This window comes from Mastigoproctus giganteus, chromosome 9 (genome assembly GCF_048544385.1).
Source record: "Mastigoproctus giganteus isolate SK-2022 chromosome 9, ASM4854438v1, whole genome shotgun sequence".
In the NCBI taxonomy this organism is placed as follows: Eukaryota; Metazoa; Arthropoda; class Arachnida; order Uropygi; family Thelyphonidae; genus Mastigoproctus; species Mastigoproctus giganteus.
In genome coordinates, this window is record NC_143583.1 from 41,903,371 (window position 1) to 41,975,459 (window position 72,089).

Below are 72,089 nucleotides of genomic sequence, written 5' to 3' on the forward strand. Positions count from 1 at the left end.
TATTACATTTAATGTTAAATTGTTTCTTATATTTTTATTTCGATGCCATATGCTTGCATTTCACTACGTACTGTCTATGTACATAGTCATATTATGAAGGTGCCTATAATACATACATAGACAAAATTTTAGACTAGTTTTTCTTATATATTTCATACTTTGGAATGGAACCCCTTTATTACTATGGAAGCCATAACTGAGTATTTGCGTTTTCAGTATTTGCGACATTTCTCAGGAACGTAACCCCCGCAAATAGCGGGGGTTTACTGTATTAATAAATAATATTTCAAAAAATATATATTTTTAATAAAACACCTTCCTACTCTTCCATTTCTTCAAAAACCTCCCCCACCCTTCCCCTTCCTCCCAGCTTGAACTGAGGTGCAGCTCTTCGGATTCTCTTTTTTTTTAATTAGATCAAAAATGGATCTTCACTCAAAAAAGTTTGCCAAATCCTGGTTTACATGTACTCTGTGTCAAATGATAAAATGTCTTCTGGTTGAATTTGTGCTTTTAATTTTTGGATGAGCATTGATGTGTTGCTTATGGAAAGAGAACTCTTTTGAATAAATGCTGAATAAGCGTAGTAAGTTATTTGGAGATCTTTAGACCTGGATAGAATCTACCATCAGTGTGGGTAGATAGTTGTAGGTCGGTGTAGCCCGACAAGGCCTCTCCAGTGGCAAGAGATTGGTATCCTACAGTTCAATTTGGTGTTTGGTTGAGTTATAAACTTATCTTAAACCAAAAATCCAGGCCTGAAGACTGATTTCAACATAGAAATCCAAAATTTAGCCAATTTATTTAGTCATTGGGACTGTTTGGGTCTATTGCAATAAACTAATTAAATACTTCACGTGCTAAAGTGTCTGTCTTTACTAAACCTACTTGGCAAAAAAATTTTAACATTTCTTTGTACAGACAAATTAAGATGCCTAAATGTTATTAAAAATAGTACATACCTAAAAACATTTAAATATGGATGCTGTAAGATCATTAGGTTGAGGAAGAGGAAGGGTTGCTGGGGAAGGGGGTATCTACTCTAAAAGGACCTGCATGAGGTTCGAAGAATGAGTGAGTTTTTGTTGTGGTTTTTCATATAAATTTTTATTTTTTATTTTTTATGAAAATCCCAACCATGAGAGGTATTAGAACCTATAGTACTTATTACTGTGCATGGGTTGAGATGACGAAAGAAGATATTTGTTGGCATTAGATGCATAATATAATAAAACATTTTTCACTTCACGTTTAACCTTGGCAATATGAACATAGAGAGGATTGTTATTGGAAAAATATTCAAGAGCTTCATCAGTTTTTCCTACTATTGCTCATAATCTCAGTTCTTTTTCTTCATCATATCTTCATCCCTCTTATTTCTTTCCTCTTCAATGGTTAACTGGCCAAACCTTGCCAGATCCTTGCTTGTTAATGGCGTGTTATTCAACATCATTTTCATCAACTTTGTGGAATCCTGAATCTTTTGAAAGATTTAAGATTTTAGTTTCCATCTGATTACTACTGAATCCCTCAAAGACATGAGCATCATCAAGATCAGTTTTTTCAACAGCTGTTCATCAACAAAATATAAACTTTCCAAACTTGTTGAATAATTTTTACACACAAATAATTAAGTTTGCTTATTTCTTAAGCAAAATAGTTTGCTCCAAAGTTTTTCCATGTTGTTTTCATTGGTCTTATGCCTTGTAACTGCAAGGACTCATATGATGAATACTCAGATAACGAGGACGTGTGTTTGATTTAAAATTCTTGTAAGTTATATGCGAAATGTAATTCTGTAAATTTCACTAGCAATTAGAGAATTTAAGGAATACTTGCTACGTTTACACTAGTGCTAAGCAGCTTAAGCAACAGATTTATGTTTATAAATACAACTGTATCAAGTCCTGCTGTAATAAAGATTGAGTGAATTAGATGATAAATTTCTATACATTAATAGTAATATTAACCAATGCCACCACAGCACAGACAAATGACACTTTTTAAAAATTTTTTTGGAAATAAAATGAAATCCTTCCATGTATTTTGCTCCACTAGTATTCTCTATTACATCAATTTCTTGTACTCTACTCCAGCATTTTTGAGATTCCAGCAAGGGTTACCTAATTTTCCATGGGGCTTGGTTTCTCTGATTTTACTGAAATGAAGACAGCTGTACTGTCTGATAGATGGCACATGAACACCTTTGTTTCATTTCAGGATACATCACCTTGTAAATAGTAGTAGTAGTAGTAGTAGTGGCATGTGATGCAAGAAAGCATGTGTATGAGCTTATGCAGCATCAGCCAAAAAAAAAAATCACACCATTCCCTCCAAATGCCTGTCCAGTTCCTCCTTAAATTTATTTTGCACAACTTCCACAACGACAGATGGAAGTTTGTTCCAGCAATTAACCACCCGCTGGCTAAAGGCAAATTTCCGCACATCTATTCTACATCTGTCTTTTCTTAATTTGAATTTATGCCCTCCCCTTAGGTTCGTAATCTGAACAAGTGGAAGGATCCCATTATGGTATTCCTTAGAATACAAATTCTAAGGAATACCATAAAAACATTATTATAATTGATCTCTCATTTATTTTTGTTCAGTATTTTGTAATTGAGTTTTCTAAATCATAATTAATAGAAACAGTTTTCAATTGAACAAAAAAACTAAAAATTTTTTGTAATAAAAAAAAAAAAAAAGTATTTAACAGTCTCCACATAAGCCAATTTGTTTCATTTAGGAACATTAAAACTAATACAGACATAAACCATTGCACATCATATCCATTGCCATTCTATGGCTTCTTGATAAGTTAAGTTAGTTTGTTTATATTGGTTTTTCTTTACTATTAAAATTGTATAGAAATTTTATATCTTATTTCATTTAATCTTCACTACAGTATGAGTTGTTACAGTTGTATTTATATATTTTATTTATTTTATTTTTTAAACAAAAATGGTCCCATGATGCAAGAATTTTTTGTAGTCCATATTATGTAATTGAACAAAATATGGGAGGTAGGATGGTGATAGTTTGTGATTTAAAAACATATAATCAAAGCAAATAACTTTAAAATGCAGTTTATTGCATTTTATGTTGACATGCATGATTTCTCCATGGTGTCATATGATCTGAATTAATTAATTTATTATTAATAGTAATAATATTAATTTGGAAGAAAATTTTCAGGTCATTACATGGCTGTTCATAATGAATTAACGTGAAATTAAATAATGCTTATTAAACTACATGAATTAATTTCTTCCCCATACAGTTAATCTGGACTTTCAGTTTTTCCTGATAGAGCCTGATGACAGGATTCATATGATTCCAGAAATGCCACCAATTATCTATATATTTAATATGGAAGCTGTTTCCTTTTGTCAGTCATTGTGAACAATAGGCTTAATTGATCAGGCTGGAAGTGGTCTCAAATTGAAGCTATTTCTTCCTAGGTGTGCACAAAGTTGTTAAAATTTAAAAATTTTGAATAATTTTATTTTATAGAACGGGCCAGTTTTGTACTACAAACAAGAATAGTTCAACATTCACTTCATAGATGGAGCCGCAGGAAGATGCTAACTGCTAAACAAACAGATGTCTAAGTTGATAAGGCATTTTTGTCCTGATTAACAATTTGCACTTTCGCACAATCGTGTTCTTTGTTCTGAAAAAATAAAAAAATAATAATTCTCTACTAGCACTGCCTACCTTAAAAGAAAGAACTAATCGTTAGGATTTCATTGTACTGCTCGTTCACTCTGTCCCCATGTTGCACAATCAAGCTCATAAACTCATTGCCATTCGCTACGTGTAATGCATTTAAAATGTTCAGAACTAAGGCGCATTTAGGGCTAGAGCCTCAAGCTGCGAACAAATTTAGACTATGTATATAAAGTGCTTAGCATCATAATACACAGCCATTTCTGTATAAACAGAAAATTTTTAAGGTGGCATCGTTTTAGGTTATATCTCATATTGTGAATACCTTCACAACGAGTTGCCATGATATTGCACTACTTCGAATAAGTAACGCTTCACCTAAGGAGAAGACTAGTGTTACTTATTCTCAGATAGGTACCACCACCCAGACAGCACTGTTTCAGGGCTATTTGGCCCTTCGTCAGTGAGTGGGTAGGTACCCAAGTGATGCAATGATGGCAAAAACAGTTATGAAGAAGTATAACTCCACAATATGAGAGATGCCTGATGGTGTATGATGTATTTAGACTAAGGCGCATTTAGGGCTAGAGCCTCAAGCTGCGAACAAATTTAGACTATGTATATAAAGTGCTTATATAGAGATATAACCTAAAACGATGCCACCTTAAAAATTTTCTGTTTATACAGAAATGGCTGTGTATTATGATGCTAAGCACTTTATATACATAGTCTAAATTTGTTCGCAGCTTGAGGCTCTAGCCCTAAATGCGCCTTAGTCTAAATACATCATACACCATCAGGCATCTCTCATATTGTGGAGTTATACTTCATAACTGTTTTTGCCATCATTGCATCACTTGAGTACCTACCCACTCACTGACGAAGGGCCAAATAGCCCTGAAACAGTGCTGTCTGGGTGGTGGTACCTATCTGAGAATAAGTAACACTAGTCTTCTCCTTAGGTGAAGCGTTACTTATTCGAAGTAGTGCAATATCATGGCAACTCGTTGTGAAGGTATTCACAATATGAGATATAACCTAAAACGATGCCACCTTAAAAATTTTCTGTTTATACAGAAATGGCTGTGTATTATGATGCTAAGCACTTTATATACATAGTCTAAATGTTCAGAACTCATTTTATCATTATTGTTATCAACTTTGAGTTTATTTTTTTTATTTTATTTTTTTTAAGGTAAGTAATAATTTAAGGATTTAGAATTATGTCACAGTCAGGAAGACATGTCCACTGCCATGCTACCCTAAATGTCTTGCAGCGAAGAAGATATGCACCTTTTCGTGTTTCTGCAAATGTATTCAGGAATCCGTCTGAAATGGTGAAATCAAAGAAAATTTATATTTCCTCAGACACAAGAAATGGCAAAGGATTCGACACGTACTGATTTACTTGCTTACTACAAAACATTACATTTCTTTAGAACAGCTAGAGAAGCTACTGTAGCCGAGTGATCAGGCACGTGGGTGCATAAATTTTTTTTTTTTTTTTTTGTTTGGTAGTTGTTGGCGCATCGGCTTCTATGGCCATATTGCACCTCCCAAGGTTTTTGCAGTACTTTGATCCAAGCCCGAGGCGGGAATCGAACCCGCGACCTTTGGGTTGCCGGGCAGGTACTTTACCCACTCGGCTAGCCCGGTCGGCGGTGCATAAATACACATGCCTTGAGTGACCGAGGTTCAAGTCTGTGACTGCTAAATACAGTGATGTTTATTGTATTCTGTCTATCTTATGAACTCCTGACTGTTCAGTCATCCAAGAGTATAAACAAAAAATTCATTATTTATTATTAGAGAAAACTTTAAATTCACATACTAATGAGGGAACAAAATTTAAAAGAGAAATTCAGGTATGCATTAATTTCAGGTCTGTGGTTGAGAATTTTTTAGAGAACAATAAAGATCCGGACTATCAGACTACAGTTGAAAATAAGTTGGCGAACTTCAAGAAGTTGGGCCACAACATGATTGTCACTACATTTTTACACTTCCACATTTGGAAGTGTAAGTGAAGAACAGAGTGAGAGGTTTAAACAGGACATTAAACACATGGAGATGAGGTACCAGGGGAGTTGAAATATCAACATCAGGGCTGATATTTGTGATACTGAAGAGGTACTGTACAGTAGAAGCATCTGCAAGAAAATGAAAGAAACAAAACAATAATATTGAAAGTTTGACTGAGTTTTTATAGTGAAAGTTTTTAGTGTACTTTTTAATATTCTGCCATTTTCAGTAGTATTTTATAGAGATGACAATGAATTGTTCAAAAAATTTTGGGAAAATAGTAGGCAATAAAAACTGTGCTACAAATTGTGAAATTTTTGCAATGGGTAGAGCTAGTTAAATAGTTATGTTGTGAGGGTTAACTTGCTTATTTTAATATTTTGCTCACAATAAAATTTGCTTTATAACAGTTCATGTTGTTTAATTAATGTTATTGATATTTCACATTAATTCATTTCAGATCATTTTGGCAGATTGGGGGTGGAGGCAAAATTTTTATGGATTCAGATTTCTCATAGATAGCAGATAGTGGTCTGTGGTTTAAATAGAAATAAAACTGTCAAACTCCCTTAAATTAGGTACATCACATAGTATGCCTAATTTATAGTTTAAAAAACATTATTTCTTTTTTTTTTTAATACGAAATAAATGAAAATGAAACAAAAGAAATATTAACATAGCAGTTTGAAAGTTCTGTTAACTTATAATATTGAGAGATTATGTGAAGAGAACAAAATTCCATTGCTTTATACTTGAGATATATATATTTACCAATATAAGTTAAGTTTTGTAGGGATCTAGTAGATGAAAATGTTCTTGACATTTTCATCTACTAGATCATTTTAAATGAATTCACTTGGCAGAACTGCACACAAAATGTGAAACAAATATAAATACGAGATCAGTACTGCTGAGGATTTTACATGCTAATAATGTGCCACAGGCAGAGGATGGCTGGCATTATTATGACAATTCTCACAATGCAAATCACATAATTCAGGAATTGGATTATGTGATTATATATATCCAATTCCTCAAACAGGAATTGGATATATATAATTCCCATTCCTATTACACATGTTGCCCACTCTAAAATCCTCCATGACAGTATGTGTAGTTTTGTTACTTGTCACTCTTTGTAACGGGCTGAGTTTGAATCCCATCAGAGACTGAAGGAATATTAAACACTTCTTTAATTGGATCTGTTGTTAATTGATTTCAGCAGATGCAGTAGGATTTTCTCCACTGAATATTCTGGGTTTTTATGTCCTCACAACATGTAAATCATCCACATACACACTTGTGGGCTATTTTGACAGATTTTTTTAAAGGATAAATGTGTTTATCTATGAGGTTGAATGACTGGGAAAATGATATACAAGTCCATATGATTTGAATTTCTTAAAATGTTTACATATTTGGTTTCCCTCCCTTTGGTTTTCCTTACACACACACACACACACACACTTCCTTGTATGGGTAGAATACCTTGGTGCAATATTGTGTAAGGCCTTGATGTGCTGGAAAACCAAATTACCACACTGAATCACCAAGTGTTGAATATATTTGTAACATGTGTAATAGCAGGCTCCATAATATGCCACCGAAATTGTGCACTGGTAGCACAATTTTGGATCTCTTTAAAATATCAGCAGAATAATGCTTACCCATCTGATCTTTTTAAAAACAAAAAATGTTTCACCAATGTAAGAGTTGCTAAAAATTCTACATTGTATGCTGAGATCCACTCCACTCTTATTCTTGTTAGGAATTGGTGATGCAATTTTCCCATTATTATGTAGTTCATAAGTTTTGTACCTGGACTTGATGAGACCATAACACTTATGCATTCTGAAATTCTTGGTAACAGGAATATGGACCAAAATTGACACAATAAAATCAGCTCTTAGGGCTGGCTTGCCATATCTTTGTATAACAAGTAACAACATTTTTGGTATGCCTGCATCTTGAAAGATCAGCAGTGAGATTATTTATGTCCTGGTACATATAAGGTTTTTTTTTTTTTAATTTGCTTCTAAATACAGTTTATAATTTATAGTTACTGTCTTTTCAAATTATCATGAGTGTTAAGCTTAGCTTTTTGAGTCTGTTTAATGTTATTCAGCCTTTTTTGGCATGCCTAAAAAAAGGTTTGTAATCATTAATAAAATGGAGACTTCATATAATTAACCTATAAATATAGCATTTAATTTAAACAGATTTAAAATATGAAGATTTTATTTAAATCTGAAATGTGTAATATGCCAGACATTAAACTGCAACATGATATAATATAAATTTGGCTGTTACATTAATATTTATCGTTTTAGAATAACTCAGAATTATTCATTGAAGCATTAGTAAATTAAAAAAAAAAAAAGTATTAGTACTGTGTAGTTCTTAGTAGTATATTTCATAAAAGTTCTATAACAAATCAGCCAAAGAATAGTTTGAGAGAAAACATTCACATTGCATTCATTTTTTTGTCTTTACTGCCAGAGGACAACGTTGTCCCCTTCTGTGATAGAGCTTGGGCTTACAGCTCTCTTGAAACAGTTACATTATCCACAAGGTGAACTAAAGTAATAAATATCAGTTTTAACAATAACATGATGCATTAGGTGAATCTGTTTTTCATTAAAAACTCAAAGAAGCAATTATGACCTTTTTCGGAACTGTTTGGTTCTGAAAACCATCAGACAACAGGTAGCTTCAATTAGCGACCTTGTGCTAAGTGGTGAATAAGTGTATTGAATCTAAATATGTAGCCAGTCAGTATTTGGAAGAAAGATCCGACTGCATAAGTAAATTTCATGAAAATAAATTTCCTATTGGTAGGTGTCTTAGACCTCTTGCATTAATCAAATATAGAAACAGATATTGAAATAGATTGAGAGAAAGATTGGGGTAGTTAATATAGAAATCAAGATGTACTACTGTAATAGAACCTAGAAAAATTAGCCCATCTGGCTAATTTTTCTAGGTCTTGTTGCAGAAATGGCAATTGTAACTGAATGCAATGTACTACATGTAGGCAATAATAATCTCAGAATAACATACCATTTGGGTGGTATCATGTTCAAGATGGTGAAGAATGAGAAATACTTAGGAGTATTCTTCAAACAGGCCTCTGAGGTTGGGTATATTCATATTGTAGTTTTAAATGTTTTTCACCAACCTTATGTAGAAACACAACGAAAACGAAAACTGGAATCTTGATAACTATGTATTTATAATAAATTATATTTGCCTGTATTTACAATAAATTATATTTAACTTTACAACTAAAATATATGAAATATACATATAAAATATACTAAATTAAAAGCGATAAAACCATAGCTTTCGAAGGCTCCTGCCTTCTTCAGCGGTCAATATGAAGTTCTCTGAGTAGTGCAGACAGGCTGCTAGGCTCAGAGTATCTGTGTTTTTTTTTTTTTTTTTTTTTTTGCTTATGCTGTATATGCTTGCTTGCATCATTTTTCCATACTAATACTAATTTTTATGCATACGTTGTGAGTACATTGAACACTAAAGTTAATTATAATGGCATCATTTTACTCAGGTGAGATTCCTTTAGATTTTAGAAGTGCCAGTGTATTGTCTATACATAAAGCTGGCTTTTAAGAGAAACGTAACTGCAGACTGATCAGTCTTTGGTGGTACGGAAAATTTTAGAAGCAGTGCGTGAAATACAAGATAGAATTCTTGAGGATATATGACATGATATGTATTAAAGTGAAAAGCTATTTAAATGACTTTGTTAGCTGTTTTGGCATAATCACTCATGAGTCGTATGTAAGAAATAATTTTGACATTGTTTATTTGGATTTTTGCAAAGCATGTGATCCAATCCAGTTCCTGGCATATGTTGTGATTAATGGTACGATTCTTAGATGGATTACAGGGTGGCTGCAGAGCTGACATTCATGATTTTTTTTAATTGATTAAGGTACAGAGGGCATGATAAAATTTGCAGATGAAGTAAAGATTGGGAGAATGGTTAATGATGCTGCCAAGCAGGACTTCTTCAGGATGACTTTGCTTCAGGTTTGCTCAGAAAAGGGGTGCTACATTTTAATGCAGAAATATCGAGGTTCTAAGAGAAAAGTGAGTTACTACAGACTGGCTTCAGTGGTAGGGAAAATGATGGAGGCGATGATCAAAAATGGAGTACAGGGACATTTTAGATTGAATTGGAAATCTGAAAGATACACAACATGATTTTGTTATTGAATGGCAACTGCAGAATATGCTTGGTGTGGTTAAATTAAAAACAGGAAGAAAAGGGATTTTAGATATTACAATATGGATTGACATGAAATTCTCTATCCATTGTAGACAGTGATAAAGAGGGGCTGTGGTGTCTCCTATCAGTAATAAATTATTGATAGGAGACCATCTCAAACATGTGCTTGTAGAGATAGAGAGGTCATAATCTTACTGTATATGGTAGAGGTTCCCAAACTTTTTTGGTTCACAGCACCCTTACAGTGTCTCAGTAATTTTTTCATGGTGCCCCTAGGCTAAAAGAAATACCAAACAGTCCGTTTATTAAGTAGTTAGGTCCAAACAACTTAGTAAGTAACATTGAAACTGTGAACTACCTCAAGCTAGTAGTTCACGCAGTATTCAGATCTTGATTATTGCTGTGTTTCTCTCGAAAATTTAAAATATCCCGTGGTGCCCTTGTGAATTTGCTGCAGTGCCATGGTGCACGGTTTGGAAACCTCTGGTATAAGGCATTTGTAACACTGCACTTGTAATACTATGTCCTGATATGGAGATCGTAACTAAAAAAAAAAAAAAAAAAAAGAAGGCTTGAAATGACCCAAAGATGGGCAACCTGCTCGATGAAATCTGAAAATGGGGTACCCTTATGAGAAGAGACTTCAAAATATGCAGAGCTTCATAGCCAGGCTACTTAGAGAGAACCTGATAAACCTATAAGGGGGGGGGGGGGATATTGAATGAATGAAGGTGAAATTTTCACTGCTACAAATGATCTGGAGCTAGGGGCTAGAAATTCAAATTATAAAAAATTATAGGGAAGAAGTTTAGAGTGGATTGTAGAAAGTTTTCTTTCAGCCATCAAATTGTTAGTTGCTGGTATAAGTTATCTTTGTGGATAGCTGAGCTGATAGCTTGAGAAAATTCAACAGTAGCCATACATTTAGCTATCTGAGGAGGGAAACACATAGGTGGTTTATTTTAATTTATTTAATTCATATTATTTATTTTATTAATTTTTGGCTGGTGCAGTAAAATTCTAGGACTTTTTTGCACTATATGGCTAATATTAATAACCAGTTTTGTTTTGTTTATTTTCATGTACAATTATCTTCATTATTAAAATTATAAAGACTAGTGAACCTGCGAGGTGATGTGATTGAGGAATTTAAGGCTTTGAATGAAGCAAGCTTATTGCTGATGGTATTCTTCCTCTTGCTCAGACTACACACATAAGGGGGCATAAATTCAAATTAAATTGAGGAAAAATGGTTACAGGAGAGAAGTGTAGGTAGTTGATTGTTGAAACAAACTTACATCTGTTGTGGAAGTAGGGGGTTTGAATAAATTTAAGAAAGAACTAGACAAACTGTTGGAGGGGATGAACGATGCGAGGGTTTTTTTTTTTTTTTTTTGGCTGACACTGTTCAGCTTGCTTTCTTTCATCATTTGCCACTATTAATACAGATTGCGTTTTGTATTATTACGAACCTACTTATCTACCGTCAGACGTGAGGGTATAGTAACACATTGAGTTGACCATAGTTGTAGCCCATGTAGCTGCTGAATACAGTGCTGTCCTTGTAGTTTCTCCCATTTTTCTACCTTCTAAACTCCTAGTCTTATGTGGCCATGGAGTATTAACAGAAATTTTATTTTTATTCATTTAATTTTTTTTCTATCACCTTCAGGCCGTCCCAGTTTTTTTTTACTGTATATGAAAATTTACCCTTCTTTAGAGATTCATATTTTGAATGTATTGTTTACTTTATATGGGAATGATATTACCAAATCTGTGGGAACTGCTTTGTGAGACTTGATTTCAGAATATTAAATTTCAAGGATTTTTTGTTAACAGTATTTAGGTATTGTAAGTTATTGATAGCAAAGGATTCTCATTTTATTTTTTAACTGATTTGTTACTCCACCCTCAGCATTTGATATTAACAGCGTTATACATTGATATCTTGTATATATTAAGAAAGGAAGAAACTACAAGGATTTAGCTTATTAAGGAGGTAAGCAAACAGCCATAATTATGAGAACACCTTTTGAGTCAGAGGTCCCTATGGATTGGAGATGTGCGAATGTATCCCCAATTCATAAAGGGGATCAAAGGGTCACGTAAGTAATTACAGACCTGTTAGCTTAACTTCTGTTCCAGGGAAAATAATGAAGTCTTTGGTTGGTTAAAGAAGTAAGACAAGAGTGCAGTTATATTTCAGTTACAGCATAGGTTTGTTAAGGGGAGGTCTTGTCTGACCAGTTTGATTGGATTCTGTGATGCAATAACAAAGGAACTGGATGCAAAAAATAATTTTGATATCATGTACTTGCATTTCAGGAAAGTTTTTAATACTGTTGCACATAATAGACTGCTGTACAAATTTTGCCATTAAGGGCAAGTTGCTGCTATGGATAAAGGAATGGTTGAGTGGAAAAAAAGAGAGAGTGGTAATCGATGGGCATTGCTCTTCATGGAATAATGTTATCAGTGGAGTGCTCCAAGGTTTGGTTCTGGCCCATTGTTGTTTTCTGTATTTGTTAATGATATGAAGATATAGTCTTAATTTGCAGATGATGTGAAAGTTGGCAGAGTGGTTAATGTAAATGTACAGAGAAACATATCAACTATATGGTACTACACTGACAGTTGTAGAGAATGAAAAGGAACTGGGGGTAATTCTGCAGGCAGCTATGAAGTTTTCTGAGCAGTGCAGATGATCTGCAAGATGGTCAATGATATATAGGAATTTTTCTAGCAGGGATAAGGAGGTGATTATCCCCTTGTATGAGGCAGTGGTCAGGCCACACCTTGAGTACTGTATAAATATCTGAAGGCCTCATTTTAAGAAGGATGTACAGCTGCTGGAACAAGTATAGAGAAGGGCAACAAGATTAGTGAATGGAACAAAGGGTTGCTCTTACGAAGAAAGGCTTAAGTTTTGCAAATTACGGTGTCTGGAGACTAGACACCTGCCTGCGAGGTGATCTGATTGAGGTGTATAAAGCCTTGAATGGTTTGAGCATGCTCAATGTTGATGGGATTCCTCTTCTTGCTTAGAATAACCACATGAGAGGGCATAAATTCAAATTGAGGAAAGACCGTTGTAGGATAGATGTGTAGAAGTTGATAGCTAAAATGGATTCAAGTCAGAACTAGACAAACATTTGGAGCAAGTGGATGGGTGAAATGAGAACAGTTTTTAATTTTTTGGCTGATGCTATATAAGATTGCTTTCTTGCATCATGTGCTTATGCTAATGCTAAGACAGTATGCTATTGCAACAAGATCTAGAAAAAAATGGAAATTAGTCCCTAATTTGCCTCAATCGAGGTTTAACATTGACAAATGCAATGTTAAATGGCTTGCGGTAATCCCAGATTAAAGTACCAACTGTGTGGTACTACACTCAGGGTTTCAGAAAATGAAAAAGACCTGGGGATAATTGTGCAGTCAGATATGAAATTCTCTGAGCAGCAGGAAGGCTGCCGGCACAGCACATCAGATTTTGTCAATGATATACATGAAGTTTACTAGAAGGGATAAGGAGATGATTATTCCATTGTATAAGGCAATGGTCAGGCCACATCTTGAGTACTGCATATAGGTCTGGAGGCCTCATTTTAGGAAGGATGTAGAGCTGCTGGAATGGGTATAGAGAAGGACAATTAGATTGGTGAGGGGAACAAAGGGGTGCTTTACTAAGAAAGGCTTCAATTCTGCATGCAAATTGCAGCATCTGGAGACTAGGCACCTGCAAGGCAATCTAAGTGAGGTGTTTAAAGCTTTGAATGGATCGAGCAAGCTTATTACTTATGAGTTTCTTCCTCTTGCTCACACTATGCCCACAATGGGACATAAATTCAAATCGAAGAAGGATGGTTGCAGAATATATGTGCGAAAGTTTGCTTTTAACCAGCAGGTGGTTGATTGCCGGAACCAACTTTCATTTGATCTGGAAATGGGTAGCTTAAATAAATTCAAAGTGGAACTAGACAAACTTTTGGAGGGGATGAATAGCTGAAATGGGATTTTTTTTTTTTTTTTTTTGGATGATGCTGTATAAGATTGCTTTCTTTCATCATTTGCATCCACTAATACTAATCTCTTTGTTGTTTCAAATATTGGCTAGGTATGTTATACATACCTGTAAGGTAAAAAATGTACACTTAGTACAAGTTAGTATAATGGCTCAAGTCTGCTTCCTTGCATTATTGAGCCATTATAATACGAATATTAATAACTCAACAAATAGCATTATTGTAATAGGTAGTTGTACCTTTTTTTTTTCTTACAGTTTTGTATGACATATGTAGGTTGGTTATTTACAGTTAAATAAATCAGATCCAATGGAATTTTAAAATAATACTTGTTATGAATTTCCTGTTTAAGAAATTAAGACCTTTTTTTATTTTACTTATAGTATCACAGTTGATTTATTTATAAAACAGAAAAGCTCAGTAATTTTTTATTGTTAAAATTAATCAGCCTGTTAAATTTGTTATTAAATTGTTCTTTTGTTTAAGTTAAGAGTAGCATTTTTTTGTAATTAGTAACATAAGCTGTTTGCTGTTTTAGTTGACAAATTGCTTGGCCATTATTGTGAAAAATATCATTTAAGTAATTCCTTGTTCGTTATGTTCATTTTTACCATATTCTAGTATTAATATAGCTCCTCAAGAATTGGAAACAGTGGAAATTAAATGGCATTTGATTATGCTAATTGACAGGTGCTTCACTAAAGCTAATCCATTGTTAGCAAGCTCTTAGAACAATGCAGTTTGTCTACATGACATGCTGATTTTTTATGGCCATTCTTGCATGTTGCTAATTCCAAATAGCCCAATACTTTATAAGTGAATGAATATTGTTTTGTATATTTCAAAGAAAATATTCTTATAAAATGAAAAACAAATCATGCCAGAAGTTTTTATATACTGTAGTATATATAAAACATCAAATCTGTGTATTTAGTAATAGTCAAGAGACTGATGAAAAAACAGAGTTGTAGATATCTGAAGATGTTCACTGTATTTATTCCTGATTTGCTCAGAGGCACATCTTCACCTTAAGATGGAATAAATGCACACTTTTCCTGTTAATTCTTGAAACTAACAATGAGATTTGTAGTGTAGGTAGATCACATCATCACACATACATAGCAATATTGCACATATCCATTAATTCATCTAAAGATTAATTCCTTACCCACAACTACACTTGAGAAATAATCAGGCTTCATTTCTGTAGTCTACTTCCTATTGAACCCTTCCCCCTCCCAATTGAGCAAACAGCATATGCAGATTACTTGTATTTATTTTGTAAAATGTGTTCATTAGCTGATTTGCATGTTCTGCAGACTGAAAAACCGAGAGCAACTCCACTTCCTACACCTGGCTAAATAGAGTCCTGGCTGAAGAAACCCAAAGAATTTCGACAGTTAAATGCTAGTATTTGAGATCACACACACACACACAAATACATGTGTGTGTGATAAAACACCTAGACTGTTTCAGAGGACATTTCACATTGTAGTCTCTGCAAATGCCTGTATGTCATATTTTATTTTATGCTGTGGAAGTTCATTCAAAAGGATTCACCTAATCCATCATTAATTTCCATTTGGGTAGTGCATGTGATTTTTGTGATTTCCATTGCAGTGCTGCATACAAGAAATGGCATAATCATGTATATGAACACTCCCAAATGAAGGTGTTTTTAATTTGGTAGAATTTTTAATAAATAAGCATTTCTAACAGTGTTTACAATGATATTGTTTGTCGCTGAAAATAATTTACAATTTGTTATGTGGGACCAAGTTAGCCATTAAAGAAACTGGACATAGTAATGTCTTTTAACAAGGATTATTCCAAAATGTTGACTGCCTGAAAAATTTAATGCCATCTTTGTTAAATTTCTCATTTAGTAAGCAGGTTTCGAGAAACAGGTATTGCATCTGCTGGCAGATGGGATTATATGAAGTAGACCTTATAATCCATTGCAGTTTATAGTATAATTCACAAGATGCATCCTAGTGAAAATGATATAAAAATTTATATATTTTTTTATCATTTTTGCTGTGCAAAGCAACCATTGTATCCTTTCTTTGCCACTGTATACTATCACGAATTAATTCGTATACAGCTACCACAGCATGGTCCACTGAGTTACTTACGGGAAGAGGGAATGCATGGTATTCCTTCCCCCCCTCCTCCTTGTGCAGCAGAAGCTTTCTTTATGGCTAATACTAATATCTTGAGATGTGTTTACACTTCATTTTTTATGAAGTGTAAACAGTGGTGCTTTCTCTCAACCACATATACAGTGCTGAATTTCATTACTTAAGGTTTAAATTTTGTTTATGATAATTTTTAATGATCCTAGTTATTTCTAAATAGAAGAACAAAGTATTCTGAAAAATATAATAAAAACAAAGAAAGCAATTCACAGTTTCAAGTCACACTAGTGGAATCAGATTCTCATTGTTGTAAATTTTCAACTTAGTTGAAATGCCAAAAATTCTAAGTTTTCCTTCTCCTATTGGTGTGTGAAAAATATGAACTGAAATGAATTTCAACTTTAATCTCAATATAATAGGTTAAGGTAATCATTCCACAAGTTTCATACCAATAAAATATATAGTCTCCCTTTAAAACTAATAATACATATTGTCTACTTTAAATTAATCTACTTTTAATTTAAAATAGAAGTAGTAAATATTAATTCTTGAACATCCAAAATGATACCAGCACATGATGTTGTGTTATAACAATAATTCATAAGTTTTCTTTTATGCAGCTTTATATTATGTTATTTTTTAATATTGTGCAGTATATGATGTTCTTTGTATATCCATAGATTTGTCTTTTGTAAATATTAATCAGACTACTAAAAAATTAAGTTCCAATACTTATCAGTAAAAAGCTAGTTGACAGATTATCTAGCTTTTTTTTTTTTCTTTGCCATCACTAAATCAAATTTATCAGCTTTTAATATAAGCAGTTTTGAAATGTATTGTATGGAATTTTTCATCATATTGCTATATTAATTTGTGTGTAAAAGCATTCTTTAATGTAATTACTTTAAGTAATGTTTAGTGAACTGTTCAGATAATACATCATGGCATGTCTCTACTCTGAAATGATAATTGTATTTGTAAATCAACCCCAAATAAATTTTTAATGGAGATATTTTTCTAGGCAGAGTAATTTTTTTTAATGCAAATAAAACTGAAATTGTTCACTTCCTGTTGTTATGTTGTTTTGTGTCTGTAAAACTTGTAGCTTTGTTGTATTTTCAATGGTTCAACCTCCTGTCATGTTCTATGTTTAAATTTGTATCCTTGTTGTATTTAAAATATATACAAGTTATAAAGTTTTTGGTAATCTCTAAGTTTATACAAAAATAATAATAACAATAAAACCTGAAGAGCCATTAGTCTCTAAAAAAAAAAGAAATCGTATGCAAGAAAAATGAGTTTGCTTAATAGCAGTTAATTTTATTTGTTTTAAAATTGTCCTATTTCTTATAAGAGGATTGTACCTTAATTTTAAACAAATAATTGAGCCACCAAAAATAAGTTATCCCAATGTTTTGTATAGTTTTCTTAGATAATACATTAATATTTAATTCTTATTAAATTAATAAAATTAATTCACTTACTGTCCTTCAGAGCCATGGCATAACTGAAAGATTACTTTATTATTATTCTGAAATGGTCTGTTCAATTTGAGTAATGAGTCCTTTATGCAAAATTTATTTGTCTGCTACAGGAAGGTTTATAGAGTAAGTTTAAAAATATGTGCTGCTCTTTGTGCCTACACATACCCACACACACACATTTTATCATTAAGAAATATCACTGTTGAAGTAATGTGTTGTTTGTTTTGAAAGATCAACACAGAATCTGTTTATTATTGAAAAAGTAATAATTATGTTGTGTTTTGAAAACTATTGGTCTTATACTTGTATTAACTATTAGCTGTTGTAATATATTTTTAATTATCATTTTCAGAGTATTATTTATGTAGTTGTTTGTTCTTATTTATTTTTTGACATGACTTTGATTTGCTAAGTGTGTATAAAAAGGAGCATGATTTTTAAAAATATATTTTTTGGTCTTTATATCTATGGGGTGTATAATAACCCTGTATAAATATTGCTCATTTTGAATCTTGCTCATGTTTTAAAGATTGAGCACATTTTGTGTTATTTATTATTTAGGATTTATTTATTCACGAACATATATCTTGATGGATATGATATAGATACTATTTTGAATATATTCATGAACCAGTTGATAACTTCATTTGCAGATATTGGTTAAGTTCTGTATATATAATTCAGTTTATTTCTTTTTATTTTCGTTTATTTTCTTTTATTTTTATTATTATATAATTCGTTTATTTTTTTATGTGGAAATTTATATATATATATATATATATATATAATTATAGAAGTTCAGATGCTGTAATATATTTCAGTTCATAGTTCATGCCTGTGTCAGATTGTGGAATGAAATTAAACTCATCTTGTTTGAGAGATCTGTATATATAAATATATATATATATATTCATTTAGGGATTCTGCCTTAACCATTGCTGTAAATGTTTTCATAATGTGAAATTAAACGCTGTTTAAGTTTGCATTTATATTTCATTTTTAAACCTATGTTAATGTACACATACAGAATATTCTCACAGTGTTTGAAGTACTGATGGGCATAATTTAAAGTCATAATTTGATTACATGCAAATCAGTTGATTATGAAACTGACAATGATATATGACAATAAAACTGTTTATAGTTTTAATTTTGATAACATCAGATCGAATCACCCCCACTGTTGTTTTTCTCTTTTTCAGCTTGTTTTCAATTTCATAATTGACTAATTTGCATATAACTTATTATTTCAATTGTTGAATAATTGTGACAAATGGGCCTGGAGTACTGGGGTCCATAGTTTAACAGATATTTATTTAAAGTATACCCAGTATAAAATAAAATAAAATAAAATATTTCCAGAAGCTTTCGGAACTCGTGTCCCTTTCTCAACTGATAAAATTTTTAAATACGCTACAAGCAAAGTGTGGCACGTTACTCATTCGTCATTGTTGTAGCACGGACGTGTGCTGCCTTGCGCCAGTGATCATCCATCAATAAAACGGTTGTCTCCAGGATTGGATGTATACGCATGCCTTTCTGGCGATTTAATGCCTTAGGGTTGTTCATTATGTTTAGTGACTCTAGCCATAGGCGGTGGCGAAAGTGTCGCGCGTGGTCCACTATCTCAAAGTCGCGCTTGGGGTCAAGATCGTGGTTGGTAGCCCAAAAATGTTCTGCAAGCGCGGACTGGTCAGTTTCGGCAAGCCGGATTGCTCTGTCGTGTTCCGTGAGGCGATCCTGGAGACGTCTCGATGTCTCACCCACGTAGCAACTGTTACAGGCCCTACAGGTGATACGGTACACTACATTGCTGCGTAAGACAGGTGTGACAGGGGTCTTCACACTGGAGACAAGTGAACGTAGGTTCCTACCTGGTAATTGTACACATTTTATGTTGTAACTTCTCAGGATCTTCGAGATACGTCCTGACACTCCTGGATAGTACGGAATGTAGGCGGATGATATGCCGACTTGCTTCGGAGGTCTTGGGTTGGAAGTAAGTTCTTGTGCCTGTAACAAGCATCTGTTTAGTACATGGGATGGATAACCGCATCTGGTTAAGTCCGCCTTCACACGGGAGATCTCGTTACGTCTAATTGTGTCGGTGCTGGAATGGCTCCAGGCCCTGGAGAACAGGGTGCGGGCAGTGCTATTGAGATGGCTTGGAGCGTGGCCGGACCCGTAGTTGGTGAATTGACCGCACCACATGGGTTTGCGGTATACTGAGGTCTCTAGATGTGGGCCTACGCGATGCACTAGCACGTCCAGAAACGGGAGCGAACCGTCCACCTCTGATTCTACGGTAAACTTGATGAAATTGGATAGAGAGTTGAGGTATTCTAGTTGAGAGCGACTTAAGCCTCCAATCCAGGACGTCACTATCCACTGATGACATCTGTACCGCCCTCAACCTATGCCTCTCTAGCAGCATCTTCACCTTTGAAGACTCACTCTACAAACAAGTACATGGCACTGCTATGGGTGCCCCTGTCAGTTCCGTAGTAGCTAACATCGCCATGGAAGATCTGGAGAAACAGATACACCAGAACCCACCTACACCTATTACAACGTGGTGTAGATATGTCGACGATATTTTTACCATAATACCACGTGGTTCTGAAACGGTACTACTAGAATACCTCAACTCTCTATCCAATTTCATCAAGTTTACCGTAGAATCAGAGGTGGACGGTTCGCTCCCGTTTCTGGACGTGCTAGTGCATCGCGTAGGCCCACATCTAGAGACCTCAGTATACCGCAAACCCATGTGGTGCGGTCAATTCACCAACTACGGGTCCGGCCACGCTCCAAGCCATCTCAATAGCACTGCCCGCACCCTGTTCTCCAGGGCCTGGAGCCATTCCAGCACCGACACAATTAGACGTAACGAGATCTCCCGTGTGAAGGCGGACTTAACCAGATGCGGTTATCCATCCCATGTACTAAACAGATGCTTGTTACAGGCACAAGAACTTACTTCCAACCCAAGACCTCCGAAGCAAGTCGGCATATCATCCGCCTACATTCCGTACTATCCAGGAGTGTCAGGACGTATCTCGAAGATCCTGAGAAGTTACAACATAAAATGTGTACAATTACCAGGTAGGAACCTACGTTCACTTGTCTCCAGTGTGAAGACCCCTGTCACACCTGTCTTACGCAGCAATGTAGTGTACCGTATCACCTGTAGGGCCTGTAACAGTTGCTACGTGGGTGAGACATCGAGACGTCTCCAGGATCGCCTCACGGAACACGACAGAGCAATCCGGCTTGCCGAAACTGACCAGTCCGCGCTTGCAGAACATTTTTGGGCTACCAACCACGATCTTGACCCCAAGCGCGACTTTGAGATAGTGGACCACGCGCGACACTTTCGCCACCGCCTATGGCTAGAGTCACTAAACATAATGAACAACCCTAAGGCATTAAATCGCCAGAAAGGCATGCGTATACATCCAATCCTGGAGACAACCGTTTTATTGATGGATGATCACTGGCGCAAGGCAGCACACGTCCGTGCTACAACAATGACGAATGAGTAACGTGCCACACTTTGCTTGTAGCGTATTTAAAAAAAAAATTTTATCAGTTGAGAAAGGGACACGAGTTCCGAAAGCTTCTGGAAATATTTTATTTTATTTTATTTTATACTGGGTATACTTTAAATAAATATCTGTTGAATAATTGATTATTAATTATTCATTATGCACATCGCTAGTTTGAAGCATGTTTTTTTGTTTTAACCTAACAGTGGTGTTTGATCTCAAATTTTCTTTTTTTTTTTTATTCCTGAAAAAAGATTTTTTTTTTTTTTTTTTGCCATCATCAGTGACATGCAGTGCTAATGCTTGGGCTTTTATTAATGGATTTCAATATTTATTAAATGCCACATTTTATTATTTTTTTAATGACAAATTTGAAAATTTAAAAATATGATTTTTACATCTTCAGTGAAACAGTGTATTCATGCATTGTGTTTGTTAGGTATCATCCATAATATTTTTAAAAAAGAAGACACGAAACTACATCTTCCTTAAATTTATTTTATTTAAACTATCCACTTCTGCAACACCAGTGTGCTGAGGCAATATTATTATTATATGGTGCAAGGAAGCCTGAGGCTTATGCTGCACCAAGCTCAGGACCCTGGGTGTGCCAAGCACATACTCACCAGATGTGAGCCCCTGGAGTTATGTCAAGGAGCTGGGTATATTTTTGCTGTGTTCATTCCATGTCCAAAAATTATATTAGATCCAATTATTTCTCTCACTCTAGAAATTCAGTCCTTAGTTTTGCTGATGATAGTACAATACATTTCAGCTTCCAGTGTGAGAAACCTTATAGTGCATGAACAGCCTCAACTTCTCAGATTGTTACTGTGCCAAGTGGATAACATATGCAGAATACGAACAGCATGCTGATTTGTGCAACTGCCATTGTATAGTTGCTTAAATGAATGTCTCAGAAGATGGACATTCATGGAGTCAGCCATGTTTGATGACTAGCAACACCACCTATGGGAAGGCAATATCATTAGCATAGTCAAAGCTTTGTCTGTGCAGTGCACATGTAGCAATGCTGTTGTGTAAAGATAGCAGTGTAAAAAAATCATGTGGCTGACCAATGCATTTTTGAAGGCCACAAAATATTAACATTATTACAAAGCCTAGATTGATGTAGCCGAGTGGTCAGGAGCGAGAGTGCATAACACACGTTCCTTGAGTGGACCGGGGTTCAAGCCCGTGACTACTAAATACGATAAATATTTGTATTGATGATTTATTGTAAACTCTACTGAATTGGTTGTCGTGTCGGAGTATAAACAGAAAATTTAATTTAATTTATTCAAGTTGAGAAAAGATAATTTGACAAGGTCTTAAAATCTCAGCATATTATGACAACTGATCAATGAGGTGGGAAAGTATAACGTAATTTTCTTAAAAAAATCTGGGAAATATATTGTAATGTATTTGAGAGAAGCGAAACAAATTTCACAAATATTTTGGTATTCTACTTTAATATAAATTTTCAGAATGCATACCATAAGATGATTTGGTTTGTGCCATTTTGCAAAGGAAAGTTATCAGAAATAGGAAATTTAAAACTATTTGGTGATATACAAGAGTCATATCTACTTATCATCATTTGCCTGAACAACAGGTACATCAACTGTGGTGGAAGCAACTTCAGCAACACTTGTACCAGTTGATTCAATTGTAGCTGGAGTAGTAGTGTTAATAGAGTTAAAAACACTGGTTTCAGATGATAAAATGTTAGATGTGGGAATGGTTTCAGAATTTTCAGGTCCAGAACTGCTAATTTCAGAAACAGACTGTCCCTTTGTGGGCACAGTAACTGAAATTCCTGCTTCTGCTGCACTAAGTGTAGAGGTTACATGAGATGGTGAAGTGGTTATTCTGGAAGGTATATCATGGGAACTACCCATTCCAGAAGGTATTGTGTTATCCTGGGGATTGATAGCTGTGGGGATTATGCCACTTATGGTTGAGGGGGCAGAAGAATTGATCTCTTTGGCAAGATTAGTTGATGCAATGGAATTAAAGTTGATTGAATTGGAAGTATTGGTAAATGCATTTGAGGTAGTTGAGCCTTTTAAGTTAATAGTAATTGGAGCAAGAGAGGATGTGTGCTGATTAGTTAATTCATAAAGATTTGATTCATTTGTGCTTGTTGGTGGGATAGAGGTAGCAACATCTGGTAAAACACTGGTAATAATTTCTCCATTTCTGTTTGATACTGGCACGTGTGTCTGGGCAGTTGGCCTAGAAGTCAAGCTGACAGTTTCTCTCAAAGTGGTCTTTACATTTTCTCCCTGTGAGATAGAGAAAGAAAGTGCAAGTAAATAATCTTCATACGATTATAATTTATTTTATAGTTCCAATTTAGATAATCAATGCAAATAATAAATCAAATAAAGCTTAATAGGTATATGGCAAAAATGGATTAAATTACTCTGATAATCATTGTATTGCTCCTTTATGTAATATTCTTATTTAAAAATATAGAATGTCACTACCCAAAAAATGTTGAAAATTATAATGTGATAGAATAGAGCTGAAAGCATTTCAAAAGGAACTTCACTCCCCATAATTATTAGCATCTGTTCGACCTCTCAAAGCTATAGTACAGTTATCAATAGGTTCAGAGACTGACTTATGTATACTTATGTACACTGACTTATGTTACTTGTTCAAAAGCTAAGCAACAAACAAAAATCCTTTTATTAACCCGTCAGTAGTATGGTCCACTTTCATAACAAGAGTGGTGGTGTTGCTTGAAGGGGCAAATTTTGACCTTATGTTTTGAGAAAAGTATTTTGAACTGTGGTTATTGTTTGTGCTTGATTTTTTTATAAATAGATTGCAATGCCTATTAAGTTTGTTATTTTTTAATAATAATTCAACTTCTTTTTTAAATTGTTTTTTGGCAGCTGGAAATACTTATTAGTTTCAGTGAAACAAACAGTTTATTAATTTTGCTTAAAATTTTAAAAATAGGTTGGTACCACAAAATGGAAGTAAGGTACTATTAATTATTGCCAATCTTAAATATGTAGAGACATTTATTGCACTAAACTTTGACGTTATTCCAAAACTATAAATTAATTCTGAAAACACCTTGAAATCGATATTTTTAAATGAAAAAAAGTAATAAATTATTATTTATTCTTGTGTTGAGCTAAATAGTAAACTTGAGGTAATCACAAAATTATTCATCTTCCTTGGCATTAAGTGGCCACACACAAACAATTTTTTGTGCAAACCTGGGCTGTTGCGGACCATATCTGTAGGATAAAATCACTGATAAAACTGCGCATGTGTGGCCTGCTATAAATGAAAAAAATTTAAATTAAAAAAATTTCAGTTTTTTTTTAAGTTTATTTTTAAATGCTAATATTTTTTAATGTTGATGGTCCAGATCTATGGGGGAAACTGTTTGTTTGTGTAATAATAATGAAAAGATCTATTTTAATATGATAATTCAAACATAAAGCTGCTTGAAATATGTAACTTAGCATTGTAATGAAAGAATATGCTTCACTAGTGACCTGTATGCAGCTAGCTACATTGGGGTAACAGAAAGGATATGGCAGCCTCTCACAGGGGTTCACAGTTTAAAAAAAAGTGTACAATAATATAAATTAGTCCAAACTGCAGCAAATACAAGATTATGACACCAATGAGAAAGAAGGTAGGAAAGTAGCTACTAATCCCCAACTAATGAGTTACCAACAATAAATATGTTCTTGCTGCCACTCTGAGGGGACAGGAAACTACTGTTGGGTTAATAATTGCATTATAACAGAAAAGTGGGACACTTTAGGATGCTTCTAGAATGCTCTGTTGATATGAGGGCTGGGACTCTGATTGGTCATTCTATATAGATTATATTTCTCTGTTGAAAATATATTGGTTTGCTAGGGGTACTTTGTGAGAACATTTATATTAAAAGAAAATCTGAGCCAATTGTTTCTTCAGAAGGACAGATAAGGCACAAGGAACTACCTTATATCTTATAACAGCTAAAAAGTGATCTGTAATAGTGCCACAGAAAAGCTTAGGCTGGCAAAGGCAGATTATGAGAAATCACTGGCAACAAGAGCAAAGGGTGGGGATAAGGAATTCTTCAAAAACATAAATTCAAAGGAGAGAAGGACAAACCAGATTGGACCCTTATGTAATGGACGAGGGACAGCAGCTGATGTTGCAGATGAACTCAGTTACTTTGTGTCTATTTACAGAAGAAAAATCCTTTATGTCAAAGAGAAATTATGGGAGCAAAGATGAAAAATATATAATTAATGATACTGAAATTTCACTTGATTATTTAATGAAAAAACTTTTGAGTCTACAGGCGAATAAGGCTCTTGGGGTTGATAGCATATACCCTATAATTTTAAGGGAAGCGGCAAGTGAGTGCATTGAACCATTGAGGCTAATTATGAGAGCATCACTGGACTCAGAGAGATTCCGCTGAGTTGAAAAAGTGCCAATATGTAAGGGTGGCTTCTGAGAGTGAAGGGGGAAATTACCGACCAGTCAGTCTAACTTCAATAGTAGGAAAAATCATGGGAGCAATGATCAAGGGTGGAATTCAGGGTCATTTAGATAGAAATGGAAAAAATACTCAGCATGGTTTTGTAAAGGGAAAATCAGGTTTAATAAATTGGGTTAGCTATTTTGAGAGGGGTCACACAGGAGCTGGATTTTGGGAACAGTATTGACATTGTTTATTTGGATTTCAGCAAAGAATTTAACTCGGTCTCACATGAGTGGTTACTTTATAAGCTGGAATAGGTTGGAATCACATGAAAAATCCTTAGATGGATAGCAGGATGGCAAGGAGGCAGAGGGTTGTGATAAGTGGTTATTACTCACATTGGGTTGATGTAAGAAGGGGGGGAGTTCTCCAAGGATCAGTATTAGGACCATTATTGTTTTTGACTTTCATAAATGACATCGATGAAGGGATAGAGGACGTGATGTCTAAATTTGCAAATGATGTAAAGATTAGTAGAGTAGTTAATGTTCATCACCAAGCAGAGCTTCTTCAGAGGACCTAGATGGACCTCAGGGATGGTCAGAAAAATGGCAGCTATGCTTTAATCCAGCAGTATATGGTATTACACCTGGGAAACAGCAACACCAAAATAACTTATACACTTGGTGGAGTTGAACTAAAGCCAGTAGTGGAGGAAAGGGACTTGGATGTTATGGTATGGTCAGACATGATGTTCTCCAAGTATTGTAGACAGGTTGCCAGAAAGGGCCATAGTATCATATTGATTTATCAAACTTTTGCTAGTAGAGATAAGGATGCTATAAATCCATTGTACTGTTTAATGCTATTGTTAGACCATACTTGAAATACTGTGTTCAAGTATGGAGACTGCGCCTAAAGAAAGACATTAAGCTTCTTAAAAGGGTCCAAAGACTGGTAACTAGCCCGGTGAGTTCGGTAAAACAGTGTCCATATGAGGAAAGATCTGATATATGTGGGTTGCAGCTAGGAAACTAGGCACCTTAGAGGTGACTTGATTGAGGTGTTTAAGACTAAGAGGCATGAGTAAAATGAACGAGGATGAAAATTTCACATTTATAAATGATTCTAGAACTAAGGCCAAAAATTCAAATTATGGGGGGGGGCTGGGTAGACTGAATTACAGGAGGTTTTATTTTAGCCAGCAAGTTATAAATTGCTGGAATAAGTTACCTACATGGGTGGTAGAGGCTGAGAGTTTGAGGAAATTCAAAGGTCAGCTTGATAGTTACCAATTGGAGGAGGGAAACAGGTTGTCTATATCCTTTTCTTTTATTAATTATTTAGTTTTTAAAAATTTTCTTCTTAATATTATTTTATTATTATTATTATTTTATTTTTTTTTTTTTTGGCTGGTGCAGCATAAGCCATAGGCTTCCTTGCACCATGTGGCCATTGCTAATAACACAGGACACGGTAATGTGCTCCTGCAGAACACAGGAGCACATGGTAATGTTTGTGGTAAATGGGCTTTATTCTGTCCAATTTAATCTCGTGCAAAACAGTTTTTTCTCTCTCCCGGAAAATGGGCATATTCATCTAGCAAACAGGTAAACCAACCATCAAATGCATGCAGTGTACAGATAATACATTGGCACCTCATAGCCTTAGTTGCTTTGGTATAAATAAAACATACTACAAATCTCTTTGTACATGTGCAAAGAGATTTGTAGGGAAAAAAATATTTGTTGGAAAAAAGTGGGCTTATTAAAATTTGGGTTTTGCTCAAATATGGCAGTGTCTAAATACTCTGGGTAGGAAAATATATAAAAATTGCAGCTTTAAATATATTTATATATATAAGCATTGCTTAATTACTGTATGCTTACAAAGTAATAAAATAATTACGGTATTAATTTTGAATGCTATATCAGCACTTAATTGGAGAGGACTGAGATTTAGAACATTGCACGTTTAGATCATGGAGAGTTTACTGGCAAAAATATCCAATCTAATGGGTGTATGGTTAATCAGCTAAGGCTATCAGGTCTCAGCATACAGTATTATGTCTAAAATGAAGATTGATGCAATAAAGCATCATATGTTTAAGAGTAAATATTCTATATAATATTGGTGTAAATACACCATAGAAAACTCAAACAAAAAAAAAAACGTTTGTAGTTGGAAGGGGCATCATTTTATTTGTATTTCATATTGTGCTCCTTCACAACAAGTTGCCATGTATTGCACTACCTCGAATAAGTAATGCTTCACCAAAAGAGAACACTATTGTTACTTATTCTCGGTGGGCACCACCCAGATGGCACTTTCAAGGCTTGTTGGCCCTTCATCGATGGGTGGGTAGGCAGGCACCCTGGTGTTGCAGCAATGACAATCCAGTTGTGAAGATAATCACACAATATGAGAGATGCTAGGTGTACATGATAATGTTAAAATGAAGATTGATGGAATAAAACATATGTTTAAGAGTAAATATTCTATACAGGGTGTCTCAAAAATATTGATACAAACATTTAGGGGATGTAGCTAATATCTAAAGGAATGTGAATCGCATAGGAACCCATAACCGAAAATGTCACTGGTAGGGAGTAGCAGAGGCACAAGAAGCAAAAATGACACAAGACAGTAATTAGTGGCAAACATTCATTTGACATTAACAATGGAGTACGAGCTCGATGCATTTCATGATGTTACAACAGATGCTCGAAGGTTCCACCATGAGATGCGATGCATGCATGACACCGACGCAGCATGGATTGGCGGACACAGTCGAACACACCTGGAGTTTCTTTGACAGTAGCAGCAGCGCAGACGAGTCTCGCCACAAGATCCATTTCCGTCTCCACAGGCGATTCATACACGATAGATTTGAAGGCCCCCATAGAAAGAAATCAAGGCTCGATAAATCAGGTGAGCGTGGGGGTCAGGCAACGGGTCCACCACAGCCAATTCATCGACGCCCAAAACGCCTGTTCAAATGGTGACGAACACACTTTCCATAATGGGCAGGTGCCCCGTCATGTTGAAACCAAATGTTGAGTCACATTTGCTGGAACATCGTCAAGTAACCTTGGTAGAACTTGTTCAAGAAAGATCAGATATTTAGCCGAGTTCATGTGGGATGGTAACAGGTATGGGCTGACTAAGCAGTCACCGACCATACCTGCCCACACATTTATTGCAAAGCGCTGTTTTTCTGCATGGGGGCGCACACCGTGTGGTTTGTCGTGAGCACACACATGAGCATTGTGTTCATTGAATAAGCCTTCCCGAGTGAAATAAGCCTCATCCGTGAACAAAACATAGGCTGGTAAATTGAAGTCTTGAACACTTTCTTGGAGAAACTGCACAAACGCCACATGTGCAGGATGATCTTAGGGGAGCAGTAACAACCCTTTGGAGATGAAAGGGATGTAAGGAATCGTGCTAGACAAGCTGTACAGTGCAACGATACACTCCTAAGGCAGAGGCAATGGCACGTGTGCTGGTAGTAGGGTTATTCTGGACGGCATTCAACACACTTTCTTCCATGGCGGGAGTTTGTGTTAAATGTGGTCTGCCCGCACTACTGTTACCGCTAAATAACCCATAATTGCACAAATTTTGATGCACTCGTGCAAACAAGCAGTGGTCCGGTACATGTCTGGGAAGTGTTCTCCATAAATTTGTTGAGCAGCTCGTCCGTTGCCCTCTGCTAATCCATACACTAGGTGCATGTCTGCCAGCTCACAGTTCGTATATCGATGCATGCGTTTCGTGCGGCGACTACTGCTTGAATGAGTAAAACAGATCTATTTGCCCTCACGAACTAATGAACAGCAGCATGTACCGACTTACAGTGACGTTTTCGGTTATGGGTTCCTATGCGATTCACATTCCTTTAGATGTTACTTACCTCCCCTAAACATTTGTACCAATATTATTGAGACACCCTGTATAATATTGGTGTAACTACACTTTAGAAAACTCAAACAAAAAAACTATGTTTGTAGTTTGAAGGCCACTTGTGAAGGAGGAGCATAATATGAGATACAGATAAAATGATTGTCATGTCTGCAATACCAGAGTGCCTGCCTTCCCACCCACCGATGAAGGGCCAACAAGCCTTGAAATGGTGCCGTTTGGATGGTGGTGCCCACCGAGAATAAGTAACAATAGTCTTCTCTTTTTGTGAAGGAGGAGCACAATAGGAGATACAGATAAAATGATGCCTCTTCAAACTACAAACGTAGTTTTTTTTGTTTCAGACTTTTCTATGGTGTATTTACACCAATATTATATAGAGTCTGTAAATTATGTGTATTCTGTTATTGATTTGGGACATATTTAAGTAGAAGGCATGCAAAAATATATATTTTTTTTTTATGTAAACCCCAAACACAGGTATTAGAACCTATAGTACTTACTACCATGCTTGGGCTGGAGGTTGAGAAGACGAAAGAAGATATTTGTTGATATTGGACTTGAACTTCTATAGACTAATTTTCAGGAAATAAGTATGAAGGTAGGTTGTTCCGGAAAATGGCAATTGAATGAATAAACGAGGAAGATGAAAAGTTGGTTCTGTGAGTTTGGAGTTGGACACTAAATGGATGGCTGGTGATGCCACTTGTTCGGACTGTTTTGAAGGAGAGAACGGAGATTATAGAAGCCAATTCAGAAGAACAGTGCCCATGGAAATATCTGTAGAAGAGGCAGGCAGCAGAAACAGGACGTCTATGAGACATCGAGCGGAGAGACTGTTAGAGATAAATAATTAACCCCACTGCCCTCTTTGGAATGGAATCAAGAAGCCTGAAAGGTTTTGGGGGCACCACCCCAAATGTGGGAAAAATATTCCATGGTAACGCCGAGAGCGAAAGAGAAAACCAAGTTTTTTAGATGCAGAGGAAGCAATATTTGTAATGTGCTTGTGCCAAGAGAGATTAGAAGTCAGTGTAATCCCCAAAAGAGAGATATCATTTTGCCTAGAAATCGGAGTGTCACCAAAGATAAGCATAGGAGCTGAAGAATCCTTTTTTGCAAGATATAAGACAAGACTAAGTTTTAGAAGGATTGAAATAAACTAAATTGTCTTTGCCCCACTGGAGAATTACCTGAAGATCAGCATTTAAGGAATCGGTAGCAGGTTTTCGAGAAGTTGAAGCTGATTGTGCAGGGCAAGGTTTCTCAAAATGGAAAGTGGAATGCAATGTGCTATCATCGCCAAAACTATGGATACGATTTCCAGTCAATGGAAGAAGGTCATTAATATACAAGAGGGATAGAACTGAGGCTTGGGGGACACCGGCATTAGTGGAGAAGTTAGAAGTTTTCGAGAAGTTGAAGCTGACTGTGCAGGGCAAGGTTTCTCAAAATGGAAAGTGGAATGCAATGTGCTATCATCGCCAAAACTATGGATACGATTTCCACTGGAGAATTACCTGAAGGTCAGCATTTAAGGAATCGGTAGCAGGTTTTCGAGAAGTTGAAGCTGATTGTGCAGGGCAAGGTTTCTCAAAATGGAAAGTGGAATGCAATGTGCTATCATCGCCAAAACTATGGATACGATTTCCACTGGAGAATTACCTGAAGATCAGCATTTAAGGAATCGGTAGCAGGTTTTCGAGAAGTTGAAGCTGATTGTGCAGGGCAAGGTTTCTCAAAATGGAAAGTGGAATGCAATGTGCTATCATCGCCAAAACTATGGATACGATTTCCAGTCAATGGAAGAAGGTCATTAATATACAAGAGGGATAGAACTGAGGCTTGTGGGACACCGGCATTAGTGGAGAAGTTAGAAGACAGAGAGCCATCACCCTCAGTGAGCAATCAGAGAGAAAACTGGATAACCAATTACAAAAAACAGTTGGCAAACTATAAGATGGAAGCTTATTTAGAAGACCTTTATGCCAAACACGATCGAAAGACTTTGAGATGTCAAGAGCAACTGCTTGTGTTTCACCGAACTTTTCCATTGAATTAGTCCATAAATGGGTAACATAAGCCAGAATATCACCAGTGGATCGACACTGACGGAATTTTTACTGGCGATCATTGATCAGATGGAAGGTTTCTATGTAATTTAAGAGTTGGCAGTTAATTGATTTCTCCATTACTTTAGAAAGAGTAGAAGTAATTGCAATGGGACGATATTTGGATGGGAGGGATTTGTCACCCTTTTTAGGAACTGGCTGGATATAAGCAAATTTCCAAGCAGAAGGAAAAACACCTTTGGAATAAGAAAGTGAAAAAAGGCAGCAAAGAATAGGATAAGTTCAGGAGCACAGGTTTTGAGAACAAGTGGAGAAATATCATTGGGACCTGGAGTTTTCTAGCATCAAGATTCGTCAAAATCCTTCTGACATCCTTTTGACGGAAGACCACAGGAGGCATTGAATGGAGCGTGTTGGGAATGGTGGTAGGTGTTTTATCAAGATCATTAATACATGAGCTGGAAGAAAAATGGGATGCTAGCAGGTCAGCCTTATCCTTGGCTGAAGTGACAACAGAACCATCTGGTTTGGACAGAGGTGGGAGCACAGATGGGCAAAAGTTGCGGCCAATAGCTTTGGCAAGAGACCAGAATTCTCGGCTACCATTAGGGCAAGAAGCAAGTTTTCTACTCTTAGCCTGTTCAAACTCTAATTTGAACTGATTAATAACTGTTTTACAATTGTTGTGAGCTTTGGTGTAGGCAGAAAATGAAAGTGAAGAAGAAACAAGCCAATTAGGATATGCAACGTTCTTTTCTTGAACAGCCTTAGCACATTTATTGGAAAACCAAGGTTTAGACAAAGGAAGAGATTTTAAAGTAGAGTGTGGGATAAAGGATTCCATTCCTGCAAGAATAATTTCACTGACACGATCTGAGCAAACGTTGACATCAGAAGTTTTGAAACTAATCCGACCAAGGAAAAAGAAAATAAATCTCGCAGGTCATCTCATTTTGCATTCTTGTAATGCCAAACAACACGAGGTTGGGAATAGCCATGAGATAAAAGCTCCATTGCAGAAGAGACAATCACCAAGTTGTGATCTAAAGGACCTTTCACTTTAACCGTGTACTTAGAAGGGTTATTTGTGAGAAAAAGATCAAGCATATTGGCTGTATGATTAGGATTGTCCGGTATTCTTGTAGGTAAATGAACAATCTGTGCAAGGTCATTAGTAATTGCAAAAGCCTCAGCATCTCGACCAGCTGGGTCGGTGTGACTAGAAAACGGAAACCAGCTGGAGTTGTAAACATTAAAATCACCAAGGAAAATTACCTCACTGTTAGGAAAGTTGGACTGGAGAAAGTCAAGTTGCAAAGAGAGGAAGTCAAAGAGCTCCGAGTGATTAGTGGAGTTGAGAGAACGGTAGAGACAACAAATGAATTTGACACAATGAGGTAGAGAGATTTTAAGCCAGAGAACATCGAAAAGAGGAGATTCCAAATTACCAAGTCTCTGACAGGGAATATCAGAACGTATGTATGCACAAGTACCACCTTCGAGGCGAAAGGAATCATAAAGCGAATAATTTGGGCATCTGAGATGAGCAGTAGTTGAATCAACCGATAACTGAGATTCTGTCAGAAAAAGTACATGGGGTTTGGCAGACTGCAAGTGAAAATGGACATCGTTGAGATTAGAATTGAGACCACATATATTTGTAAAATTAATTAGGAAGTGTTTGGAAGGTTTATATCTTTTCGCAGATTAGCTTGCTCAATTAGTTTGACAATTCATGGTATATTCAATAGTAAGAAAAAGTAGGTGGGACATGCTGTATGAAGTAACGAAATTTTTGGATATGGCGTACAGGTAAGAATATATCCAGATCCTTGACATAACGTGGCCTCGACAATGCTCCCCGCATACACACTACTCGGATTCCTTCTAGGTTCGGTCCGGTGTACTAAGTAGCGGCCGGCCTGCGAACACCGTTTTAGAGCTGTACCCTCGATATGTAAGGAATAATGGATCTCGCCACGATGTTCATCATAACCTCAAAAGTCATCAATTATACTGCATGATGGAAGAGATGAGGAAGGGTTGAGCAAAACGTAGCTCTAGAGACTAAACATAGGTTCCACCACTTCGGGCACTGGTGGTATTGCACCGGTTGATGAGAGTCAGCTACCACCTAGTACTGCCTGGTAACAAAGAGGGGTGGCATTCCTCCATGTGGTGTGGACAGCACACCTCGACCTCTGCTTGCGTTGGTTCACACCTGGGTGGTCACCCACCATGTACTTGTGCATAGAGGTTATACCCAGGATTGCTAACAGTCCCACCATCGTGAAGGTGCAAACAGAGGATTTGGCTGTCACGGACCGTCTGGACCTCCCCGAAATTGGGTTCACTTGACTTGTGTGTCACCCGGATATCAGTTCCATCAGCGTTTTAGACTCCTAGGTAGCAAGTACATCTTGTCTGGCCTATCTGAGAGAATGTCTGTGACAACCTCAAGGACCAATTTGTTAATGCTATTGAAGCAGTGTTAGCTGGGTCAAAATCTGCTGGTTTGGGGAAAAGATAAACAGACTAATAGTTCATATAGTGCTACTGTTGGGACATGGAGAAACCTGGAAAGCAAGGTGTGAGGGACTGCAAGGCTTGCCCGGGATCCTCATGGTGCAAGCAAATATACAGACTGTTTCGGTTACTGTGAGTTAAAGCATCACATGTATATGTGCTTTTACACTAATGATACTACTACAGTGTATAAATTTGAAGTATTGGTTAAGTCATCAAATGTGGGCACTAAGGATATTGGAAAAATAGTGCCACTGAAATATGATACAGTTTTGGAATTTGAATATGTCCATCACTGCACCAAGTTCTCATGCACAGATGATCTGCTGGTTGACACCTCACTGGCCACCCTGGAGGAGCATGCGAATTCAGACCTTTCTGCCCTCTACTCATGGGCAGTGACTTAAGTTGACAGCTTCTTCAGAGAAGATTAAATAATAGGGCATACAGTAATTAAGATAAACAACAGTTCCATCAAAAGCTCCAGCTCCCTGAAATATCTTGGTGTCATATTGGACCACAAATGAAATTTTATTCCTTATTTGGACTACCTCAAATTAAAAGAGTCTTATACTACTTTATTTGCCCGTGTTACCAGAACAGATTTAAGACTAAAGCTCTAGGTCTTAAGGTTCATGTGTAATGCTGTCTTTCACTCCATTGTTGCTTACCGGGTCCCTGACTTGTATCAAAGGGTTGATAAACATACCATAGCTCTGAAAGTAAAACATACAATGGCTGTTCTTCCTGTATATGACCACGACTTGTCATACTACGTCTACTTAAGCCATGCAAGTTATCTCAGAGTCTCTCCTTCTTGACCTTCACCTTGCTCTTACTGGAATTGTCAACTGCTTCAGGCAAAATCAAGAAATTAAGTTTCTGGATATTAGAACCGCAAGAGATAGTAATAGTATAGTGCCAGGAAGCTTCAGGCTTTGGTTGTGCTGGCTGGGGGTAGGGATGGGTAGATAAGAAAATACAAATTATTTGCTTCCCTCTTCACAAAGTTCCTGTCCAGTTGACCTTTGAATATTTACTCGAACTGTCAGCTTTAAAACCTGTGAAGGCAACCTGTTCCAACAATCGATGACTCGCTGGCTAAAAGAAAACTTCCTACTAGTCCAAACCTCTTACCCTCTAATTTTAATTTTTGTTCGCAAGTTTTGGGATTCTCTATAACAGTGATAATTCTCTCCTCGTTCATTTTACTAACCCCTCTCAGAGCCTTATACATGTATACCTCAATCAGGTTACCTCTGAGGTGCCTGGCTCCCAAGCTCTCTAGATACAAATATAAAACTCGACATGAGAAGGATATGGCAACTGCATTGAACAAACAGCCCCGAGGGAACTGCAAAAGAAATTCATCCCAAACATCAACTTTTATAGGGAACATACCAAGACCTCGTTTACTCTGAATCTAGAAGCTACCTTATGCTTACCGGACATATCTATCAAATCAAAGCTGAAAGATATTAGCCTCACAGAGATGACATGCACATGTGGGGAAAGATGCATGCAACTCCTACAGGATGTAACATCTACTCGGGCCTCGGAGAGCAGGCACTGCTTGCCTGTGGTGCCACAACCTTACAGCAACTTCACTCCTTCATCTCTTCCGGAGAAGAATTTATTGCATTCATGAACTTTTCAAAAGAATAAGAAGAAGGAATGTAATAAATGCCATACAGGAAACAAACCAACAACAGACACCACCTAATCAGTATCTATCGAATGGACACTAGGATATGTCTATTCAGGAGCTTACCAAAAATAGATATTTGACCAGCTCTTCTTGGGTCTTGTATCCCTCCTGCTGCCCTGGCCCGGCTCTGTCTTGTCGATTGGCAGTTGCCAGAAGGTCCAATCCATTATTTTCACTGAAACTAGGAGAAAGCCTCCTAGTTTCAGTGAAAATAATGGGTTTATTGGTTAACAAAATATTGCAGAATTACCTTGACAGTAATATGGTTATACTGCAGTCATGGCAGAGTAACGAACTGGATGCAAAAGATAATTTTGACATCATATACTTAGATTTCAGAAAAGCTTTTGATACTGCTGCACTTACAAATTGAAAACAGTGTAGCATTAAGGGGAAGTCATTGCTACAGATAAAGGGTTGATTGACTCGGAGAGGACAGAAAGTGGTTATTGATAGGCACTGCTCTTCTTGGACTAATGTTAGTGGAGTTCCCAGCGTTTAGTGCTGAGCAGGTGGAGAAGGGAAATTGAAGTTGAAGATTGATAAATGTAAAGTACTGAGTATGGGTAGTAATAATCTCAGAATAACATATCAATTGTGTGGTACCACACTGACTGCAGTGGAGAACGAAAAAGACTTAGTGTAATTGTGCAGTCAGATATGAAGTTCTCTGCATAGCGCTGATTGGCTGCTATGATAGATCCTGGAATTTTGTCAATGATATACAGGAATTTTGCCAGTAGGGTTAAGGAGGTGATCATCTGCTGCATGAGGCAATTGTTAGGTCACATCTTGAATAGTCCATACGGGTCTGAAAGTCTCATTTTAGAAAGGATGTAGATCTGTTGGAACGGGTACAGAGAAGAGCAACGTAATTTGTGAAGGGAACAAAAGGTATTCTTACCAAGAAAGATTTCTGTTCCGCAAATTGCAGCGTCCGAAAACTAGGCGCCTGCAGTGAATTCTGATCGAGGTGTTTTAAGGTTTTCAATGAATTGAATAAACTATTTGCTGATTATATGCTTCCTCTTGTTCAGACAATGTACGTGAGGGGACATTAATTTAAATTGTGGAAGGATGAATACAGGATAGATGTGTAGAAATTTGTTTCCAGCCAGCAAGTAGTTGATCGTTGTAAGAGACTTCCAGCTGTTGTTACGGAAGTAGGAAGTTTGAATAATTAAAGGCTGAATTAGGCAAATTATTAGAGGGGTGGAGAAGTCATGTGGGACCTTTTTTTTTTTTTTTTTGGCTGCTGCTGTATAAGTTTTGTCTCTTTGCAACGTTTGTGCTTGCTAATATAATACTAATACTTACAGGATACACTGGCGCAGAAGTCACGTCACTCCCACTGGCTTCTTCTACTTCTTCTTCTTCTTCTTCTTCTTCTCCTCCTCCCCCAAAAAATGATTTAATTTTTTTAACAACTTTTTTGACTTTTTCTGAAAAAAAAATGTTCGTTTTAGGAACACTTTTTCTTAAAATTGATATATAAATTTAATGTAATGATAGTTCAAGAAAGTTACATACACCGGCCTCCAAAAAAAAAGGAATATACACGTCAGTGTATTTTCGTATAATAATATTCCAAATGCACCGGGGTACATTTGGAATATTATTAGTTTTGTACGGCACACAGAGAAACTGGGGCAGATTTTGGGGTATCTATAAGGAATTTGTGAAAAAATTTATTATATTTGCGTTATATTATATATATAAAATTATGATAAGAAAAATAAACTATAAATACTGGGGAAGATATTTAATATTTAATTCATACAAAACTTCGAAACTTTCAAATTTTTTAATGAAAAACATTTTTATATCAGGACTTCTGTAGTGTGGAACTACAGAAATCCTTCATTTCAGTAGCTCGGAACAATTAACACTTCTGCTTTGCACACCGATGTAAGGCACATCGGATCATCCCTAAAGGCTTCTGCTACAAGGCACCTTTCAACCACGCCCGTGTGAAGCGCGCCTGCTTCAGTTTTAGACTTCAAACCTTGAGAGTATGGATCGGTTACCTGCCTCGAGCTACAGAGAGACAACATCAATAAATCCAAGCTCGTGCAGGAACTAAGAGGTTTGATCTCTCCGTTAACATTTCCTTTGTCTCCAGGCCAACCGCGTATCTGACTCTTACCGCTCACTTCTAACAGCGTAAGTTCCCTAGTCTAGTTAGGGAGACTCCCTCTTCAAGAACGCATATGCATCCTACAGGTAACGCTAGCTTTGTCCCGAATCTTAGCAGCAAACAATTATCTGCCAACCAGATCGAACTTCACGCTTTCGGTACGAAGTTTGCCGTTCTACCGTCGAGACCTCCCATCACACAAATCGCCATGGGGTGGAGGCCACTTCCCTGAAGAGACTACTAACGACATCCTCTTCAGGATAGCTTCTGTTCTTCAACGTGTGAACCCTGCTAATCCTAATCTCAACCGTCGCCAGCATGCTGCTCTTAATCAGGAATGACAATACCATCGTCGTTCTTCCAGCCTACAAGGGACGCTGCACGGTTGTGATGGATCGTTCTGAATATCTAAACAAGACTCTCTCTCCCTTCTACTCGATCCTAATGTCTACGATCCAGTACAGGATCCATCCTCCTATCAAAGTCCTGTAATGATTAGAGTCAAAGGTGAACAAGTTAGTCTATCACTGGTTTAAACCAGGGAAGATTTCCAGGTCCACACGTTGGCAGTTACAGGCTACAGGCTGCCAGCTCCCACAGTTCTGCGGACTGCCAAAGGTGTACAAGCCAGGTGTCCTTCTTAGGCCCATTGTCTCCTGTTGCAATTCACCAACTTACGAACTGTCAAAACACGTCTCCCCGTCTCCTAACACCACTGGTGGGAAAGATAATTCACACCGTCTCCAACAGTGAGGACTTCCTTCACCTCATCAAATACCTTACAGTTCCAGAAGACAAGATCATGGCATCCTTTGACGTCTCCTTATTCACCTCCATACCAGTCCAGCAGGCTGTCGTATGTGCCAGACAGCTTTTGGAAAATGATCCTAACCTACCAGGCAGAACATCTCTAGCTACAGAAGATATCTTTGCCGCCCTTAACCTGTGCTTATCGGAAAGTGTCGTCACATTTGGTGACTTTCTCTACAAACAAATACACGGAACGGCTATGAGCGGCCCCTGTCAGCTCCGTCGTTGCCAACATCGTGATGGAGGAGTTGGAGGAGCGCATATTCCTGAACCTGCCTGTCGCAATCACCATCTGGTGCAGGTGTGTAGATGATATTTTCACAATCATTCTCCGAGTTTCGAATGCACAGCTATTACAATACCTCAACTCCCTATCTCCCTTCATCCAGTTCACTTAGAATTGGAATCGAACAAGACCTTTCCTTTTCTGGATGTCTTAGTGAAGCATGTGGGCTCACGTCTGGAAACCTCAGTATACCGGGAAACCCATGCGCTGCGGTCAGTTCACGAACTACAAGTCAGCGCATGCCCCTTGCCACCTGAACAACACTGCCCGCGCGCTACTCTATCGAGCTTGGAGTCATTCCAGGTTTAGAGGAAGCCAGACGCACCGAGGTTTCTAAGGTAAAAGCTGACCTCACCAACTGTGGCTATCCTGCCCATGTCTTGAAAAAGTGCCCACTACAAGCGCAAGAACTTGCAGCTTGCCCGATTCCCTCCCCCCCTCATGACAGTGAAACAAGCGGTATATCCAAACCGCTTATATCCCATATTATCCAGGCGCCTCAGACCACATTTCTATGATCTTATGCGAGTACCGCGTCAAGTGCTTGCAACTTTCTGGTAGAGGTTTGCGATCTCTGGTCTCGAGGGTAAAAACACCCATCGCTCCTCTTTTACGCAGCGGTATTGTATACCAGATCACTTACCACGATTGTGGCAGCTGCTGTATGGGGGAGAGCTGAAAACGTCTCCAGGACCGCCTTGCAGAACACGGTAGGTCCATCCGCTTAGGTGACTCTGCGTACTCTGCAATCGCAGAGCATTTTTGGTCAACTCAACATGACACCTCAATCCCAGTCGCTACAGCGATGTGATTGACCAATCACGTCACAACTATCACCGCCTGTGGTTAGAGTCCCTAAACATATCTAGCTGTCGCAACGTTTTAAATCGCAATAGAGGTACAAGTTTACACCCAATTTTGGGGTCGGTCTGTAATGTTAAAGCAAGACAAACGCTGGCAGTCAGCCCATATACGGGCTGTGTACCAACAACAATCACCTGATTCGACATAGTAAGTGATTAAACAACCTATGTGCGCGCTTTTTCAGTTATCTGAACACGCACTGTATATTTTAGTTTATTCCATTCCTAACGTTTTATGTTATGTTTGCAATTTTCGTTATTATGTTATGTTTGCAATTTTCGTTATTATGTTATGTTAAACATCATTAGTAATCTGTTTTTAACCTCAATTTTCCAAAGATTTTTTTCATCTAATCCGTAAACTTTGTCCGTACACGTTGGTATTTTTTCCTGTGATTCTTGCAATATTCGATTTTGCCCATTCAGGTGCTCAAAAATATCAATTAATTAAGTTAGTTTTTGGAGCCAATAACTATCCTTCATTAAATCTGCAAAGTAAGAATTATTCACAAAAATTTTTTTCAACTCTTCTTTTGAACAGCCAACGTATTTCAGTGTGAAATAGCATCGAGTGGTATTCCGATCCCATTTCTTCATACAAAGCTGAAAAAGACGTGAATTTAATTTTATAAAATTCACCATCTTGATAATACAATGTAATGTGGAATTCAGATCCACAAGCAAACTTTTAGATAAGAGAACTTCTCTGTGAATAACACAATGTAATACCTGAATTTCCAGGTTTTCGGAACGAACTCTTGATGTAGAACCTCTTCCGGTCATTGAAGCTGCACCATCAGTACACAAGCTTAAGCAATCTTTCCATGCTATCATCCCCCAGTAGTGTGATTTGGCAGTTCTTTGCAGAACAAATAATGTTCTTTCAAGCATTTCTCTTCAATGATTCTAACTAGTTGTGTTAATTGAACACAATTACTAATGTCTGCAGATTCACCAATTTGCAATGAAATTGAGTAGATTCGATAATTCTCTCAATTAATTTTGTTTTTATGTAATCTTGTATGTCTTCATACTTCTACTAATAGTGTTATTTGAAAGTGGCACTTTTTCAATTCCCTTTGCTTCTTTTGCCCCATAGTGTTAACAATTTCAAGGCAAGCTTGAAAAATAAGCGATTCTGCAATTGTATGAGGCATTTTGGATTTGGCCACCAATTAGGCGATCTTAGAACTAGCCTCTTGAGCTCGATTCGATACTGTCGTAATCGAGTTCATAAAACAACTTTGCTTCCTATTTTGCGTTTGAAGACGCTTAAAAAATTCAAATCTTTTTCTGCACATGATGGATTTTTCGTGGTAAGGTGGGTGTAATTTATTACGCCAGCACGATATCACTTGGTACCATTGCTTCATTTGATAACTCTTTTAGGCAAATAAGACACATGGATCGAGGAAGAGAAGAATTATCGGAGCATACAAATCCATATTTGATATATTCCTCATTATCTTGCCTAAATACCGGCTTTATCTTTATTTAATTTTTTTTTTTTTTTTTTTTTTTGACTACTTTGTCTGCCCCTTGAATCTGATCTGATGATTTTATAGCTCTGTTCAAAACGTTTTCCATTATGGGTGGAAAATAAATATCTAGAAAAATTAAATTTGGTTAAATATTAAAGTACTTAATAAAGCAATTTAATAAATATATTTTAAATAATTATTATTTGCTTTTAGATATAAATATTGATTTTTTATTTCTAAAAGAAAAGTAACAATAACTTATTATACATACATTTGTATATCTTTTCAGTAGAAAAATGTGAAAGCTGATCCAAAATAATTCGAAAAACAAATTGCAACTAAAGTAAGTAAAATCTCATTTTTTCATGTTTAAGCGGTGATATCGAACACAATTTTCAAATAAAAAAAAATGTATTTTTATCAAAGATAAGGGAAAAAATATATTATTTAAAGCGTTGCGCTGATTTTTTGATTATTTTCAAATTAGAGAAATTTTTCTTGCATAAGAAATGATTTAAATCGTTTTTTGCCCTGCATTAAAAAGATATTTCTCAAATTTAAGTTAACAAAACGGAGGAAATGAAAAAAAAAAGGAAAGAAAACGTGATTTTTATACTTCCAACAAAGCTCAAACTCAAGTGCTTATAAACTAAAATCAGTGACTGGTGGAAATCGCATTCTGCAGTATCCGATTAGCGATGTCACAATTCATTCTAATTAGGCTCATATCTTTTCGTATAAAAAAAATTACAAACCAATAAAATTTCGAACGGTTGTATAAATTGGATTTGATTTTTTATAATTATGAAAATTTTATAAAATTAAATTTCTCGAGACACACCAGTACTCTTTCTGTGGCACACTAGTGTGCCGCGGCATGCCTGTTGGGAAGCTCTACTCTACGGTACAATGCCCCTCCTCCTGGATAGACTTTTCATCAACGAAAGATAGACTGCGTATAGCGGGTGTAGTCTTCTTTCTTCCTGTAGAACGGTGATCGGTTGAGGCCCGATGAAGAACACCTTGGTCTTACCCTCTAGCCCTACCCGTTCATCCCATAGGTGTTAGATATAGTTAAAATCGTCACTTTATCCCCCGGCATTTGAACTTTTACATTTATGCCCATGAATCATTTCGAGCAGCAGTGGCTGTCTGTCATGGAGGCTTTCGTGGGTAGCACAGTTCGTATAATGACCGACCTCCCCGCACTGGGTGGAAAAGACCTGAGTTCGAATTCAAAAATTCCTCCCATCATTTACGGGATTTGAACTCAGACAAAACAAACAGTTCAAAGCACCAACAAACCGCAACCTCTGTTGGTGCGTTAAACTCTTGTTTGACGTTTTGCTGGAATGTTGATGATGTGTGTTAAACGCCAATGCACCTAACCTAAGGCTATGAGGCGTCGGTATATTTTGTCTATAAATTGCATATGTATTCTCTCATAGATTTGTCTGTTTTCTGGAGATAAACCGGAGTTCCGCGACAGAAAACCATGCAACCTTCGCCTGAGACCGGATATGCAGGGATACCTCATGAATTTGTAATATTATCCTTCTGAATACCTTCTGAGGCACTTGTAAACAAGTGCCTCAGAAGGTATTCAGAAGGATAATAAAATTGCGGTCTTAGGCACTTGTAAACAAGTGCCTCAGACCGCAATGAATCCGGGACCATTAAAACAGGGATTCCAATACTTTATGGAGGGTAGAGTGTGCTTTTAGCAAAAGCATACTCTACCCTCGAATCGAAAGACATATCCGAAAGTCATGCACACGACTTTTTTGTTTATAGTTGAGAAAGGTAAAGTAAAGTGTTAAGTATGTTTAAGGTCTAATAGCCCCATCTCCGCATAGTATACATTGTCGTGTGTTACAGTACACTGTAAAGGCCAGAGATTTAAAAGTGTATGGATATTGTGGGGTGTAGTGTCGTGTACCGTTGTTCATCTGGCCATTTAGCCTCTGAACCCCTGCTGGGGGCCCAACGTTGCCCACACTAAGCCCCGTGGAGGCAGACCAGGTACATCAGTTATTTTGGATAAGTACTGTGGCATAATTTGGATGCTTTAAATTTTGGTTGTGTGGGACATTCGCTGTTGATTTAGATAGAGTAGGGAGGAGACTGAAGATTGGTGAAACTCAGAATAGGGAAGGTGATCCCTGGGAAGATCAGTAGGGCAGGTCCATGCCCACCAGGAGGAAGAAAATAGGGGGGCGAGGGGGAGGAGAAGACAGAGAGTCGGTTCCCTCTCCCCAGGTGGTGGAAAGAAAGTACCATGCAAGGGAGCATTGATATTGGATTGCCAGTGGGCGCCTTGGCAGCATAGCTGCAAAAGGAAGTCATATAAGGTTGACATAAAACTGACAGAAAATATGTTTTTCATGAACATTTTATTGTGAACAGTGTCGCCAAAAGCGAATATTTGATATAATAGGAAAAAATTCAAATGATTATATTAGGGTCTCTCGTAATTGTTACATTTACTCATATGTATTTTGTCTGTAAATTGCGTGTGCTCCTGGTCGACTCTGCCTGTTTGCTGGACGAAAAACCCACAGTTTCTGGGGGTTGGGGAAAAACGTTGCTATATACGCCTGAGACCGACTAACTCAGCCACGGAGTGAAAAAAAGCCCATTAAAGTTCCTCGCGTCATCGACAGAATTCGAACCCGGACATGTTCCACCGGTGTGGGGAGGACGGTGAAGATACCACTGTGCTATCCCGCGCAGACGATATAATAGGCATCCTGGTATGCAAATTCTGAGTATCCAATATAAATCGATCTATCATTTTACAGAGCCCCACATTATTCGCCGTATAATGCAAGGAAGCCATAGGCATTTGTTGCACTGGAAAAAAAAAATGAACCTGTAGATAAGAAAACAAATTATATGTCTTAACTACCTGCGAGGGAAACTTGTTCCTATCAACGATTTGCTGGCTAAAGGAAAACTTCCTAAATCTAATCTAACCCTTAAGCACTGTAATTTGAATTTATGACCACTAATTCTGGAATCTTTATAATAGTGAGATTTCCACTTTCATTCTTATGCATATTATGCATTATGCAAATTATTCATGCCTATATAAACAGGGGCTGCGACCATATCACTTCATTCACGTTTTTTGGCTTGCTCAGTGGGATAGCCACATCTCTATTACTCAGAATGGCTAATCATCGTTGTTAGATGATTCATTGAGATGGCGGGTCGTTGGACGGCTTGAAGCCGAGCAATCGCCGGCAAAGGTGGCACGTTACCTTAATGTGTCACGCGGTGTAGTCTCGGCACTACAGAAACAGTTTTTGGAAAGAGGAACCATTACACGAAGAGCTGACCAAGGTTGTCCGACGGCTATGTCAACTAACCGCCCATTACAACGGACGAATAGCAAGACCAATATCTACACGGGCTATGCGCTGGACATTAACTCGTCTAGGCTATGGCAGTCAACGGCTGCCACAGGTATTTGTACTCACTGCGAGACACAAAAAAACAGACTTGCACGAGTACGTGAGCACTAATGCTGAATAGGACATGTGGATATCTGTTGGCTGATCTTACGAATCCTGTTTCTAACTCTATCGTGCTTATGGGCATATCCACATTTGGAGAAAGCAGAATGAGGCCATTGCATCTGGATCCTCTGATCACCATTAATCATTGGCTCTATGGGAAAACCTACCTTTCAAGTGTCGCCAACATAGTACATCCCTTCGTGATGACAGTGCATCTAGACAACTGTGACATCTATCAACAAGACAACACACTATGTTCCAAGTCCCAGCAAGTTGCTAACTAGTTTCCGGAACATGATAGTGAATTCTCTATTCTACCCGCCATGGTCGCTGAAGTCATCCCACCTCACCCCAACTATACATGTCTAGGACCTACTCGAAAAGAACATTTGCTGGTAGGACCATCCACCTGACAATGTGCGGGCATTATTGGACATAGTGTACAACGCAGGTGTTAGATAGCTGTTGCTACGATTTCGATTGTCTACACGAAAGCCAGTTCTTTCTGTAGATAATCGAAAGATTCTAATGGAGTCGAGCCGACATCGCCAAGACCTGACTATGAAACAGTGAAAAGGGATCTTGTGATGTGACACGTCTCGATTTACAATTTTTTGCAGCAGTGGTGAGGTGAAAGTGTGAAGCGAACTTCGTGAAGCCATGCATCCAGACTGTCTCGTGTCCACCACTCAAGCGGCTGGAGGTGGCATATCATGGCATAGGGTATGTTCTACTGATACGGACTGGATCCGCTCACACCGTTAAACCCATCGGCTTGCGATGGATTTTTTCAAGACTACAATGGAACTATCTACTGTGCAAAAATTGTATTTAAATGGTTCGAGGAACATCCCCAAGATTTTCCCGGCCGCCTGATTCGCCAGATCTGAATCGAATTGAGAACGTCTGGGATATGTTGGAAAGAGCGGTTCGGCTTCGCAGTTTTCTACCAAAACAGTAGCTCAAAATCCTGACGGAAGAAGTACTAGACCTAGACTCCCTGAGACACCTAGTGAAATCTATATCAAGATGTGTATGGGATGTAATTCACGCAAAATGTGGCCTGACTAAGTATTGAATAAAGATTTATAATTTTTTGGCCAGTGAGTGTGGCACCTTCATAATGTCAGCAAATACTAACTAATACTAACCTCTGACCTTTTCAAACAAGTCTTTAATTTTGGTTTTAATATCTTCGATGCAATCTTCACTAGTTAAAGCACTTTTCGAGACACGAGGAAGATCCTCAGAATAGGTTTCTCTGCTCTCATATGCTGGTAACTTGCCACAATCGACAGCGCAACACAAAATTATTACAAGTTCCAAAAGAGACAGAAATGATAACTTTGGTAACATATTTTGGTTTTCGCCTATTAAAGAAAAAAAAATGATTGATTCGTCATCAGATGTTATTAGGAATAAAAGCTTATATTTATGAAAGATTTATTTTGAATATTTATACACAGGGTGAGCTAAAAGTCCCTAAGCGTTACAGTGGAAGTAGTTATATTAAACGTACAGTACTTACGGTTGCTTTAAGTATTGATGTGACCCTCAGGGGCATGTAGACACGTATCTACTGTTTTTATCTTGTGGACGAGAACTCGTACCAGTTCAATGTAGGAGACGTCTAATAAAGTTCATGATTCTCAGATCACTGAGAATTGTTTTGTTAGATTAGACCTTTCACTCCATCCTACAAATGTTCCAGATGTTCCAGAAAAATAAGGGACCACCAAAAATATCATGCAGAAGCGTCATGGACAATTTTCTCCTCTTAAATGTGTAATGTAGGGTACAGACTAGTGATGGACATAATTTCGAATATATTCTCCATTCGAATGATTCATTCGATTATGGATAAATCATTTGATTATTTCATACGAACAATATACAGTAATCAAATTATTTCATTTGATTATGGAAGGTCATTCGATTATATTATTTTATTATTATTATTTTTTTATGAAAATCATAAACACGAAAGTTATTAGAATCTATAGTATTTATTACTTAGTATCGTGCGTTGGTTGAAGGTTCAGAAGATGTAAGAAGATACTTGTTAACATTAGAACTGAATTTCTGCAGATTGTAATTTTCAGGAAATATGTATGAAGACAGGTTGTTCCAGAAAACCGAAGATGAATGAATAAATGAGAGAGAAGAAAGGTTGGTTCTGTGAGTTTGAAGTTTGACAGTAAATGTATGACAGTAATGACAGCTGTTTGTGGCACGCATTCAGACTGGTTGAGAAGAGAGCGAGATTATAGAAGCCAATTTTAGAAGAACAGTGCCCACAGAAGAGCACTGTTCTTCTGAATTGGCTTGTTGAATGGAGTCTAGAAGCTTGAGAGAGAGAGATTATTGAGGGCACCGCCCCAGATGTGGGAACAATGTTCTATGGTAGGGCAGATTTCAAATTTGTACTGAGTGAGTAGCTGTTTAGAAAGAAAGTAACGGCCAGAGCGAAAGAGAAAACCCAGTTTTTTAGACGTAGAGGAAACAATATCTGGGATGTGCTTATGGCAAGAGAGAGAGAGAGATTAGAAGTCAGGGTCAGAGATCAGAAGAAGAGAGATCAGAAGTCAATCCCTAATAGAGATATGTGATCTTGTCTAGAAATCTGAGTGTCATCGAAAATAATCATAGGAGCAGAAGAATCCTTGCGAGGTATAAGGCAGTATTGAGTTTTAGAACGCTTAAAATTAAATAATTTATTCATTCTATTATTACACTCGATTATATCATTAGATTATTTCGTTCTATTATTCAGATTATTGAAATCTCTCGATTACTAATCATTCAATTATGTCCATCATTAGCAGAGACAATATCACGATAGCGAGCTGATAGTGTTCTCAAAGGATGTGGACCCAGTTACTCGTTTTCGTGAGATCACCAGCCTCTTGATCATAAAGTAGTGTCTCATGAATGGTATGCGGATTAATTGAAAACTATGCACGACTAATTCGGGAGTTGTTGTACTCCGAGTAATGGAGCCACGGTTCTTCTTTGAAAGAGGTGACGTTCGGAATGTCTTCTCCATTACCTCTAAGGAAGTCTCAATGCCATAAGGAATATTGCACACGCTTTATGCAATCACGCCTTTGCACTCCATGCACTGATGTTATATTGTATGAACAAAACTGCAGGTGTTTTTAGGCGCTTTCCTTGATGAGTCATAGGATGCTTGCTGTGAAAATTTGCGAACTGCTTTTTCAGACCTCTCATGGTGCGATTAGAAATTTCTATTTTTGTCTCTGTTAAAACTGATGGCCCACCTGACCTCAGCGCATCTGCAAATGATCCGGTTTCCTTAACTCGTTAATCAATTTTCGCGCTATAGTACGTAAATTTTCGAGATAAATTTTTTTACAAATTTCTATTTGATTTCTTCTGCATATTCACCTCCACAATGAAAACTTTTTTCTTTTTCCACGATAAATAAAGAAAGAAGAAAACAAAAATCCTCAGGTTTCCATTGACAACCCTTTCACGCATACAAGTAGCTAACTGTTTACGGTACGAGTGGTTGAAGGATAGTGGGCTATTCGGGAGTTGGAGCTACGTGCCAGTAGTCGTTACGCCAGTTAATTCTTATTAATGGGACTGTTCTACTTCTGACACAGTGAAAATACAGGTTACATAGGTACCATACAGCGGGAAAATTGCAGGTCCTGTTAATGATTCCATTATATTTGTATCGAAGAGTTCTTTTCTGTGCAGAGTCAAATCATTACAGTTTCCCCTCACCCTTTTGTTTTAGTGTCCCCAAGGTTTAGGGATTGTAGTGTATATCAGGAAAGGAGTATATTCCACAAATGCTGGTTGTTCAATGCATTAATTCAATGTATCCAATGTATTAATAATTAAAAATTCAATGTATTAATAATCACATGGTAATAACAGGACAGGTCCTTGAAGGGGAGAGTACAGAGAATTCAGTGAACCTACCCCCAGATTAAAAATGGCCCCAAATCATAACAGAGGGTGATCTACCAATCCAGGCAAGGAGAATTCTCCTTTGCTGTCCTTTCCCGACTGTTAATTCTTATAATTATGCTTCCTGAACTATAGAATCGGCCCAATGTTATGAATCTTAGTTTTCATATATAGTATGGTTATAACATGTAGGCAGTGTGAGTAGGCACACTATGTGAAGACCTTCGAAAATCACATTGCCTACCTGTTCACCAATTAGACCCAAACAGACTAAAGTCGAAACTCTAGTCTGGACAGTAGCAAACACTTTAAGTAAAACAGCAATATATTTCCCATTGGGGTAGTACGTTTTATTTAGAATAGTACAGTACCAATGAAACTCGTGGTAAAGGTGCCTGCATAATACGAGTTCACTAACTGGTAAATTTAGTTCGCTCAATGCTAAGAAATTCATTTGTTCCACGAAAATTATTTAGGGTTTCAAATTGCTCATTACCGATCTTTATAGTTTTTAATGGCAGCATTTGGAATTATTTTCCAAATTTAAAGAGACAAATACGAATATTTGAATGTGGCAAAAAATATGAAAAATTTTTATTGATGAATGCATGTGCCAAGCTTTAGCAGAATACCAGCATACAGTTATAGTAAAAATAAACTGATATTTAATGATATACAAATATGAAGGAAAAAAAAGACTTAAGTGAACCAAGTTAACAGAATTAGCGTGTTGTTTCTATTTCTATAACAAAAAGACCATACTAGTGGTAGAATATTACTATTATATCTGAGATTATCGAAGATTTCTTGTTCAAACACATGGAAGCCAATATGCTTATCACACCATCATAACTTGAATTCTGAAAGCCTAATTTTTTATCAATGTTTCAATACTCGTTCAGCATTCCTTTCTCTACAGATCCGGAACAAAGGCTAAATTGGGATCAAATTCGGTTGTATTGACGTGATTTTTCGAATACAGGGTGATAAGAATGCATACAGGATAAACCTGGATAAACCAAAGCTTGAGCGCATTTTATCTAAAAAAATGTGAAAAAAAAAATAATAGCTGTGCCTTTACTTTTGGAAACTAGTGTACAAGACATGTACACTGGTTTCTAGTACAATTTTCGAAGACAATACAAAATGAAAAAACAGTTGAGTAAAATCTAAAGATACAACAATATTTTGATACTCTAAAAATCATGCAAATAGGTAGCTCCATTTTAGGAACACAATCTCATCAGTACTAAATCTTTTAATGTGATCAGAAAAGAACAAATATTATTTGTTACCTGAAAATGCGTTGCAATGATTCGGCAGGAAAGTGCTTCTGAACAGTATTCGCAGTAGTGGTGGAATGACAAGCGCAAATCTGCGTGATACCGTGGAGAGAAGACTGCAACTTATCATGTGAAGCGGTACTCATTGATACGCACAGTTCTTTACGTAAATAGCGCGTTTTCTCCATTCTTTGAACATCTGTCCATTATGTACACCCTCATTGTACAGGCATAATAACCGTTACTTATGGTAGCTTTTGTCCTTTTTTTTTTTTTCCCATCGAGTCGAATACACTGAAATGCCATTCCGAAACAGTCTGTTATACCGTAGTAGACATCACCTTGAAAACAAGTACTTGAAGTTGAAATCTGTCCCTTATCACCTTTATATGTTGTGTATAAATTCTGTTCAAGCATGACAATGTACCATATCATACTGCACAGTCTGCACAGACATGGTTTGAAGACAAGGATGTGTTAAAATCGTTACTTCACCACTGAACATCCTTTAGATACACTGGAACATCAGTTTCAAGGCAGGCCACACGTCCATAATTAGTAGCTGAATTGACCATTGTGTTAAAGGATTCGATGGAGTTGAATACCGCGTTTCTGTTACTGAAAAATGGGTTGGATCTACCAACGAGAATAGTCTACAATTAAAGTTGGCTAATACGTCATTAAATATTGTACGAGTAACGGTTTTAAACATGAAGGTGTCTAGATACTTTTGGCTTGATAGTGTATATTTTGAATCGAGACCTCCTCTCTTTCCTTCATAATCACTTTCTAATTACGGTCTTATTTGAAATCATAATTTGGAATGGTTTTAAGAGATTATGTTCTTAGAAATATCTTTTAAGAATATTACAAATACATTTCACTTTCACTAAGTATGCGTTTCTGTAAATATTTTGTATTGTATATCTTGCTTTGCGGGATAAAAAAAACGGGAATTTACAAGAGAAAAAATCAACTCAAGATTTACAGATAAAAATGATACAAATACACTCCAATTATGCAGTTTAAAAGCTAAAAAAAAAAAAAAAACGCATTTTTAAGTTAATGTTCCTCGAAGAGGATTAAAAATTTCTAATTTCATTATGGTTTCAATAAATTATACTTATTTTAAGTTAAAGAAAAGTTCATATTGATTTAATTGCAATTTTGCAAGTTTATTTAGAAATTGTAGCTTTATAAGATTAAATATGGAAAAATAATTGGAATAATAACACTATGTTTAGTATAGTTCATTATCAACATTCCTTGTCTCCATTTTAAGGCCAAATCACATTGACACCTAAAATTTTTCATTAATTAAAGTCCCTATAATGTTCCCATTTATGTAATTATCAGCATTTTTGTCATTTGAAGCACATTGGCACATGCGGGCCACATTCTGAATACTTTTGGAGTTCAATAGACGATGATGATTACACCGTAAAGGACAACTGATTATGATAATGATCAAACGTATTTTAAAACATAAATAAATTTTATAGTGCAATTAGTTAGTTAGACTAGTCAGATTCTTTGCATATGTGCTTTTGAAACTGTTAAAAATGGAAGACTACTGTACAAATTGGAAAGAAGTACAGTATGGAATGAAGGGCAAGTTGCTACAATGGATAAAAGGATGGTTGTGTGGGAGAAGACAGAGGGTGGTAATCAATGGACACTGCTCTTCATGGACTAATGTTATTAGTGGAGTCATCCAAAGTTCACTGTTGGGCCCACTGTTGTTTTGTATATTTATCAATGATATTGATGAAGGTATATCAGGCTTAATGTGCAGATGACACAAAGGTTGCCAGTGTTGTTAATGATAGTAATGAGAGTATGCTACTGCAACAGGAAAGAAGTTGGGCAGATGGGCTAAGTGTCAACTGAAGTTTAGCATTGGCAAATGCAAAGTACTGCATATGCGTAGAAGTAACCACAGAGAAATGTACAAATTATGTGATGCTACACTCAGGGTGGTAGAAAATGAAAAAGATCTGGGGTAAATGTGCAGTCAGATATGAAGTTTTCCGAGCGGTGGAGACAGGTTGCCAGAGCAAGTCATGTGGACATGTGTTTTTGTAAAGGGCGACACCTGGAACATCTGTTCAACTCCGCCTCGTATCTCTGTGAAGAACAGAAGAACAATATCAATACAAATGGACCAGATGTGTGTGTGTGTGTGTGTGTGTGTGTGTGTGTGTGTGTGTGTGTGTGTGTGTGTGTGTGTGTGTGTGTGTGTGTGTGTGTGTGTGTTCTGTTGTTGTGTCTGGCCGCTTGGCTACCCAGAAGCATCGATCACCTGGACAGATGATTCTGGGTACCTGTCCACATCACGGGAAGGTGGGCCAATCCCAGTAATGTCTTAAAAGAGACTCCTGACCACCTGATGTTGCCAGCAGGTAGGCCAGGATCCTCTGGGGGGCCCCATTCCAGATGGGCAGACAAAATAGAAAAAAAAAAAAAACACCACCCGTGGTGCAAGTTATGGGAAAAAAAAATAATAAAGTAATAGTAAATAAAAAAAATAAAAATCCACTTCAGGCCCAATGCTAGGGGTGTTGACCACTCTATATGATCTCCTCCTTCGAGCAAAGACTTCCGTAGCAAAGTTGTGAAGCACATAAACGTTCAGGTGTTAGGAGTAACTGGTCTAATTGATTTTCAGATATTGGGATGGTGTTCACTAAACCTCCCCTCAAATCTTCGTACAGAATACAGTCAAAAAGGAGGTGCCTCCAGTTTTCCTTGGCTCTGGAGCACTGCATCATCTAGGCCTCTGCCTAGATGATGCAATTTTTCATTAAGAGAACCATGTCCAGTAACTTGGAAGGAAGTCTCCATGGTGAGGAAAGCCAGGATTGGACAGAATTAGAGCATGTAAAGGTGACATCAGGAAGGAATCTTCTAGTAACCACCTCAACCTGGGATGTGTCCCAGCGGGTCTGCCAGATATTCACTAACTCGTTGTAGCATCTGGCTTTCTCAGCTTTTGGGTCAGTGTCTAGATCAAGCTCGATGTCAAGGAACTTAGTTGGGATGTTTTTAATTCTAAATACTAGTCCTCTGTAAGCGGCATACAAATCCAGAGAAAGAGTTCCAGCTATGACCTGGATGGCTGCTGTAGATACTGTTCTGCAAACTCTAAGGGTAGTAAGTAGCATTGTACGTTGGATGGAACTCAATCTGTCTCTCATCTTGACCAAGCCAACTTGGTGAAACCAGGCACCGGCTGCATATGTGACGATTGGTAGGAAGACTGCTTTATAGTAGAGACGAAGCGTCCTCTTGGAAAGGTCCCAGTCGTTCCTGGAGATACGAATAATGGAGACAGAGAGCTTCTTGACTTTTGATCTGAGATGGGAGAGGTGTGGCAGGAAGCTCAGTTTGTGACCAATTACCACTCCGAGAATGGTAGCTTCAGTAACTATGCGTAGCCGGATTCCAGAGATTTTAACCTGTGGTGGACGTCTGAGGTCTAGCTTGTGCTTAAAGAGCATCATTTTGGTTTTACTTGGGTTAATGCGGAGTTTGTTCAATGCTGCCCAGGAGGAGAGATCAGACAGGACCTGATTGGCGTTATGTTCAATGGCACTCCTAGATTTTCCAGACACAACGATCGTAAGGTCATCGGCAAAGGCTACAACTTTGGTGTTCTCAAAGGAACAGGAGAGACAATCCTGTAGAACTATATTCCACACTACAGGCCCCAAAACCCACCCCTGGGAGCATCCCCGAGAGACAGGCCTGAGGACATGTTGATACTTGGATTTTAGGATAACAGTTCCTTCAGAGAAGTAGCTAAGGAAAAGTTTATATAATTGATTGAGAACAGGAGGCAGACCGGAGAGTAGGTCATGGGGTCTTGTCAATGTTATACAGGAATTTGGCTAGCAGGGATAAGGAGGTGTTATCCCTTTGTATAAGGCAATGGTTAGGCCCCGCCTTGAGTACTGCGTACAGGTTTGGAGGCCTCATTTTAGGAAGGATGTAGTTTCTAGAACGGATAAAGAGAAAAGGAACAAGGTTGGTGAGGGGAATGAAGGAGTCCTCTTACCAAGAAAGGCTTAAGTTCTGCAAATTGCAGTGTCTGGAGACTAGGCACCTGCGAGAAGGCTCGATAAATCTGTCTAGTGAAACTAAATATCAAATTTCGAAAAAAGGTGTATAAGGCCTTGAAATGGGATTCTTCCTCTTGCTCAGATTATAAACCTGAGGGGACATAAATTCAAATTGAGAAAATACAGTTGTAGAATAGATGTGCGGAAATTTGGCTTTAGCCAGCGGGTAGTTGATTGCTGGAACAAACTTCCATATGTCATCGTGGAAGTTGATAGCTTAAATAAATTCCAGGAAGAACCAGGCAAAATTTTGGAGGGAATGGATGAATGAAATTGGAAGGGTTTATTTTTGGCTGATGCTATAAGCTTGATTTCTTGCATCATATGCCTCTACTAATGCTAATGCTATGTGTAAGCGTCTATTGATTTTAAAATGTCTCTCTGTCTATACGCCAATTCCTTTGCATCTAACAAATCGACTCCCAGTAGATTAATTTTAATGAAATTTGATATTTAGTTCCACTAGAAAGATTTCTCGTTGTTTCTCGTTATCAGGAAGAAATAAGTAAAGTATTACAAAACGTTGAGCGAATATCGAGTTGTGAGATATACGCAATGGAGTACAAACAATTATTTTTATAAAATATTACTTGCTTATTAATTGGGTTATACACTATCCTCTCAAAATTATCAGGAAACTCCTCCAAAGGTAGTAAACAATGTGGGCCGGGTGAACGGGAAAATAATAGCGCAAAAAAAAAAGGAAAAAAAAAGGCAGATAGTATAAGTGGTGGTAAAGTACGCACGGTGTTTTCAAACAGTTATGATCATATTAACAGTTTTTCTGTGCATGCTACAGCCGATCGTTTAATCTTCTAGAAGATAATATTAGCTGATGTTAAGAAGAAAACCGAGGACTATGCAATAATCAAACTACGATCCAGTGGGCCAAGAAAACTGATGGTTGGAGATAGCGAACCCTGAAGAGACTGTGCATCATGCCCGAAGAAATAAATCCCTACAAAACCGAACATCGAGACTAGAGATGCCAAGAAGTGCTAACAGTAGAGGGTGTGTGCTCGCTATTATTGTGGTACACAAAAATACACACAAAGCTCTTCATAGCTAAGGAGCGCTAGAGATTTGAAAGCTAAGTGATGCAATAAAAGACACAAACACCAAATAATTATGTTAATAAGACAATAACACATATGGAAATACACGATTATCGTGGTTTTAAGTTATATCCAAATAAACCATGGGTGCTTGGACAGCTGTTTATAATGCCCTTGTAGGGGTTGGGGAGACTCATTAGAGGATAATACGAAGGAGGCAACAAAAGTCGATGACGGGTAGCAGCAGATGCAGGTGAGTCAACTTTTTAGATCCAAGAGTACTTCGCCATTCAGAGTAGAAGGGCACAGGCAATCCCAGTGGTGATACCCTGTAGAGTTTATTATAGGAGAGAATCCCCATGGCAACGAGAATGTGCTTCCTATATTTTTTCTTTCAGAAACTTGTTCAAGTCGGTATCTATTTTATTGCTAATTTCGAGCATCTGGTTCGGAAGGAATCTGCCAGAGAGAGCAGGTCTATTAGTGTGAGTGACTAGTATCGGAAAGGACTTGAGCGTAGGTTGCGGGATCCTCCAAGAGCAGGAATTCAGGCTGGAAGATATATCATACAGCATTTTGGCTACATAATAAATGAAGTCCTCCTTACTGGCAAAGCTGCCGTTACAGTGATAGTGATCCCGAGATTGAGAGAAATCTTGGCATTTGCCGACTCCAGTAGCCAGTACTCCTCAGCGTAGATTATCTTCACGTTAGAGGAACTGCTGAGGGCCAAGTTGTTGAGGAGGGAGGCGTCTCGAAGTCGAAGAAACTGCTGATTGGAGGCCTATCTGCATCGAGAGAACATTTTAGTTATCATTCATATATTCTTTGAATGATATTTTGGCATCAAAGATTTCATTGTAGATTTGCACATTCAGCGAAAGGTCTGGATTCAAATCCCAGAAAGAGAGAGAGAGAGATTTACACCCGCTTGGTTTTCATAGGTAAGCGGAAGTTCCTAAAACTATTAGCACACTAACGAATATCAGTATCGTTCGCAGAGTCTGGAACAATAGATCGGTAATGCTACATAGTGTTCAGGCTGATGGTTGAGTTTAATATTGGAGAATGCATGCCGGGGAAAGCAGCTACCTGCCCGCAGTGCATCGTATCGATAACGGAGTTCAGAAAAACAAGAGCAATGTATAGTGGCTGCTGCTAAAGGAAGGAACGAAGAGAGTGGAACTATTGGTAATGAATATCGCATTAACCCCGTGGTACCAACACTTTTCCTATTCCATAGAACTGAAGTTTTTATACTACAGTATGATACTGCATCTCAAAATAGGACTTGTACGTTTGAATCGTCATTAAGGAGATAAAAAAGCAAACTAGATCCCACAATTGACACAGTCTTCTTAGAATCCCGAAGAGAATTCCTTTTATTACCCAAGCTAAGAATATCAGATGAAATGATGACGAAATGACAGCATTGGTGGAGGAACGTTTCAAATTCCACCTGCTATCGGGAATCAATGGAAAGTCTCCCACAAAGGACCAGTCTTTTCATTTTGGGCACAAGGTGTGCCCCAACTTTTGAATCTCCTTAATGAAAAATCCATGTTTTTCAACATTACTGCCATTTGAATACTTTTGAGAAGGATATAAAGATATGATGTTGATTGTCCAATCATCATCAAAGATTTCCGTCATACCAGCCGAATGCCACTGTAAAGAAGCATAAGCATTGCTTAATGTTATGTGGATTTCATTTTTAGTGTGTTATGATGCTATGATGATAGCCGAATGGTCAGGCGCACCGGTGTATAAGTACACGTGTCTTGAGTGACCCGGATTCAAGCCCGTGACTGTTGAATATGGTGCTGTTTCTTGTATTCTCTATACCTTGAGAACTCCTCTGACCTGTGTGGTCGTTTCGGAGTATAAACAGAAAATTTATTTATGTTCAATAGTCTCTTAACTAGCCAGCAGCTGGTTAGTGTCCGTCTGCCACGAGAAAGAAACCAGTTACTCGATTTTACCTGTTTTCCGCCACCACAGGGTTTGGAAAGCTAGTCCTTGTTAAGTATATTTTAGGGTCACTTTCAGGGCTACCAAGTAAGGGAAGAAGGATAGCTATTGAGGGATTTTTTTAAAAAAAATTATTTATTTATTGTACTTAGGCAGTTCCAGCCAACATTACGAGTATTTAGCTTTTCATTTTTGGTTTGTTATACTTTTAATGAGAAGATTATCCGAAAAGGAATGCCAGCTGCTTGACACTGTGCCTGTGGTTTATGGCTGTGCCAGCTGGTTGACGACGTATTGCTGAACGTTGCACCAGTCGGCAGTTTCAACTCTAGACCGAAGGCTTTTATATTTTCCGTAACTATAAAGTTTCACAATGGGAATAGAAAATGTAATGGTCCAGACTTATGAAGTCATGTTATACATTATCGACCCAAATCGTCTGTGAGCTAAAAACCATGCAACCCAAGAGATCGGAAATCCCTTCCATGTTGTGATAAAAAAGGCTAAAATATTCTACCCGTCTATATACGATTTAAGCTTAGAATTGAAAAGAATGGCAGCTAACTACAAGAAGGACTTATTCTGAACATCAGTGATGGGCAATCATTTCGAAGGAGAGAGAGAGAGAGAGAGAGAGAGAGAGAGAGAGAGAGAGAGAGAGAGAGAGAGAGAGGCCATATTGAAGGACTGTGATTTCGTTCTGTAGAGGCAAATGTTAAAAAATATGTCACTACTTTGACAGCTGTTAGAACAGTAACAGCTCTTCAAATAAATAGAAACGTGCTTCTCTACCAAAGAGTGCTGTGCATTAAAATTACAGGGTGTCCCTTTGAACGTCCCTGATTTTAAAAGTTGGTTAAAATTCATGTGTTCTATATATGACAACGTAGTGGGAGCCAGTAGAGGGGGATATGGTCAAGAACCCCAGGGGCTCACATCTGGTGAATATGGGCTTGGCACACCCAGGGTCCTGAGCTGGATATCACCATTCTTGTTTCTTGGTGATTCTACTTCTACTTCTCTCTCTCTCTCTCTCTCTCTCTCTCTCTCTCTCTCTCTCTCTCTCTCTCTGGGTTACTCGGAAGTTTGTTTTTTTTTTTAGCTTGTGCAGCAGAAGCCTCGGGCTTCCTTGCACTATATGGCTGGTAATAATAATAATAATAATAATAATAATTTTCGTTGTTGATGTTTTGAAACGTGCTGTTACCGAGGCTGCGTTGTTGCTGTAGTATGTGTAAAAATGGCGTCAGTTCAAGAGAAAACGAAGCAGTGGTGGGGTTTGCAGAGAAAAAAAAAATGTTGTCACGGTTCAAAGGCAATTTAAATGTGTGTACAGAAGCAACATGGAGGAGGTTGTCAAAGCGTCTCAGAAGAGCGAGTTGAAGAGGTACGTGCTGCATTTGTTCGTAGCTCTCTGAGATCAATCAGACGTGCATCAGGGGAATTGAATATGCCTAGTGCAACTCTGCATAGGGGAGTACTCAAGCGGCTGGGTTTGTACGAGTATAAATTGCAAACGGTTCATGAAATCAAGTCGAGTGACAAACCACAGCGATAAAACTTCACTATTCATATTCTTGATCGCATCAACCAAAATCACGATTTCTTGAGACTTGTTTTAGTTTCCGACGACGCAACATTTCACGTTTCGAGAAAAGTTATCCAACACAATGATCGGATATGGGGTTCTGAAAACCCGTACTTTATCCAAGTGCACAATCGAGACAGCCCAAAAGTGAAAGTGTGGTGTGGTCCTCTGAAGGACATGATTATCGGACCGTTCTTCTTCTTGGAGGATACCGTTACAGGAATCACATACCGGGACATGAATGAACAATTATACTTCAGACACAGCATGCATTTGTTATGAGGAAATATTTTCTGACCCATTTGATTGGATACTAAGATGTAATCACAAAGGAACTCGATACAAAAAATAATTTTTATATCATATACTTAGATTTCAGGAAATTTTTTGATATTGTTGCACATAAAAGACTGCTGTACAAGGAGCAGCATGGCATTAAGGGAAAGTTGCTGCTATGGATAAAGGGATGGTTGAGTGTGAGGGTGGTAATGAATCTCAATATCTAAGTTTGCAAATGACACAAAAGTTGGCATGGTGGTTAAGTACAGGAATTATGGTATGCTACTGCAAAAGGATCTAGAAAAGTTAGGCAGATGGGATGAGAAATGGCAATTGAAGTTTAACATTGACAGATAAAAAGTACTGCATATGGGCAGCAGTAACCCCAAAGTACCGTACCAACTGTGGGGTACTACATTGAGGGCAGTGGAAAATGAGAGAGACCTGGGGTTAATTGTGCAGTCGGATATGAAGTTCTCTGAGCAATGCAGACTGCCAGGACAGCTCATGGAGTTTTGTCAATGATATACAGGAATTTGCTAGCAGGTATAAGGAGGTGATATCCCATTGCATAAGACAATGGTCAGGCTACATCTTGAGTACTGAATACAGGGCTGGAGGCCTCATGTTAGGAGGAATGTAGAACTGCTGGAACGAGTGCAGAGAAGGGCAACGAGACTGGCGAGGGAGACAAACGGTGTGCTCTTACCAAGAAAGGCTTCAGTTCTGCAAATATTATAGCGTCTGGAGACTAGTCACCTGCAAGGTGATCTGATTGAGGCTTTAAGGCTTTGAATAGATTGAGCAAGCTCTATGCTGATGGGATTCTTCTTCTTGCTCAGACTACACATGAGGAAGAACTAGATAAATTATTGGAGGGAGTCAATAGGTGAAATGGGAGGTGTCTTTTGTTTTGGCTGATGCTGTATAAGCTTGCTTTCTTGCATCGTTTGCCAATACTAACGCTAATGCTAATACACATTTCCTTAGATTCTTTCCCAGTAAAAGTTATTAACATTTCCTAGTGCACTGGGTTTTTTATTTTGCTAGACATTTAAAACCAGGGACGTTCTAAAGGAACACTCTGTACCGCAACACGAATGAGAATATTAAGACAATGTTGAAAAGACTTTTTTGCAGGTTAGAATAAATATAATAGGGCGGATGCGCCCCTCGATTTCAACTATTTCTGCAGAACGAAGAGCGTTCTAATAACAAAATGGTGATTTACAGCTACTCCATCACATTGCAAAGTCAATAGGTTCAAAATTCATTTCTAAAATTTTTTTTGTTGTTTTACTCATCAGAACGCGGAAAAAATACCGCAAATTTTATATTTATTAAATGTATTTGACTAATCAAACTTATATCCCTTTACGCCTTTTAATGATTTTGATTTAGAAAGTTTAATCAAATTCGTGTTTTAAATGATTACTCAGTAGGAATTATACAAATTTCAATAACTCAATCATTCTTGTACGTTTTGAAAAAGCAGAAAATACCATTAAGGTTAATAAAGGGAACGTTGTTTGACTAAAGGCTATACGGCTGTGGACTAAGGTGAGATACCGTTAAATTGCACAAGCACTCTGAGATCAGCCTTACGCGCCAAAGCAACTAAGACTTTGAGGCGTCAGTATATTGTGTCTGTAAATTGCGTGTATTCTATGGTTGATTTGCTTTTGCTGAATGAATAATAGAGCTTTCGGAAAGAAACCATTCTAACTCAGCAACGTTGTGAAAAAAAAAAAACCATAAAAATTCGTTCTTGTCTGTAGCATATTTGGTATAATCACTGGTTTCACAGACACAACACAATACACAGACACAACCGCAGAATTCACAGACACAATATACTGTTGCCTCATAGCCTTAGCTGCTTTGGCGCTTACGATACATACATACTACGTCCTTGAGAAATATACTTTGGTATGTTTCTCTCCTGGAACTTTGCAGTTCAGTTTACACTTTTAATTATGGAACTGGAGCATGCATTGGTATCTGGACTTTGTTTCGGAATCGAACTTTATCCTGGATCTGTATTTTATCTTGGAATTGGGCTTTAACCTGAAACAGGAAGTGCTATTTATTTTATTTTATCAATTACTTTTATTTATTTTTCAGTTTGTAAACCCTTAGGCCAGGGTAGCCAGACCAACAGCAAATGTTGGCATAAGGTACGTTTTCATTGCCATTGATTATGCAGTAAATTTGGCTCTGCTTCATTGGTGCAGAACGGTAACCAGTGGTCGACAATTTCCGTGGACTTTTTGACTATGTTGCTAATCATAACCATACACTGTGTTACGATACATGCACTGCGCTACACTGGCTGTCTTTGGCAAGTACGATATCACTACAAACCACGGTGGGTGGAACTCTCTATATAACAATAATAAGTAAACAATAATAATAAAAAAATCAGTTTACCACTACCACGGATATCAGCTAAGCGTTAAAAAAGAAATTGGATGTACGTGGCAGTCGCGTCGGTTATTGTAATTTTTTTTTTTTTTTTTTGTTAGCGCATCGGCTTCTGTGGCCATAGTGCACCTCCCAAGGTTTTTGTAGGACTTTGATCCAAGCCCGAGGCAGGATTCGAACCCACGACCTTTGGGTTGCCAGGGAGGCACTTTACCCACCCGGCTAGCCCGGTCGGTGTAATGGTTTGAGGTGCATCAGCAACTTAGGCCATGTTGTGCTGTATGTCTGTAAACTGCATGTGTTCTGTGGACGATTTTCTGTTTGTTGAAGGAAAAACCGGAGTTTCAGGAATGAAAAACTATGTTACCCTCGCCTGAGAACGAATAACTCAGTCACGTTGTGCAAAAGACCCATAAAAAATTCCTGGCGTCATTGACGGGATTCATACTCAGGACTTTTCCATCCAGTGTGTGGGGAACAATGATCATACCAAGTGTGCTACTCACGACGGCGGCAGTCATGTACTGTACATCGACCTGCGAGAGACATTCTATCCTGTGAATATCCCTTCTGTTCTGTCAGCTGTAGCAGTGATTAATTAAGGACGATACACTACGGGTTCTCAGTGCCACCCTAGACGAAAGAGTGGCTCTCTGACAAAATCAAGACATTACACAAGAATTTTCTTGTGTACCTCAAAAGGCCTAAAAGGCCTCCTTAGCCGAGGGGTCAGGAGTGGGAGTGCAATAGCATGCGCTCCTTGAGTAGACCGGTGTTCAAACCCCTGACTGCTAAACACGGTCGATCTGCCAACCCGCACTGGACCAGTGTGGCACATTATGGTCCATTTCCCTCAACGTGAATCGTTGAGAAGGCTTCCATCCTGCAGTGGGTTGATAATGGCTGCAGCTTACCTTACTTTATCTTTTGCCTCAAGAGGACGTCCTCTTCGGTTACTTTTACTTGAGCCCTTTCTACAGGAGCTTCAAAAATTTGAGATCATCTGTTATGCAAATGATTTCCAAATCCTGTCAAGAATCAGGCCGGACGATCATGGTGTTGATATTAGAGGTCTTATCTGTTCAAAATTGAACAATGCAGGACAAGTTGCCTAACTCTAACTTTATTATTAAGTCATCTAAATTAGCCATAACTGTATAACCGTGAAGAATCATATACCTGAAGTCAACATCACCCTAAGTAATTTGAAAATGTCAGTAACCACCTCCCATACAGGCCTGAAGCTGTCACTTTACCTAAACTGACTGCTCATGTCGAAATGTAATAACCAAACTAGAAGTTTTACTAACTCTGTTGAACCACCAAGCAATAATTTCAGTAAGTAAACGGTCCAATTCTTATCAGAAAATTCATTTACTCAGCTGTATATTCGGTCATCTTATTTCGAAAATCGAAATTTGAATCTCCGACGCCATGATAACAACTTGGAAAATGTACATTAATGTACCGGCTACTGCGGTGGGTCACTAATATGAGGCACCTCCCTCCCTCCCCAACAGAAAATAGGCCAGATAAGGCATTCTCTTGGCATTAAGTTCCCAGTGCCTTATCTTAAGAGTGAAGATGCTCTCCAGAGTGAGCAACATTCTTCACTTCTGGAACTGTAGGATCTCATGGAACACGAAGGATCTCACCAGTCAACCTTAGAGCATTATCAGTCATTAGTGAGACTTTCTTTACAAACTGAGTGGTTTCTTTCAACTCAGTTCTGCTCAAAGACTCTTGCTCCCAATGGATGAAACTGTAATGTTGTGTTTCCCTGATCATTTGGCTGTTCGCGCGGTACCGCGGTTGTTTTAATCAGCGTCCTGTTCTCCCTACACTGGGTGGTAAAGGCCCGGGTCCGAATCCTGCGAATGATGCGAGGAACTTTAATGGCCTCTTTTCACTCTATGGCTGAGTCAGTTATTCTCAGGCGTAGATAGCAAAGGTTAACCCCCCCCCCACGAGAAACTCAGACCTTTCTTCAGGCAAATTGATCAGAGAATGGAATCAAAACCCATGCAACCCTTACCCAAGTCCAACTGACTCGGTCATAGTGTAAACCAAGCCCATAAAAATTCAACCAGTCTAGGTGGGATTCGAACCCAGTCGTTTTTCACACAATGTGGTAAAATGGTGATCGTAACCACCATGTTAACCGCATAACAGCCTAATTTCTTCCATATCCTTTTGTTATTAATTTCTCATAAGATTGTATAACTCTTGGCACTACTTGTTGTGCTGGCATAGAAAGTGTATTTGTACTCTTTTATGTACAATAAAGATTATTAATTTATTACAAACTGCTCAATTAGCTACATACAATAAAATATATTTTGCTGTATGTAGCTGAGTGAAGCATGTAACATGTACTGACGATGTTGATATCCAATGATTGAAAGTAACAAGCACTATATGTGGCTTATTATATTTTATTTTCTTCTTTCTTCTCCTTGATCCCGGATATTCGGTTACATGCTACTGATATAACAGCATTTTTCCTTTTGAAATGTCAGTCAGTCAACCTGCTCTGCCTCTTTATCTTTTTTTTTTTTTTGGTCTCGATCTTGTCTACTGGATTTTTAATATTGGAAAACATTAAATTATAATTAATATAGTTAAAAATTATTACACTCACTGCCTAAAAATTAGAAACTTTTATTCAATATCTAGTAGGGCCATCTTTTACCCAAATTACAGACATTGCACATCGCGGCATAGATTCAACTAGGTGTTGGAGGGAATCTTAATCCAAATTTGGCCAATCTTCCATCAGGATATATGTCGGTAGAGAACTGTGAGACCGAATTGCCTTTTCCGACATATCCCAGACAATTATATTCAGTTCTGCAGAATTCGGGCGGCCATAATAGATGTTAGAAATCTTGGGAATGTTCGTCGAACCATTCAGATACAACTTTTGCACGGTTGACAGTTGCGTTGTCGTCTTGAAAGAATCCATCACAAAAAAGGGTAAAAATGAAGCATTGCAGAATGAAGTTGGTCCAATACGACGGAAAGATATTCACTAGAGGTAACACGACCTACTAATGGAATGAGTGGTCCCAATCTGTACCAACAGAACATATCCCATGGCATCACCCGCTACTGTTTGGGGGACGGACACGAAATAGTTTAGATTCAAAGCTTCATAAGGTTCACTCCACACTTTCACCCTACCATTGGTGCAAAAAGTGTAAATCGAGACTCGTCAGACCACGTGACCTTTTCCTGCTGTTTCACAGTCCATCCTTGAAAATCGCGGCATCACTCCAGTCTTTCGAATCTTTCGAATTTTTATAAATAAAGAAGCTTTCGTATAGTCACACAGCTACCACATCTCAGATTATTCAACTACAGCTGTATAGTTCAATTGTAAATGGGTCTTTCTTTGCCTAAATTGATTTTTTTTACGCACTAGACCTATTCTGACGCACACAATAGACCTTCATATGATTTGCTGCACACCGGACCTTCTATTCACTTTAAATTTCCACGGTCTTATTCCCGGAGAATCGAATTTCTGCCTCATTTAGCGCTGCATTTTCCACTCATTTTATACTTTTGGGACGGAGGCTATCGACACACCAGTGATTCCTTTGTTTTTTCGATTGTGGCTTCTGCTGAACGTGCTCCAACCATCGAGTTGTTGATTTCTGGAAAACGTTGCCTACGCAGGTAGTTGAGCCTAGCAATTTGAAGAAATTCAAAGGTCAACTGGATGGTTGCCTACGTGAGAAGGGAAGTACATAATCTATCTATTTTCTTATCTACTTTTTACAATTTGTTTTGTTCGGTGTGGCCAAAGACTGTGACTTTATTGCACTATATGGCTAATATACTAATATTAATAACACATTTTTTTTTTTAAATTGGAAAAGTCACTTGTCTTCCCCATGACTGGATTCACTAAGAAACTCCCCAGCATACAGTATTTATCTCACACTAAGGAACTTCTGATCATACAGTATGACAACTTACGTTGCATATGGTTCATTTAATTATCTCGATGACAATTGCAAACGGTTTCTAATTTTTTGGCCAGTGAGTGTATACAGTAATCTAGAGTCATAGATTACGTCAGTAACCTAACAAGAGAAAAATTTAAAATTTAATATCTAGTGAAATAGAAGAGTGTTGGCGCCTTATCATTATATGGGTGTCCACAAGGTCTTGTCAGCCCTCTGTAGGTTTAGGTTATTTTGTACAGTAATACAGCAACAATATTAACTCCAAAGCTATAATTCAAACGTTCTCTTTGCCACGTTTTCTCTTTAAAAAATAATGTTCTATGTGACATTTTCCTATGCATTGCTTACAAGTTTAAATGCTTATAACATCTTTAGGCTCATGATTGGTACGATAATTTATTTTGGCAACCTTGTTGTAAATCCCATAATGCTACACGCGGGAATATAGGGAAAGAGAGAGAAATCTTTATTGCAACACAGAGATAGTGATGTACTAGTGGGGCAGTTGAAACTGACCGTCACGGCACAATGCCCAGGGGTTAACAATGCGATGTAAAGACAAAGTCGCCTGAATAAACCAAAAAAATAAAGGAGTACAATAATAATGAATAAGTTAAATAAAGTATTAGAAAAATAGAGAAATGAATTGGGTATACTAAACATTAAGTGAGTGTGCAGAATATTAGTCACAAAATACATAACATAAGAATATACTGTACATCGAATAGCATAATTATAAACATTGATCGGGACTCGGTTATATTATTGCTGGCCTTAGCCATGCACTACGGAGTATTCTTTTTCTATAATGTCGATCCTGACTAAACTTGTTTAAATCGACATCTAGATCTTGCACGCGTGATAACGTCTGCTGAGGAAGGAACTGGTCCGACAGGTGAAGGCGTGTTTGAAGAGGTAATAGCTGTAAATTTGCTCGCAGATGCGCCACTGGGATCCCCCATGCACAGTTATCCCAGAAGGAGGAAGAGGAGATGACACCAGTCATTAATTTGATTGTGATGATGATTCTTCTTTCATCAATGAGCCACGTGAGCCTTGGGATGTCAAATGTGTTGGACATAGCGGTGGTTCGGAGCTGAGGAGGTAGCTTGAGCTTGTGGCATGCCCCTTTCAGGGGCCAATACTCGGAGGAGAACACTGGTTTGGTGGTAGCGGGAGATGCGGATGCCCAGATCTCTGCAGCATAGAGAAGTGAGGGATAAACAATTGTTGAAATGTACACTGGTGTGCAAAACTTAAGGACCAGTCAGGTTTTCTCCTGTAGCTTCTCATAGGAGTGGCCTGGATATGAGAAAAGCATACCAAAGGAACCTCGTGAGAGACAGAAATGATGAAGGAAACAACATCGACAAAACAACGGAAACCAAACGGTACAGAGGGACTTTATTAAAAAATGGCAACATATTTGCCATTTTTGAATAAAGCCTGGCTGCCATGCTACAGATGCATCACTGCCAAAGATGGAACAAAGGGAAGAGGTGGTCCTCAATAGGAGATATGGCCACACCTAATGTCGATGCAGGCTTTGCACCGCCTGTTCATACTTAGAACAATGTTATTGATAAGTTCTTGCGGTAACATCGTCCATTCCTCTGTCAGTGCCATCTTTAGCTAAACATTTTCTGGTGGATGTGGACGTCCCGCTAGGCGTTTCCCTCGACTACCTCGAACCTCGAACACCTCGAACACCTCGACCGCCATATCGATCCCTTTCAGTGATGTTTGCGGGGTGATACCGTGTGCCAACCTCTCACCAGATTAGCTGACTTCCAGAATCGCTGCTGAGACTGAATCTGCTCTCATCAGTAAAGAGTACCTTACCCCATTGCGCTGATGTCCAGTCCTTGTGTTCGATGCACCATTGTACACGGTGTCTGCGATTGGCAGATATTAAAGAGACACCGCATACTGGCCGTTGGGCAAACAGTCCACCTTTTAGGAGTCGCCTGGCCACAGGCGACTCCTAAAAGGTGGACAGTAAACCGCGATATCCTGCATCCTGTGCTCCTGTGCAGCTGGATTACAATGTATCCTGCTATCTGGTGTCGACCCCTCTTGGCCTGTAGTAGTATATAGCGGTCATCATTTGGCGTTAGTTTACGTGGACGACCGCCACTGGTCCTTCGAACAGCTGTACCTGTCGTTCTGAAGGCTGACCACGCACGTGGGACGATGCTATGGGCGATTCCGAACTCTGCAGCCACACTCCTCGCACTTCGACCTTCCTCGAGCTTTCCAATTATTAGACAACGGGTAAAGTGATCCAGATGTTGTCTACTGGTCATTTCGTTGTCTGTAGCATTCGATTGGTTTCATAGCACTGTATGAAACCAATCGAACGTATGTAACAATCGTGCTCACCATTCGGTAATTTGCACATAACTGTTGAAGTGCTTCTTTTATCTGTTTATGTGAGCCCTCTCATTACGATTCAAATTTTTGCATGTGCACCAGCTTTCTACTGAACGGCCACAGTTATGCAAATCGCCACAGGCTGTTTCGTTTGATTTTCTGGTTGTAACCTTTAGAAATAGTGTTGTCACCACTATCAAATAGGTGGTGACATCTTAGCTTTCCTGACATCTCTGCTGCATAACCGCATAGTAAAACTGTCAGCAGATAACTCCCAATACTGCAAAGTAATCTCGGTTGGAGTCGCGCAAGTGGCAGTACTATTCGGTCTCCTCTTCACCGCCCTCATTGCTCCACTAGTAATTCGAGAGATGAATACCCTAATATATGCCGACGACCTACAAATACGCCAATTAAGGTAATCCAAGACTCTCACCAAATCTCGGAAGAGCTAAGATCCACTCTCTCAGCAATAGCTACCTACCGCATCAATTCAGAGAAATTAGAAACCATGGTTTTCTCGCTAAAAAAAAAACCAACAAAAATCTATCCAGCCCTCAATGGAGCTTCTATTCCGCTTGTTCAAAATCACGCTGACCTATGGATCAGATTTTACCCAAAGCTTCTTTTCAGTCAACATGTAGACATACTTCTCGCAAAATCCGCTAGACTAAGATGGTTATGCAAGCAGCATTTTCAACATGTGACAGACAAATTCACCATCGTCAGATTCACTGGTGTGCAATGCTTAGGGACCAACACTAATTCTAAAGGTTACAACCACAAAATCTTTACTTAAAGTACTCTTTATTGATGAGAGTAGATTCTGTCTCAGCAGCTATTCTGGATGTCAGCTAAAACTGAAAGGGTCGATATGGCGGTCCAGGTGTTCTCGTCTGGGGAGGCGTTATCTTGGATTGACGTACACAACTCCAGATATTGAAAGCCAGTACTGTAACCGGTGCATGCTACTGTACTGAGGTAATTCTTTCCCATGTGCGCCTGTTCCGAGGTGCCATTGGCTCCGAGTTCATGTTTATGGATGATAACGCCATGATAACTAGACAAAGCCTGCATTGATATTAGGGGTGGCCATATCTCCTACTGAGAACCACCTCTTCCCTTTGTTCCATCTTTGGCAGTATGCATCTGTATCATGGCAGCCAGTGCTATGTTACCATTTTTGAATAAAGTCCCTCTGTACCGTTTTGTTTCCTTCATCATTTCTGTATCTCACGAGATTTCTTTGGTATGGTTTTTCCATATCCAGGCCACTCGTATGAGAAGCTATAGGTGAAAACCTGACTGGTCCTTAAATTTTGCATACCAGTGCATTAGCATTAACCACATGGTGCAAGGAAGCCTATGGCTTTTGCTGCACCAGCCAAAAAAAAAAAAGAATTAATAATAATAAAATAACAAAAATTAAAATAATAAGAATAAAAATAAAAATAGAAAAGGAAATAGACAACTTATGCGTTTTCCTCCACCCGTAGGAAATTCAAAATCCAGCTGAATTTTGATTTTCCCCTAACTGTCAGCCTCTACGACCCACGTAGGTAACTTATTCCAGTAATTTATAACTCGCTGGCTAAAATAAAACTTCCTGCAGTCCAGTCTAAACATCTCTCCCCGTAACTTGAAATGATGGCCCCTTGTTCTAGACATATCACACATTCGTCAGCTTGATGTTTGACTTTATCGATCCAATGGCAAAGAGTTAATTTCCAAAGCATCGTTTACAAAAGTTCATAACTGATTCGTTCTTTAACGTCTACACGACATTCTAATGATTCGGCTCGATGTAGTTTTTCACGAACAGTGCAGTTGCTAAAATGTATTGTTCTATTGTTTCTGAGGGCAAAAAACCTTGCTATCTATGCTTGCGACTAACTCAGCCACGGAGTGAAAAAAAGCTCATTAAAGTTCCTCGCGTCATCGACGAGATTCGAACCCGGGCCTTTTCCACCCGGTGTGGGGAGGAAGGTACGATAGCACTGTGGAACTCGCGCAGACACAAGAGAAAAGTAATTATCAGTAAGCTTGAGCAAGAACGATTAAAAATTGTTGACTTTGTCACAGTATGTGGGAAAGACAATGACGATGATGCTTTTCAAAACTTAAGATTTATTTCCTTGTCTTTCCATGTTGATGATAGACTCAATTTAACTCTCCACGTAAATCACCTAATTGATAAAATCAAGAAATTTAATATGGCTATTGTTCGGATTACGAGAACTGAGTTCTTCTCTTATATTTCAAGATAGTGTTCATACTTATTGCAAACTATGTTGCTCCGGTTTGATATGACAGAATTAAGAATGGCAAACTGAAATCAAAACTACTCTCCTTGCAAAGATCCGTGATTCTGACAATGCTCCGTACTGCAGGACTGTCTCAACTGATGTCCTGCAGGTCATAGCTGGAGTATTACCTCTGGACTTGCACATTTTACTTCTGGTACTTTCAAAAACATCAAAAACCTCCATGGAATTCTACGGAATACAGAATGATGTCCTTGCAGACACCAAAGCTGAAAAAATTCGGATTTGGTCTGATTTAATAAAAAATTGGCAAGATCACTGGGATACAACCCCTAAAGGCAGAACTACATATAAATTTATACCAGATGTTTCTTTCTTACTGGCAACAAGAAAAATTCCCTATTGTTCTCTCCAAACTGCTACACATCATTTATCATAACCGGACATGGCTCTTTTAACTTCAAACTTTTTCAGTTCTGAATAAGCAATATCAGTTCTTGCCTTTGTCTCCAACTGGGAGACTGGAACCACCAGCTCTATCACTGCCCTTATTACGCTGACCTACGGAAATCCCTACAAGATCGTATAAACACCTTCTCACCTGGCAACGAAAAAACATCTAATAGAATCTACCTCTCTCCTTGGAATCCTACAACAATCTGATCTTCTGTTGGCCAATTCCACTTCAGCTTCACCTCCACCTCCACCTCCTTATAGTGCCTCCAGCACCTTCAATAACGTTGTCAGCCTCAACAGTGAGTGGTATCTTGCAAAGTTAAAATATTGTCACCTTGAATAGCTCTTAGAAGATTATCTTTTTGAAGATCCACATTGATCCAGTTTTTTTTACTTTTATCCACTCAGACCTAGGCAACTCGAGGATTGCTGGTACCCACTAGTATTGTACTGCCTCCAGTGGGTGCGGGATTGGTCCAGTCTTAGACAATTCACTTTTATGTTTTTATTTTTTAAATATTTTTATTTATTTTATTTATTTGTTTTTATTTATTTATTTTATTCTTTTTTTTTTCTTCTATTTTCTTTAGCTGGCACCCTAGCCTGGGTAATTTTTGGGTATGATTTTATTTTATTCACTTTTTCTTTATTTTATTTTATATTTACAATCATTACTTTATTTATTTATTACTTTTTTTCTTACTTTTATTTCTAATTTTTTTATCTTATTTTATTTTACTTCACCTTCATTTTATTTATTTATTTTATTTTATTTTTACTTTGTATCTATATATTTTTTATTGTCTTATTTTATTTTAATTTTTTAATATTGTTTTATTTATTTTATTTTTTATTTTTTCCACTCTTATCTATAAATTTTTCATTATCTTAGTTTATTTTATTTTACTTTATTTTTTTAATTAACTTATTTATTTATTTTTTTTAAATTAATTAATTAATTTTTTTATTATGATTTTATTTATTTATTTTTCTCTATGCTGGTACCCTAAGGTTGGGTAACTGTGGGTACGGGATTTGCTAGCACCCTCCGGTGGGTGCGGGAGTTCGCCCTCTTCAGGGCAGACAAAGATTGTAATGGTCTATCTCCACTTGGCTAGGGACATATCTATTTGTGGCCCACCTCCTCGTGGTATAGACGGGCACCGGGCACGCTTTCCAGGAGATCGCCTGCCCGCTGGCAAAGAGACCAGAAACAACTAAACAACACATAATTATACGCAAACATAACGCTGCACGTTTCTGGCCATTCTACAGAATTTTGTATTATCACAGAGTAACATGGCAGAGATGAACTAATGTTCCTGGAGCCGCTGTACAGGAGATACTATACATGTCTACATTTCCGCGTTGATGGTCTGCGCGGTAGCGCAGTGGTATCATCACCATCTTCCCTCCACCGGGTGGATAAGGCCCAGGTTC

At 37.8% G+C, this 72,089-nt stretch overlaps 1 protein-coding gene across 1 annotated transcript; it reads right to left on the reverse strand.

The window, feature by feature from the left end:
• Positions 1–22,627: 22,627 nt before the first annotated feature.
• On the reverse strand, positions 22,628–50,215 carry LOC150080174 (uncharacterized). The gene is made up of 4 exons (XM_090381265.1): positions 50,157–50,215; positions 46,071–46,289; positions 37,139–37,263; positions 22,628–23,423 (listed from the first exon to the last, which is right to left on the reverse strand). The coding sequence occupies exons 2-4, from the start codon at positions 46,273–46,275 to the stop codon at positions 22,722–22,724; spliced, it is 1,032 nt and encodes a 343-aa protein (XP_090237391.1). The 5' UTR covers positions 46,276–46,289; positions 50,157–50,215; the 3' UTR covers positions 22,628–22,721.
• Positions 50,216–72,089: the final 21,874 nt, after the last annotated feature.

Bases quoted from the DNA above. Each gene is read 5' to 3' on its own strand.
- LOC150080174 (XM_090381265.1), bottom strand. From the start codon at position 46,275: ATGTTACCAAAGTTATCATTTCTGTCTCTTTTGGAACTTGTAATAATT. The intron at 37,264-46,070 runs GTTAGTATTAGT...TTTTTTTTTCAG, and splicing joins CTTGTTTGAAAAGGTCAGAG to AAAAAGTCAAAAAAGTTGTT. The intron at 23,424-37,138 runs GTAAGTATTAGT...TCTATCTCACAG, and splicing joins CTTCTGCGCCAGTGTATCCT to GGAGAAAATGTAAAGACCAC.